Source organism: Acinonyx jubatus, chromosome C2, assembly GCF_027475565.1.
Source record: "Acinonyx jubatus isolate Ajub_Pintada_27869175 chromosome C2, VMU_Ajub_asm_v1.0, whole genome shotgun sequence".
Classification (NCBI taxonomy): domain Eukaryota; kingdom Metazoa; phylum Chordata; class Mammalia; order Carnivora; family Felidae; genus Acinonyx; species Acinonyx jubatus.
This window is the reverse complement of record NC_069384.1, coordinates 104,636,066-104,708,154: the sequence shown is the minus strand read 5'-3', so window position 1 is coordinate 104,708,154 and position 72,089 is coordinate 104,636,066. Positions and strand designations below refer to the sequence as shown.

Genomic DNA, 72,089 nt, shown 5'->3' with positions numbered 1-72,089 from the left:
TGAAGATCAATAAAGTAAATAAGAAGTAACAAAGTTCATGACTATAGAAGCTGAGTGATGGGTGCAAATGGATTCATTGTGCTGTTATTCCTTTTGTATGTATTTCCAAAATATTTTTTTAATTTTCAAAGCCCTCCCACTAGATTAGCCCAGATTAGCTTATATCATTATAGCAGTGACTTCTCAGCAATGTTTTAGGTTTTAGATGAGAGCCTTAGTGTGTAAGAATATTATATTTGTGGATCTCCGGGGGGAAATAGTTTTTGTTACAGCTTAACTATAACATCTTTTCATCCAGGTTAATTCCAGAAGTCAGAAAATTACTTCACAGAAAGAAAGAACCTTGCTTAGAATAGTGTTGTTAACAAGCTTACACACAAAACACACTGACATTATACCCCCCCCCCCCTTTTTTTAGACCAAGCCACTCTGGTAGAACAAGTAAAAAGAGTAAAAGAAATTGAAGCCATTGAAAGTGATTCTTTTGTTCAGCAGACATTCAGATCAAGTAAAGAAGTCAAAAAGGTAAGTTTTCATCCAGACATTATGAATAAGCCTTTAGATCCCCTCTGAGGAGGTGCTTTATTAATGGATTTTACTTAAATGTAAGTGCTTCTTCTAACAGATAGATGAAGTAGGGTGAGCGAGTGTCAGCATGTTATTGAGAGAGAGAGAACGAATCAGTGAGAATCAGTTCAAGTTTCACTTGTAAAAATATATCTGATGCCATTTTTATTTTAAAATTCACTGAGAAGACAAAGTAAAATGTCAACAGTTCTAAAGCAGTAATATGCATTTTATGAATATATAGTTTTCTTTTCAAATGCCTGCATCTACTTTTGAATTGACATTTCTGGACAAAAGTTAGAGGAGAGCTTTAACAATCAGATTTTTACCCAAATAGTAACATATATCTACACCCTTTGCCCAGATGGGTATCACTTATTCAACTCTAGTAAAAGGAGTTCTGATTGGCATTTTATTTCTGTTGAATATTGCATGTATTCTTTCAGTTAGTATCAAGGCTGTCTTTAGGAATCTGTTCCTTGAGTCAGAAAAGGCATTCTACTGTGAAATACATGTATTCTTTAATAACATACATGTAATAAAGTCATGAATGTTATTCAAAAATATTCTACATCTGTAAATACATTAGTGACTATACAGTATCCTGCTGATGAATTTACCATAATTCATTGATTTTTTCCTTGATATTAGATATTTAAGTAGTTGTAAGCTTGAAAGTATTACATACATATTTGTAAATATCCATTATTATCCTCATAAAATAAATTTTTCAAGTTGGAGATATTTGCTTAAGGTTAATATTGTTTATCTTCATATATGTTCCCAAAGTCATCCTCCAAAAACATTGTACCAATTCAGATTCTGCCCACAAGTGCAAGATGTCTGCCTCTCACACCCTGGTTAACACCAAATCCTTATCAGATATTTTTACATTTACTGACCTGATACGTGGTCAGGTAGAATTGACCTTTTGTTTTTCTATTAGCATTTCCCCTGTTGCTGGTGACATGGACATCTTTTCAATTACCGTATACTTTTTAAAATAATTCATCCTGGAGAAGTGACTTGAGCACTGGGGCCTGGTGCATAGCAGTAGACAGCCCTGGTTAATCCGTGGTCCTTGCCTTGTTGTTTCCTGAATTTCATTTGAACTTTTTATAATTTGCCACCATAACTCCTAAAAAATGGTGGAACTCTACAATGGACATCCATAAATATAGTTGCTCATTTTATTTACTATCTTACTCTTTAATATCTTACATATAAAGGTCATTCATATGTCCTCATAGAATTGTAATTTATTTTGTTTCCTAGTATTTGCTTTCTGAAGTTCATCCTGACTTCCCAGCTCTGACTGGACTCAAGATAACCTAGCATTTTCTTTCTGTGGAAATACTCATTCCTCTCTAGTTAATACACCAAGTTTTCCTCTAAACAACTTTTTCTCTTTGGTACTAATTATTAATATAATAAACTTATTTTTACTTCCATTTTTTTCCTCCAAGATACTAGTAGCTCTTCCAATAACAAGCAAAATCAGCAATGAGCAAGGATATTGATCAGAAGTATACCTGATAAGGGCATCTGGGTGGCTCAGTCAGTTGAGCATCAGACTTCAGCTCAGGTCATGAACTTGTGGTTCATGAGTTTGAGCCCCACGTCAAGCTCTGTGCAGACAGCTCAGAGCCTGGAGCCTGCTTCAGATTCTGTGTCTCCCTCCCCCTTTGTTACTACCCCACTTGCACTCTGTCTCTCTACCTCTCAAAAAAATAAAGATTAAAAAAAGAAGAAGAAAAAGAAGAAGAAGAAGTATACCTGATGTAGTATAAAGAGGGTGAGCTTTGAACTCCAAGAGATCTAAGTTTGAATCTTAACTTCCACACTTCTTGCCATGATCTTCAGTGAGCTCTCAACCTCTTTGGGCCTCAATTTCTAAATTCATAAAATAGAACTAATAATACCTACCTGTTGGATTTGTTGAGGAGTAAATATGATGATTATCAAATACTTAACATGGTTCTTGATCCAATAAGTGCTTATTTTTAAATAACATTTTATAACATCTAAATTATTTGATATTTAAGTACATTCTGTAAACTAAGCATAGTGCTTAAAAACTTCTACTGTAGTTGCTCAGTCTTTTTTAAGTATAAACATCTTACCCCAATTACATTTCTTAATATGCCCCTGATTTTCTCCAAGTATCCATGCTCACCAGTAAGGCAGACCTCTTGCTGAGAAACACAGAAAATCTTTAGACATCTGGCTTTACCTTTAAAGTCTTTTGAAAGGTATAAATGTATTAATATCTGTATATTTCAATTCCAGAATCTGTAATGCTTTCACCTCACTGTATCCGCTAAGAAAGTTTTAAAACTTTTTTTTTTTTTTTTTACATTTATTTATTTTTGAGAGACAGAGAAAGAGCGTGAGCAAGGGAGGGGCAGAGAAGGAGACACAGAATCTGAAGCAGGCTTCAGAGTCTGAGCTGTCAGCACAGAACCCTACACGGGGCTCAAACCCATGAACCACAAAGTCATGACCTGAGCCGAAGTCGGACACTTAACCAACTGAGCCACCCAGGCGCCCCTCCCCTAGAAAAGTTTTAAAAGATTATTTCCCTTAACATCTTAAGGTTATTAATGTTAAGATAACTGGCTAAATCCAAGAGAAAAGCTCTTCTTCCTAAATCTCCAACAAAACCCTATATAGCTAAATGGCTTTCCATGGGACCAATAGAAAGGAATTTCACCTACATCTCTGATCAAAGGGACCACCATTATTAATTATTTTAATAATTAATTTCTGTTGCTTTAGTTTTTAGTGATGAGCTGGAATTTTCTCTCACCTTTAATACAGCTTTTCTTGTACTTCTAATTCAGATGCCACTGTTAGAGAGGATTCAGATGAAATAGAGGCCTCTCATAAGGAACATAAGGACCATTCATGAATTTGTATGGAATAAATCCATCTACGGTTCCAACTGGCTTTTAGAAGAGGTGTCCCTTAACAGTAATTCACACAAAGAAATAAAATCAATTCTGGAAAGCCTAGAACTGAATAGTTCTAGATTGGATAAGTATGACAGAGAAGCAAAAGCAGCCTAGAAATTATTATTGATCCAGCACTGTGAGTTGTGCCACTTAAAAATATATTCAGTTAAAATATTTTCTTTCTTTCCTCTAAAATTAAAACCAAATTATAATAAATCTCAGGTTTAGCAATTAGGAAGCAGTGGTCAAAAGCATGCGATATAAGGTCAGACAGATGTAGGGTCAGGTCTGATTCTGCCATTTACTGGCTGTGTCCTTAAACCATATGATAAACTCATGACTCTCATATCTTTTTTTTTTTTTAATTTTAAATTTATTTTGAGAGATAGAGAACGTGTGGGGGAGGGGCAGAGAGTGAAGGAGAAAGAAAGTCCCAAGCAGGCTCCATGCTGTCAGCGCAGATCCCAATGTGGGGCTCGATCCCACAAACCATGAGATCATGGACCTGAGCCAAGATCAAGAGCTGGATATGTAATTGACTAAAAAAAAAAGATCTTGAAAGAAAGATAATACCCCTGCCAGAAGTTTTTATAAGGATAAGCAAGATACTTTACATAAAGCAACCAAGCACCTGGCACATAGGAAGCATTCCAGAAATGGAAGTGTTACTGCTCTTCTCCCTGCTCCTGCTTCCACCTCTTCCCCTTACTGAATGCTGAGGGCTGCATTTGTCTGTGGCTTCCTTAAAAGAAATTGGAGATGCAAGGGTTCTCATTTTGGTTCAGTCACAGATTGTTTTACATAATTTTTTTTATGGTCTATAGATCCTAAAATTCTCATTTGAGGCTTGGTGACCTATTGTATTACTAAGCAACTGGTTAAAAAATTACTTCGCAGCTTTACAGTTTACTAAACTTACTGGTTTAGTATACACACATCAGCTTTGGGCCAATTTGTTTCAGCACAGCATTGGGAAACATTAAAGCACTAATAAGAAAATGATGGAAAACAATGGTGTATTGTAGCCCCACTTTGTTTTTTATATTTAAATAATTTAAAGTAACTAAAATAATAATGGCTATCTTTAATGCTAGACATTTACCATATGTGATTTGTCTAATATACCAGTAACCTTTATTTACAGCTGAGTAAGCTGAGGCTCAGCAAACTTTATAACCCACAGTCAAAGTGCTAATAAATGACAAGAAGGAGCATCCAAACAATATTTATTTAGCTCCAGAGCCTGTGTTTGTTTTTACTAATCCAGTGTCTCTCATAATTATGAATTCAGTGCATTTTTTCTATTGAAGTATAAAGAAAGCGTGCATTCACTAACTGGAACATATGCTAAAAATCAAGATGGCATTTACCTTGATGAATGTACAGTCTAAAGTATTAGACTGTATCTAACACCAGATTTTTATTAGTCACTGCATTTCAAAATGATCAGAAAAGAATTGATGGGCCAACAATGAATAAATTTACACTCAACTGTAATATAAAACAGAGAGCCAATTTATTAGTTTAGAAAATGATATCCCTTTCCAGTTTCTAAAATATCTGTGTCTGCAATATAAGGTAGGGATTCAGGATGCCCAAGAAGCTGAATTATTTATCAGGAGATTATTTAGCAAAGGGAGGTAAATTATCAGGAGGACTATTTTATCCAAATCATGGGGAGATACGGGCTATCCCTGATGCATAGCAAAGACTAACTCTCCTGAGGACTAAATTACTCATGACCCAAGTTTCAACATCTTTCTCTCCTGGACAGTTCTACACATATTGGTATAAAGTTTGTATGTCTGAAAAAAAAGGTTTCTCTATACTAAAACCCCCTTCAGTTGATAGAGTCTCTTAGCTGTGTTAATTGTACTGATTAATCTAGGGAGCTGTTACTATAAAAGTGGCTATTACAATAACATGCTAGACATTGTGTCTCCGTCAACACATATCGATTTAACTAGTTTAACTCTCTGCAATCATGTATCTCTTGTGTGAGTAGATAATCTGATAGCTCCCACTATATAATCAACTTCTGGAACCAAGATGCAGTTTGTGTCCCAAATAAGCCTATTGCCAGTTTTTCAACCCCAAAATTTTTGTAGCTAACAGATATTCACCTATGTTCAGAAAGAGGGTGAATAACCCTAAGCAGCTGGGTCATTTATTCTTTTACTTGAGGTGCATTTTAAGCCAAGTTTTCCAAGCTGAACCACCAGGTGGCAGTGCTACTCAAAGCCGGATATTGTTAGTGACCGTGTTGTGGATTTTTTTTTTAAGTCGCATTTTTCTCAGTTTTCCTCAAATAAAGAAGCAATTAATGATCCTTGTCATACATTTTTAATTACTAATTATTAAATAATAATAACTTCCATGCTCTCATCCTAACCTCTGAAAACTGTACCTTAAATGTGTATAAGCACTTCTCAAAAGAAAACCTTAATGTTCTATAGGTAAATACAGAATGAGAAATTATTTCACTTTTATAAATAGGATGTTATCTCTGCCACCTGAATATGTGCAATCCACATCTTTGACAACTAAAGTAACAGCACTTCACTATTTTCAAGGCAGTTCAACACTGCCAGCCTCCTGGCTAAATAGAAGCATGACTAAGATATACAGAATTGCATGCTCTTCCATTCTCTGCATGGCAGCATAGACTACCAAAAAATGATATCTGGACCTCATTGGATTAGCATTCTTCCCACTTTGCCCTATACAGAATGTTGGGCTTTACTGTTATATGTCCTCAGTTTTATAAAGGGTGAGTATAATACCACAAGGCCTCATGGGCCCAATATGTTGGAGACATAGAAATGTTTGACACCTGGGAGGGAGGGGGGGAATATTGGCCTCATAGTATAAGAAGACAACTTCCAAGTCAAATTTAACAGTTATTTGTCTAAGTATCTCTATGTCCCTTGTTACAATTTGTGATTATGTATTGATTTTTATTTTGATTTGTTAGTAATCTGTTGGCTGGTCCCATTCACAAAATATAATCTCTAGTTGGGGCAGGGACCATATCTATTTTACTGTCCCTTGGTACCCAGTGCTTAACAATTATTAGCACTCAATAAGTACTAAATAGATGGATAACCAGTTCTAAGATAAATCATCCTAAGAAAGAATTAACTAATCCATGTAGATTTCATTTTCTAGATGTCTTTCCTGGTGACGTTTGTTTTACCCTTCATTTAAAAAAGTGGATGTTCAGGGGCGCCTGGGTGGCTCAGTCGGTTAAGCGTCCGACTTCAGCTCAGGTCATGATCTCATGGTCCATGAGTTCAAGCCCCGCGTCGGGCTCTGTGCTGACAGCTCAGAGCCTGGAGCCTGTTTCGGATTCTGTGTCTCCCTCTCTCTCTGACCCTCCCCCGTTCATGCTCTGTCTCTCTGTGTCTCAAAAATAAATAAATGTTAAAAAAAAATTTTTTTTTAGAAAAGTGGATGTTCAGTAGTAGCTAAAATAAAGAAAATGGAAGTTCTAAAACTACACATATGGAACCAGTACTTTAACTTCAATTCCAACTTCTCATCTAGTCTATTTCATGTTATCCCTGCAGACTTGCTGCTAATCAGCCACTTCCCTGTCCTTCTTTCTCAGGGAGGGGTGTGCTGGAATTAACCTGAGAAAGCATAACACTGCTGGCTCCTTCTAAGCAGCAGCAACGATTTATTAGTCTTCACGTGCCCAGCATTGAGCACAATGCCTGGCACCTAATATTCCATAATGGAATATCATTCAGCAATAAAAAGGAATGACGTCCTGACATATACTGAACCTTACACGGATGAATCTTGAAAACATGCTGAGTAAAAGAAGCTGGGGTGTCTGGGTGGCTCAGTCGGTTAAGCGTCAGACTTTGGCTCGGGTCATAATCTCATGGTTTGTGAGTTCAAGCCCCGCATTAGACTCTGTGCTTAGAGCTTGGAGCCTGCTTCAGATTCTGTGTCTCCCTCTTCCTCTCTGCCTCCTCCCCTGCTTGTGCTTGCTCTCTCGCTCTCTCCCTCTCTCTCAAAAATAAATTTAAAAAATAATAATAAATGAAAGAAGCTGGTCACAGAAAACAAAACCACATATTTTATGACTTCTTTTATATGAGGTATCCAGAATAGGCAAATCCATAGTGACAGAAAGTAGATTAGTGTTTGCATAGGGATGGGAAGGCTGGGAGAAGTGGGGAGCAGTGACTGCTAATGGGTATGTGGTTTTTTGGGAGAATGATGAAAATATTCTGAAGTTGCTTGTGGTGTTGGTTACAAAACCCTGTGGATATGCTAAGAGCTATATGAATAGTGATATGTGAAATATATCTCACTGAGGCTGTTATTTAAAAAGCAAAAACAAAATAACCTTTGAATTTCCTTTTTATATCTGAAGAGGCCAACTAAATGCTGGAGATTTGTCACAAGCTTGTTTTAACTAATAGAATTTAGTTTTATGAAATATATTTTTCCATAGTATGGACTCAAAGTACCAATTTCTTAAGAAAAGTATGCTGATCATAAAAAATGATAAACATTCTCTCAATGTTTTTATATCTGCTTATTTTATGACTAATTATTTCTTATTCAATAACCTAGGGTCTTTTCGTGCTTTATCTCAAAGGAGACTAAACGAACAATTACAATTAAAATCTGAGATATTATTAAAGCAAAATTTTAATTGTGTGTTGTGATCTAATTAATAACATACTTTATGTTTCAGTCGGTGGAACCTGGTGACGTGAAGCACACAACTGCAGCATCAGGACCAGCATCAGTAGTTGCTGATCCACCCAGTACTGAAAAAGAAATAGACCCTAGCAGCATCCCCACTACCATCAAGTACCAAGATGACAATTCTCTGGCCCATCCAAATGTAAGAGCCTTAAATCGTAAGAATGTCAATTGAAGTCTAGTTGACTGAAATTAATTCAAACTGTTGTCCTTTTTTGCTGATGACAAGAAGACCATTGGAAGAAAAGGATTCATATGTTCCTATTCGTTACAAATAAACAGCTAACCCCCATCCCTTAGAGCAGTGACATTGAATCTGGTGTGGTCCAAATCATGTTGTCTGACTTTTAGAAGTATTCTTTCTATGCTTAACAAAAATAAGCAAAAAAAAAAAAAAAAAAAAAAAAAAAAAAGATTTTTGTTTTCTTTTTAATCTGGCACTAAAAGATCTAATTCTGGTTCAGCTCCAGTTGGTTCATTGACTGTGAACATGTCACTGACACACACATATTTTTCTGTCTACTCTGAAGTGGTATCATTCCACCGTGTCTCTGATAAAGGGTATAGGAAATACACTTCACAAAATAAGGTGTAAAATTGTTAACACATGATGCTGATATTAGTCCTTTTACTCCAAGACTTTCTGAACATTAACTCCAGGTAGAATATCTTCAATTGAGAAGGCAATTGTTAAATTGAGAAGTAGCCAAAACTTGCGCTAAAAGATGTATTCTATAAAGATGTTTTCTATGATTCATGTTATGTAAGGTCAAATCCAAGTTATTGGCAAACTATAACATTTTTTCTTTTTCTTTTCCTTTTTTAGCTATTTATTGAGAAAGCTGATGCTGAGGAAAAGTGGTTCAAGAGATTAATTGCTCTCCGACAAGAAAGGCTAATGGGCAGTCCTGTGGCCTAAGTGAAATACATATGGTTGAATTGACAGTAACATTGGAAATTTAGGTTTTAAAATCCCAGTATTAACGTTTTACTCTTAAAAAGCAGTTAGCTGATTATATTAAAAGGTAATACCATTTCATTTTTTTCTCACGTAGGCTTGAATATTTGTTGATTTGAACTTAAACATTGTGAATATTAAAACTAGTGTGAAATTTAACAATGCATGAAAATGTCATACTGTTAATAAAGCTAATCTTAAAAATATCAGTGATAATAAAAATAAATGGTACATAGTAGTGTTTCTGAGTACAATTTGGAAGATACCAGTCGTCATGTAAGAACACAATTTTGCATATGTAAGAATCAAACTATATCCTATACATATGAGATTTCATCTTCCATGTATTATGAAACCATTTTTGAATCTTTTATTTCACCTTATTATAAAAATTTAGGCAGAATAAAAAGCACTCTAACCAATCTAAGCAGAATGAGCATTTTAATCTTAAAAGAAAAACATTTTTTTAAAATTCTTGACAAATAATGATTTTTGCTTAGAGATCAGCATTTACGAAGTATTCCTTTTTAAACATGTTAGCAGATCCCAGTTCATTCTTCTAGAAATCATATGTTCATGCTAGACCTCCTCAGTTGACCAAATACCCAAGATGGGGAAATCATTTCTGAGGAAACTGAAAAAAAGCTCTCATTTCGGCCTTACTTAACCAACTGCTGTTCCCTGCAGAGGAAGCCAGCTAATTGTAATTTTGATAAGGCTGTCTGTCATTGTAGAATACCTTTCTCTAGTAGCTGAATGAAAATCAACTATGCAGTCCGTGCTAAACATGCCAGAGATAAGATTCTCTAGGCCTTGCCTTACAAAACTAGTTTTCAACAACTGCCATGAATATTTCCTTTCTATTTTGTTCTGTTGTCTGGTCTCACTCTAATTTAGTCTCTCTGGAGACTATACCTCAGAATACAGGATACACACGCAAAGTGTTTGGGAGAAGATTACCAATATTTAGGACAGTTTAAAGCCATCTTTGTTATATTTCTGAGACTACTACAATTCTAATTCCTGTTAAAAAAATTTTTAAAATATTAAGATTCCAGGTGCAAAAGGTCTGGAAAATAGACTGATGACAAAATACTTGTTTTCATACAAGAATGGTTCACATTCTAAAATAGATGCCTGGGTTTTTTTTTTCTTTTTAGCTCTCAGTAAAAGTGCCCAGCATAAACTAAGGTTTGTATGGTTTTTAATATAGATAGACACGTTTTTAGTGACTAAAAAAGAGCTTACAATTTTTGAAATATTTTGTATTTCATTCTTTGCATAACTTGTAAACAGTAAAAGTACACCCTTTTGGAAAGTATACCTTAGTGGTCTAGGCAAGACTCTGGGTTGTCATTTGGGCCACTAGGTTATTCTCCAGAGAGCCTGGACTAGGCATTTTTTTCTCAGTATGTCTAATGTTCCTTACCTGTAATATAGTGAAAATATTATTATATACTTTAATTATGTTTAACACCAGTGTTCCTTTGTGGCAAGTAGCCCAAATACAGAAGTTTAAATTACAATTGATTTGTATTTTAAAGCTAAATACAGAGATAAAGAATCAAGTTTTTTTTTAATTAACTAAACTTTAGTCCCTGCAGAAACTCAATGACTATTCCCCTCTTTCCTGATTGCCAGTATGATTCATTTTAATATATTATTAACTTCATTTACTTACATTCCTGTTGAAGCCTACAATATTACCACACAAGCCAAATCAAATTTAATGAGAAAGACCTCAGAGACTACTATCAAATATATCACCATACTCAAGCTAGGTGATGCATCCTGGCTTTCTTTAATATCCTAATATAATGAGTCTATAAAACAGAATAATCCCTTTCATGTCACTTGACTAATGATAACAATTTGGACTTAACATGAGACCTCAGTGTTTCTTGAAGCGTTGATTTCATACAAAATGATGAGTGCTAGTAATATAAGTTGGTTTTTCATTTCTGACTGCATCCTCAGGGAAAATGGAATACGAACACTAAGTCACTCACCTGCTTCACTTCAGCATCCTCACATTAAAATGAGGATGCTAATAGTGGACCTGCTTTCTTTGGGTTTTCAGTAAAATAACATAAAAGAACGCCCTTTATAGAAAAAGTATACTATTTTGTCAAAATAACACTTTGGCATGGTAGCCATCTTCATGAAATACGGAACAAATAGTTGCATGTTATGGTGCAAAAGCTACACCTCAACATCCATGTACTCCACATGTATGCCCTTGAAATGCCACAGCCAATGGATTCCATCCCCTCCCTCCCTGCCAAGAACACAGGAAATCCTACTTGCTCTGCAGTTAACGACCTGCCATCTACTTACTGGAGGGACCTCAGGTCTTCTTCAGTCAAATTTACCCACTTATTCGTTAATCTTTTTTTGAATACCTAGTTTGCGCTGGGCACAGTGCGTGCAGTTGGGTATACACACGTGAATCTAGTGGGGATCCTGCCTCCTCAAGGCTTAGTTATGAAGCCCAGACATGTAATATGATATAACTAATAGACTACTTAGTGGCAGAGGAGAGGGCATGGTTGCAGTCGAAAGAGAAATTACTCCAAGTTAGAAAATTAAAGAAGACTTAATGGAAGAAATCCCAACTGACAAAGACTTGAAAAACAAGATAGCTCCTGGAGCCACAAGAACTCACAGCCACCCCCCTCCATCTTCCTAATAGTTGATCTAGAAGGCTGGGAACCATCACAGTGCTAATGCAGGGAAGAATCTCTCTCACGAAAGACCCAAGTGGCCCTGCCTCTCAAGAAAATATTTGAGGGGTGCCTGGGTGACTCAGTTAAGCAACTGCCTCTCGGTTTCAGCTCATGTCATGCTCTCACCATCACGAGATTGAGCCCCATGCTGGGCTCTGCTCTGACAGCACAGGGCCTGCTTGGGTTTCTCTCTCTCTCTCTCTCTCTCTCTCTCTCTCTCTCTCTCTCTCTCAAAAATAAATGAATAAACTTAAAAAAGAAAATATTTGAGTCTTTACAGCAGAACAGGAGTAAAAATGGAGGTAAGAAAGAACACTTTGTGAATTCTCTAATCATCTTCACCTTTTATCATAGGGATAGATGTTGATCAATATATTTAATTCATGGGGGGTTTTTTCTAAATCAAAGAAAATGCTCTATCATCTATATTTCCAAGTTACTTTTACTATCATTGGATCCCAGCATCTAGCCCATTCCTGACACAAAGAAGTCTTTCAATAAATACTTTCCAATGAAGGAAGAATAGATTTGTCCATGTTGAATAAGCAGTCTATTTAATAGTCTGGCTATTTAAATGAATCAAGCTATTGGGGCACCTGGGTGGCTCAGTTGGTTAAGTATCCAACTTCGGCTCAGGTCATGATCTCACCGTTCATGAGTTCGAGCCCCATGTCAGGCCCTGTGTTGACAGCTCTGAGCCTGGAGACTGCTTTGGATTCTGTGTCTCCTTCTCTCTTGGCCCCTCCCCTGCTCACTCTCTCTCTCTCTCTCTCTCTCTCTCTCTCTCTCAAAAATAAATAAACATTAAATGACTCCAGCTATTTGGAGCCAGTACAATTAATCAATCAAAAAAAGTTCTATACCAAAAGAATTGAAAGTAGGGTCTCAAAGAGATGCTTGCACACCCATGTTCATAATAGCATTATTCACAATAACTAAAACATGAAAGAAACCCAAGTGTCCACGGATAGATGAATGGATAAGTAAAATGTGGCCTATATATACAATGGAATGTTATTTGGCCTTAAAGAGGAAGGAAATTCTGAGTGAAATAAGTCAGAGAAAGACAAATACCATATGATCTCACTCATACGTGGGATTTAAGAAACAAAACAATGGAGAGGCATCTGGGTGGCAGTCCAACTCTTGATTTCAGCTCAGGTCACGATCTCAAGGTTCGTGAGTTCGAACCCCACATCGAGTTCTGTACTGACAGCCCTGAGTCTACTTGGGATTCTCCCTCTCTCTGCCCCTCCCTCGCTCACACCGTGCTCTCTATTTCTCTCTCACACACAAAATGAATAAGCTTAAAAAAGGAAAAAAAAAAAAAACGGCAAAGGGGGAAAAAAAAGAGACAAACCAGGAAATAGACTCTTAATTACAGAGAACAAGCTGATGGTTACCAGATGGGTGAAATAGGTGATGGGGACTAAGGAGTGCCCTTGTGATGAGCACTGAAATGTATAGAACTGTTGAATCAGTATATTGTATGCTTGAAAATAATATAACACTATATGGTAACTAACTTAAAAGGAGGAAGGAAATTCCACAATATACTACAACATGGATGACCCTTGAGGACATTATGTTAAGTAAAATAACCCAATCACAAAAAGACAAACACTGTATGGTTCCACTTTTGTGAGATACTCAGAGTAGTTAAGATCATAAAGACAGAAGGCATAATGGTAGTTGCCCAGGCTGAGGGAGGGGAAATGAGCTATTATTTAATGGGTAAAGAATTTCAGTTTCACAAGGTGAAAAGAGGGGTGCCTGACTGGCTCAATCAGTACAGCATGCAACTCTTCATCTCCGATTGTAAGTTTGAGTCCCACGTTGGGAGGAAGGATTACTTTTTTTTAAAAAAAAATCTTAAAAAATTAAAAAGAGGAAAAGAATTATGGGGATGGATGGTAGTGATAGTTTCACAGTAATGTGAATGTATTAGTACCACTGAACTGTACATTTAAAAATGGTTGGGGCGCCTGGGTGGCGGAGTCGGTTAAGCGTCCGACTTCAGCCAGGTCACGATCTCGCGGTAGGTGAGTTCGAGCCCCGCGTCAGGCTCTGGGCTGATGGCTCAGAGCCTGGAGCCTGTTTCCGATTCTGTGTCTCCCTCTCTCTCTGCCCCTCCCCCGTTCATGCTCTGTCTCTCTGTCCCAAAAATAAAAATAAACGTTGAGAAAAAAAAAAAAATTTAAAAATGGTTAAGATGGGGGCGCTTTGGTGGCCCAGTCGGTTGAGCGTCCGACTTCAGCTCAGGTCATGGTCTCACATTCCATGAGTTCGAGCCCCGCGTCGGGCCCTGTGCTGACAGCTCAGAGCCTGCAGCCTGCCTCTGATTCTGTCTCCCTCTCTCTCTGCTCCTCCCCTGTTCTCTCTCTCTCTCTCTCAAATGAATAAACATTAAAAAAAAGAAAAAATTTTTTAAAAAAAGTAAAAATGGTTAAGATGGTAATTGTTACGTTTATTATACCACAGTAAAAAAAATTCTAAAATAAAATGTCATCAGTAGGTACAAAGTGCTTTCTGTTGCATTTGGGACTCTGACAAATGGAGCAGAGTTTAAGCAAGGATCTTACTAGTTCTACCCTACACCAGACTTTCTGGTCTAATTTTTTTATTGCTTAAATGATATTGCAAATGATGTGGATGTGGTCATTCAGGGTCCACCTGCTGGCTCCTATGATTGCTGTCCTTGCAAGGCCAGTGTTCAAGAAATAAAGGCTACCAATATAGTAATACACACTGTAAACTCAACAATGTACCGTTTTATTTTTAGATCTTGAGAAGGAATGGCAAAATGATCCTGCTACAGCTCTCAGACAGAATGATGAACTGAACTGACCCTAACCCTCTCTTAGCATCATGCAACATGGTACTTGGGCTTAAATCCCACAGTGTAAAAGACATAGTAGAGTGCAGGCTCCCTTCTTGGTCTTTTTTAAAAATTAACTGCTAAAATCCCCTGTCTTCCATAAACTCCATAACTACAGTCTATCTGCCTGTGCTTATTCCACAAAAATTGTGCCATAAAATGAAAAATGAAATTGAAATTTTAAATAATTGAGAAATAAATAAATGTTTTCCAAATGCCAGCACAATGACTGAATGACTATTGTTAAAGATTAGGTAGATTTTTTTAAACAAATTCTGTCACTGGATTGTTTATTTAGCAGCACTGTAGCTTTTCTCTTTTCTCTTTCTGCTGTAGTAAGTCTAACTGACCTGGAGAAGATAACTCCTATGGCAACTAATTTATTCATAGTTTGAAAAATACCTTTTTCAAAATGCTGTGTATATGGGCCCAGCACACTTCCACTGCATGACTCTGCTCAAAATGCTGTGTATATGAATCACCTGGAATCTCAGTGTGTGAGGTGAAAATGGAGAGGCATCTAAAACGATGATCTCCCATAAATATGCTTTTCTCCATGTTTATTTCATTAAAAAGAAATTGTAGGGACGCCTGGTGGCTCAGTCAGTTAAGCATCCGACTTCAGGTCAGGTCATGATCTCAGGGTTCGTGAGTTCGAGCCCCACGTTGGGCTCTGTGCTGACAGCTCAGCCTGGAGCCTGCTTCAGGTTCTGTGTCTCCCTCTCTCTCTGCCCCTCCCCCCCCCTCAAAAATAAATAAACATGAAAAAAATTAAAAGTAAAATTTGTATACCTACCATAGAGCATAATCAGCCTGTCCTGTGTTACTTAATAGCTATTCCACAAAAACAATTCAAGGGGAAACCCTATTCACATTCACACTGTTCTCCTTACAACCAAGCTTATGTTTTAAGGTCATGTGGGCTACTTTCAGAAAAGATGCTCAGAGACTTTTAACTTCCCTTCTTTATAATTAATAAGAACAAATGTGTTAGCATTCACCACAGCCTAGAAAATACCAGAGACTCCATTTTTATTTGTTGTCCTTCACTTGAAATTCCAATTTCAAAGCATTTTCATCTTGCGATAATACCTGTGCAATGTAATTCCAAAGAGACGTTATTCAATTAATTTCTAAATCCCTTCAAAAGGCATTTACAGCTTAGCTTTAAAAGAGTTATAAAAATATGTTTTTATCTCTTTTTATTTATTATTTTTTTTAAGAAGCTACCTTAAAATTCTCACAATCTCTGGAAAAAATGCCTGTCTTCTTACCAGCAAAGACAGCATGATATTAAAATGTATTTTTACTTTGGGAGTCAAAAAAAATGATCTAATATTTAAATGTTATTGGGGGGTTTGAATATTGGATTCTAGTTCAAATGTGGAATGTGTACATTAAATGAATGGCCACTATTTTACTAAACTAATTCTGTTTCTAAGTACTTAAAAATTTTCTCAAGTTTCATGTATGTTTTCTATAAATTATATAATTTAATATACCCTGGTAGCAAATGGTCTCGTACAATTTATTAAATCTGCTCATTTGCTAGCCTTGCATAAATACAAGCAACAGCTTGATAAAAGAATATAGATAGTGAAAGTTATATCAAGAATTAACCTTTTACAGGGCACCTGGATGGCTCAGTCAGTTAAGCATCCAACTCTTGATTTCAGCTCAGGTCATGATCTCACAGTTTGTGAGTTCGAGCCCCACCTCAGGCTCTGTGCTGACAGCATGGAGCCTACTTGGGATTCTCTCTCTCCCTCTCTCTGCCCCTTCCCTGCTCACATTCTCTCTCTCAAGTTAAATAAGTAAATAAAAAGAATTAACATTTTTCTTAAGTGATGTGTTCAACATTTTTGTGATTTGTGAGTTTTTTTCATTAAAAAAAACTTTTAAAAAACACAAAAGGAAAGTCAAGCCATCCGTATGCAACCAGTTTTTTAATGTAAAGAAATGTCTGCCCCTCCTGTTATGCTGCTGCCTTGTCTCTCCCTGCAAAGTGACCATTGTTAACAGTCCTTCCCAACCTTGCCCTATGTTTAAAAATATATATCTCTGTGGAGATATTGGTGCATGGCTCTCTTTTCAGACCATGAAAACAGATTGGTCTGTAATTAACTTTTTTCCCTGATATGCCGTCAATAACTTTTTTGAAGCAATACATCTACATGCCTCATTCTTTTTTTTTTTTTTATTTTTTAACGTTTATTTATTATTGAGAGACAGAGAGAGACAGACCATGAGCAGGGGAGGGGCAGAGAGAGAGGGAGACACAGAATCCGAAACAGGCTCCAGGCTCCGAGCTGTCAGCACAGTGCCCGACATGGGGCTCGAACTCACAGACCAAGAGATCATGACCTGAGCCGCAGTCAGATGCTTAACCGACTGAGCCACCCAGGCGCCCCGACATGCCTCATTCTTTTTTAATGGCTGCATAGATTTCCTAAAAGTGAAATTGCTGTCACAGAATATGCACATTTCGCATTTCAACTATAACAGCAGCAGTAAGTAAACAAATTAGATGATTTTATGCAAATTAAGATTGTATCACTCTCTTCAAATAATTTAAGAACTAAAAATAATTTTATAATCAGAACACATTTTATGTAGCTAGTTCCTTCCATATTCTCTTCAAAATAATTCTTCACAGTGTCCCAGGAGGCTGAACTTTACAGACTGCATCACCCAGTTTCCCTTGCCCTCCAGCTTCTGGTTGGGTTCAGCCAATAGGAAGCACCAGCAGGACTTCAGAAGAAGGAGGAGAGAAAATCTATACCTTTGCTGGGCCATGTTTCAGTTGTGGCTGGTTTCCTAAGGCCACAGCTCTTGTAGGCTAGCCCCTTTCCCAAAGGTGCATCTCTCACTGTGTTACACTAACAGCTCCTTCCTCTCATCCCTTCAGACCCAGGGGCTGAAACAGTTTCCTGTAGCTACTACTGCCTGATTGGGGCCCTTAACCCTGCCCACATCCCACATCCCTGTATTTAATACCTTCATTAAACTCTTTTTAGTATGTCATCTGTTTCCTGCTGAGACCAAAGCTGATAAAGTTATCTTCAAGGGCAGTGTATCAATTAGGACTAATTAAGTATATCAGTTTCATAACAATAGCATAACAGCAATAGCAACAACAAACCGGCTCAAATAAGAAAAATGTTTCTCTCTCAAGTAAAGGACATTTAAAGGCAGCTGTGATGGACTCATATGTCAGGGACTTGGGCTCTTGTTCCACCGTCTTCAGTAGATGGCTTCCACCACATGCTTCAAACATGGCTGAAGCTGTATCCAACATTCTCACATTCCACATGCCCACATTCCAGGCAGCATAAAGGATATACGCTCTCCCTTTTAAAAAGACCAAGAAGTTAAAGTTAAAAGAGACTTGGCCCACAACCGTAGAGTCAACTAATCTTCGACAAAGCAGGAAAGAATATCCAATGAAAAAAAACGTCTCTTCAACAAATGGTGTTGGGAAAACTGGATGGCGACATGCAAAAGAATGAAACTGGACCACTTTCTTACACTATACACAAAAATAAATTCAAAATGGATGAAAAGCCTAAATGTGAGACAGGAAAATATCAAAATCCTAGAGAAGAATACAGGCAATAACCTCTTTGCCTTCAGCTGGAGCAACTTCTTACCAGACAGGTCGCCAAAGGCAAGGAAAACAAAAGCAAACATGAACCATTGGGACCTCATCAAGATAAAAAGCTTCTGCACAGCAAAGGAAACAATTAATAAAACTAAAAGGCAGCCTACAGAATGTGAGAAGATATTTGCACATGATATCCAAAAATCTATAAAGAATTTATCAATCTCAGCACCCAAAAAACAAATAACCCATTTAAGAAATGGCCGGAAGACATGAATAGACACTTTTCCAAAGAAGACATCCAGATGGCCAACCGACACATGAAAAAATGCTGAACATCACTCATCCTCAGGGAAATACAAATCAAAACCACAACGAGATACCACCTCACACCAGTCAGAATGGCTAAAATGAACAACACAGGACCAGGTGTCGGCGAGGATGTGGAGAAAGGGGGACCCTTCTTGCACTGCTGGTGGGAATGCAAATTGGTACAGCCACTCTGGAGGACAGTAGGGAGGATCCTCAAAAAAAACTAAAAACAGAACTACCCTATAATCCAGCATTTGCACTGTTAGGTATTTACCCAAAGGACACAAAAATACAGATTCAAGGGGTACATGTACCCCAATTTTTATAGCAGCATTATCAACAATAGCCAAACTGTGGAGAGAACCCAAATGGTCAATGAATTATAAATGGATACAGAAGAGGCGGTATATGCTAAGCAAAATAAGTCAGTCAGAGAAAGACAAATACCATATGATTTCACTCACATGGATTACTTAAGAAACAAAATAGATGAACATAAGGGGGTAAGAGGAAAGACAGAAACAAACCACAAGAGACTCCTTTTTTTAATGTTTATTTATTTATTTTGAGAGAGAGGGAGAGCATGTACAGGGGAGGAGAAGAGAGAGAGGGAGAGGCAGAGAGAATCCCAAGCAGGCTTAATGCGTGTCTTGAACTCACAAACCGTGAGATCATGACGTGAGCCGAAACCAAGGGCCGGACGCTTAACCAACTGAGCCTCCCAAATGCCCCACCACAAGATACTGTTAATGACAGAGAACAAACTGAGGGTTGATGGAGGGAGGTGGGTGGAAGATGGGCTAGATAGGTGACGGATATTAAGGAGGGGACTCGTTGTGATGAGCACTGGGTGTTGTAAATGATGAATCACTGAATTCTACTCCTGAAACCAATATTGCACTGTGTATTAACTAAAATTTAAATTAAAAACTTAAAAGAACTTCAAAATTTATACCATACCAACTAAAACTTAATCAAATGACTACTTTCCTAGTGCAAGAAAGATTAGGAAATGTAGTGTGTTAGCTCATCATAGTAGAAAATACTCTGATAATTATGAATCATAAGATAATATTTCCCTTAAAAATATAGTAAGATACTAAAATGGACTCTTAACTGTAGAGAACAAACTGATGGTTACCAGAGGAGAGGTGGGTGGGAGGATGGATGAAATGGGTGATGGGAATTAAGGAGGGTGCTTGTCCTGATGAGCACTGAGTAATGTATAGAATTGGTTAATCACTGTATTGTACACCTGAAAATAATATAAATATAGTAAAATCCTGAAAAAACTCAGCTACATAGACCATCTACACATTCAAATTCCCATTAATTTAGAAAACAATTTTAAGGAACACAGCTGGGGGCGGGGAGGGGCATGTTCCCTTTCCCAGCTCTCCAAAGGCTAGATACCTTTTTCATGAAGTTATATTAAGCAGTAACAGCAATAGCTTTATGTGCAAACATCTCAAATATGAAGTAAGTGGCATTTAGAGCCCAAGAATTCTTAATCACTATTGCTCCTTAGCTTTCTTCCAGACCAATACTAATCAGTTAAGAGTAGTTCTCTGAGCCTGAAGGTATCACCTTAAGAGAGATCTGGCATGCATGTTTCAGCTTGACTTCATGTCATAACGGAATGATCTCTTGGATGAGGGTCCAGGGAAAGGAGGCACCAAATCATCAATTTAACTCTGGTGCCCAACCACCTCCTTTTACATTTAAGTAGTTTCCATGTCTTTATTCAACTTTTTCTCCTCTAGAGGGGGGAAGAAAAGCCCTTTCATTCATCTTATATTGTAAGCACATGGAAAACGCTGAATTCAATTCTAATTCTACATTTATCAAGCAACCTTCTATCGGGGATTTCTGTCTTCACCAGCAGAGTCCTGTCAACAAGTATTTTAATTTGCTAAAGATTGAATTAACCAGTTGCATGATTGCATGTGAGTGAAACAATAAATGTGAATTTTTTATACTTCTCTTGCTCCTGAGAAACCAAGAGAAACCATCTAAGGTAAATGAGAGGCACAGTCGGCCTCTTTCTGTCCTTAGAAGAAATGGTTGAAAACAGGTCTACTAATGCTTCTACCCTTTCCCAATGTGTCAGGGGTAGCAGATCGTTTAGAAATTAGGGGCAGAAGCCCCAACTAGTAATAGAGGCCCATTTGCCTGAAGCATGCCCTTGCTTATAGGTCTGGAAACCAAGTGAATTGACAGAAGGGGATGGGGTCCAACAAGGGAAATAGATGAGAACCCCAACTCCAACATGTAAACCAGAAATAGCAGCATGTAGTAGAGTATTTGTTTCCACTGTGATGGCTTTAAAACATGTCTGCAGGGGTGCCTGGGTGGCGCAGTCGGTTAAGCGTCTGACTTCAGCCAGGTCACGATCTCGCGGTCCGTGAGTTCAAGCCCCGCGTCAGGCTCTGGGCTGATGGCTCAGAGCCTGGAGCCTGTTTCCGATTCTGTGTCTCCCTCTCTCTCTGCCCCTCCCCCGTTCATGCTCTGTCTCTCTCTGTCCCAAAAATAAAATAAACGTTGAAAAAAAAATTAAAAAAAAAAAAAACATGTCTGCAAATTCTTTGATACATTTCCTATTGAGGAGTGAGGGACTAAGTCCCCTTCCTTGAATCTGGGTCAGTCTTAGGGACTTGCTTTTAACCAAAAGAATGCATCAGAAGTACCACGGCATAACTTCCAAGTCTAGTTTAGGAAAGGCCCATGCCTAATTCTCAGGATACTCACCCTTGGAGCTCTGAGCTGCCATATAAGATGACCAACTACCCAGGAGCTGCCCTGTTGTGGGAAAAGCCGGGCAATATGGAGAGTCCACAGGTTGATGTTCTGGTTCATAGTCCCAACCAGTCAATAACCCACCTGTAAGTGAACTCCAACATCTGAATCACCCTAACTGGGGTCCAGAGATTAGCCATCATCATTTCCCCATCTAAATTCCTTACCCATGGAATCTATGAGTGTCATAGAATGGCTCTTCTATACCACACAGTTTTGGGGTGGTTTTTGCCTAGCAATAGTAGTCAGAACACCAATGCTATTGAGTCACTGAAAATCTGGTTGAACCACATACTGGTAAAGCACTGATGTTTATATGCAGGTCTGCCGAAAGCTGGGTGGTTGCCACCATTGAGGCTGCATGGCATGATGCTATGAACATGAGCTATCGAGTTAAATCTCTGCTCTGCTTCCTAAATCTCTGTTTCACGATCTATTAAACAGAAATGGTAATTCCTATCTTGCAGAGTTCCTATGCAGATTAGAGTTGATGTGTATAAAACATTCAGCACAGTGCCTAGCAAAGACCCAGAATCGATTAAAAAAAAAAAGTTTAAAATAGCAATGCTATTTTATGTTTTTATGTTTCCTGTCATTTCACTTAGAATGAAGCTTTATTCTCTTGTGAGTGATCTTATTTTATAAAGCCAACTCACCATATACAGCTAAGTTGGACAGACAAACCTATAAGAAGGTTTGGGTTAAATGATAAATATAATTAGAAAATGAGAGTGCCATGTGAAAACAAATACAGGGTTATTTAGTGCCTTTAGCTAGAAATCAGCATGTCATATAAAACTGCCATGTGGAAGAGTGAATGAACCATAATCATCAAAATGACTGAGAATTAAGAAAGAAAATTAATTCCCAAAGGAAATCACTGTAGATCTCATTAGTTCAGGGATAACCTACCTTAGGACTTTAATTAAAAATAATATTTATTCCAAATAAATGAGTGCTGACAGGTTTCTGCAGAATCCACAATCTTGGTTATGCTAAATCTTCTTATATTAAGGCAGACATCATTAATCTCATTTGAGATGCCCTCCAGTCGGACAGCTCTTACAGCACTGGGGCAATTTCTTGCAGCAGCCTTTTTATCTTCACAAAGGAGTTATAACTCATGCAGATACCTAATGCAAAAAGGTCTAGGCAATTAGAGACATCACTCTGGGATCCACACTGGCATTTTATCACGTTAGAAAGCATCTCATAATGAGTTTGTTCTCAAATGGAGGCCAATATCTCAACACTACTATCAAATTAACAGTGGTTATTTTATTATTTTATTTACTGTTACCATTCTTGCTTCCAGAAAAGCATCAGGTGTTCTATGAAAATTCATAAAATACAGCAAGATAAAAGAGAAATGTTAACAATTCAATGAAGAAAATAGAGCAAAAGAGATAATGAGAGTGGAAAAGGTAGGAAGAAGTTGGAAGAAATCACCTTAATATCCAAAATGCCTACTATAAAGTTTTATGAAGGTATGCACTTTCAAGCTGCCAGCTCATTGTTGGCTTTTATTTCAAGTCGTGTTTAATGATTAATTTTAAGAATTTTGTGTTGTACCTATTCTGATTATTTTTGTAGAAATTACTAATAGACGTATGCACTGGGTTGAACAGTGTTTCCCCGAAATGGGCGTCCACTTCAAACCTGTGGTGCCCTTTTGGGAAATAGGCTCCTTGCAGATGTAATCAAGTTAAAATGAGGTCATTCTGGCTTAGTTTCGATCCTAAATCCAGTGACTGGTGTCCTTGTAAGGAGAGAGAGATTTGGATCCAGATACAGGGGAGAAGGCCATGTAATGGCAGAGGCAGAAATCAATGCAATACAGGGATAAGCCAAGGAACACTGAGCACTGTCAACCAGGAGGAAAGAGGCAAGGAAGGACTCTTCCCTAGAGCCTTTAGACAGAACATGGCCTTGCTGACAGCTTGACTTCTAACCTCCAGAACCGTAAGAGAATACATTTCTATTGTTTAAGCCAACCAGTTTGCTGTTAGTCTGTTATGAGAGCCCTAAGAAACTAGTAACAGTGCTTAAATATTTTTCCCCTAAGAACCTAGGATACATGCCCAGTGTGAATATTAAGGCCTGAAAGGAAAAAAAAATGAAGTAAAAGAAACAAAATTCTAACCATGCTGCCTAGTAAGCTTTTTGTTTAAAACCTATGGCTCTCCTATACACCCTGGCTAGCGACAGAACAAATGTAAGTAAACAAGTGATAAATACTAAGAGGGAAAAGAGATCTTGGAAGCATCCAATCCCATTTAGTTTAACAGATTCTTTTTATGTGGATAAATGGGCTTTTGAAATTGTAATACCTACATTGTTAGATTCTAATTTTTCCAAAGCCATCCAGGGAGGATAGACTTCAAAAAAGGGAAAATTGGAATACAAGTAAATAGTGCACAGGCAAGATGATTTCAGGACCACTTTAAGACTGCACAGAATTAGAGGGGCACCTGGGTGGCTCAGTCGGTTGAGCGTCCGACTTCGGCTCAGGTCATGATCTCTCAGTCTGTGAGTTCGAGCCCCGCGTCGGGCTCTGGGCTGATGGCTCAGAGCCTGGAGCCTGCTTCACATTCTGTGTCTCCCTCTCTCTCTGCCCCTTCCCTGCTCACGCTCTGTCTCTCTCTGTCTCAAAAATAAATAAAAACTTAAAAATATATATATTTAAAAAAATAAAAAATTTAAAAAAATTTTTTAAAAAGACTGCACAGAATTAGAAAGTTAATATAATACCCAGAACCTGATAACTTTATGCTGGACTTTTGCAAACCAGACGAAAATATTAGTTTGTAATCTAAAGATCCTGCAGAAATGAAACTACTGCCTCATGGCCCTGGTATTGTAAGATATGGATAGCCAGCGATGTGGTGGTGACTGGTGTCCACTCACAAAGGCCTTTTGTGAGGAGTCAGGACACTTAGCTCTCACAGCACAAGATTTGCTGTCAACACAGTTCTGAGTTACGTTCAGAAGACAATATGTGGATGTTACCGGGCTCGGGTATCCTTTCATGCCATGAAAACTCACACTCTCCGTAACTAGATCACAGACTCAAAGCCTGCGGGCCAGATCCAGTCCACAGGCTTGTTCTGTTTGTCTTGCTCAGGTATTTTGTTTTTAATTAATGGCTAGCTTTTAAAAATTGGGAGATTCCATATGAAACTCCATATCACCAGTGGGCATGAATTTCTGCAGGGCAATCATCTGGAGCTGAATAGCAATTTCCCCCTTGGCTGGGGGGCAAGCCCCCCAGTGCCCCACTGTGCACCCCTCCAGGAGCCGGTGGCCCTACAGCACAGGGTTAAGAGTGCGGGTTCTCGGTCCAGACTCCTGGATGTGTGACCTTGAGCAAATGATTTCTCCTCTGTGACCCTCAGCTTCCTCTCATGTAAAGTGGGTGTAATAACAGTGTCCATCCCATTAGATGGTTCAGGGGACTGAGGGAGTTAAAACACGTAAAGCACTTTGAGTGTGCCTGACACAATAGTGTTTGTTGTTACTTTGATTATTAATTCTTACCATCTTACCTATCCCACTTCCCTCATTTTTATTCCTTGCCTGGCCTTTATTGTTGTGTTTTTGACTCCAGTTCCAGGTCATAGCCTTGCCATCATCTGGAGGGAAAGGAGACAGTCTACCATGTGCCAGCAAAGATTTGCGTGGTGTATTAATAAGAGCCCAGAGTCTACAGTCAGACAAGCTGGCTTTCAATCCCAGCTCTACTTCCTAGCAATATGTCCTTAGATTACTTAGCTCTCTAAAGCCTGTGTTTACTTACTTCTAGAAAAATAGCAATGGGAGATATGAATGAAGGGGAAACTAGGTATGACTTGGAGGCACTAATTAACCCCCTGACACCACTTTATCTTATTACCCCAAAATATATGCCCGGGATAGTATTAAAACTTGCATGGCCTTGAAATTAAAAACAACTCTTCTAAGATGGAAGCACATTTTTTCCCTTACCATTTCAAATAGTAGAAGTATCTAAGCATAAGACAAACGGATGAAGGCATTTCAAGTTCTTGATGTTTTCCAAAGTAATTCCCTTAACCCCTGGACAGACTTCTCAAATCATTGCCTTCATAGTGAGACATCCACCCACAGCTTGAATTCTCTCCAAATCTTATCAAAGATTTAAAAATAACTTTTAAAATAGCACTTTAGACAGTCACATTAAACAGTTCCTGAGAACAGATGACCTCAACAGTATTTCTTAAAGAATACTTTCTACTATTCAACTTGTTTTAGGCTCTATGATTCTAAAATTTTTCATTTTTTAGAAAAAGCAGCAATGTGTTTCTTCTACACACAAAAGAAATAGAGACAGTCACAAACATCAAAGTGTTGACCCAATAGAAAAATCCTTATAAAATTATTTCCTGTAGAGAAAAGTTTCCCAAATCTCAATGATGATAAGATTAAAAAGAGCTGAATGTTAAACTGATTTTTAAAATGAATCAAGACATGCACAAGAATGATCATATCAGCTTTATTCTTAAAAGCCAAAAAAATGAAAGGAAGGAAGGAAGGTAGGAAGGAAGGAAGGAAAAGGAAGAAAGAAATGAAGGAAGGAAGGAAGGAAGAAAAGGAACAAAACTTGATCAACAGTAGATGAGTAACTTGTAAATGCGCACAATAAAATACTTCACAGCAATGAAAAAGAATAAAGTACTGCTATATGTAACGACATGAATGATTTGCAGACATGATGTTAAGCAAAAGAAACAAATCTCAGAATACTGGTTACCTTTGAGAGATTGACTGGGAGGGATCATGACGGAATTTCCAGGGTATTGGAAATGTCTTATATCCTCAAATGAGCTGTGTTTTCATTGTTTTATTTGTATGTAAAAATGTATTGAGCTGTATACTTAAGATTAGTGAACTTTGGGGCACCTGGGTGGCTCAGTCAGTTAAGTGTCCGACTTTGGCTCAGGTCATGATCTCACATTCCGTGAGTTGGAGCCCTGCATCGGGCTCTGGGCTGACAGGTCAGAGCCTGGAGCCTGCTTCACAAAAGGCCTCTCCATCTCTCTCTGCCTCTCCCCCTCTCACACTCTGTCTCTCTCTCTCTCTCAAAAATAAATTATAAACATTAAAAATTTTTAAAAGATTACTGTGCTTTATCACATTTAAATTATACCTCAATTAAAAGTAAACTTAAAAAATGAATCAGGTTTTGGATGTGGATGTTTATCAACTACATATGGATCCATTAAGGGCTCTGTAGAAAGTTTGAGTTTTGTCACTACAAATAAAAATTAATATAACATATTTGTATTTTACATTGTCATTAAAATTGTCCTTGGAGTAATAGTCTTGGTTTTATTCATTAAATAATATTTTTGTTGTTTGTTTTTCAGGAAAACCTCTTCATGTACTTAAACCAAACAATCTACATCAAAGTTTGAACAATCTTGGATGCCTCATGTTTATGTACTTCCATACTATTGAGTCCTTTTTTGTTTGAGAGCTGGCTATGGGGGTAGTGAGAAGAAAATGACCTTGAAATTGTTAGATCAGTACTGGAATCCTTAGGGGGGAAGCAAATCACTCCTCCTTTCTGAATTTCTGTGTTTTTACCTGCAAAATGGAGACGATGCCTCCCTCATAGGGTTATTGAAAGAGTCCATTGAGAGAAAGTTTGTAAAACTCTTGGTACACACTTTTTAAATGGAAACTACTGCTAAATGAAAGAGAGCATTTATCTAAGTCTTTGTTTTAAAAAGATCATGACATACATACAGTCCCAAGTAGCCAAGCCTCAAAGATTTACCTCCGAGAAATGTAGGAAAAGCCAAAACTTTTGCCCACATATATTAACAATAGTATAATCTCTGGCTCAGCCCTGAGCCTACAGTGGGTCTTCACTTCCTCCACAGCCTTTTCTAATATCTCCTTCCTCTCTGGCCTTCCATTACTAAAACAAAACATTCCTTTGCTTTTCTCCTAGGAGCTTCCTGTCTACCACCTGAATGTTAGTCCCACTCCAGGGCCCGGAGCCTCTGCTTCTGCCCCCAAGAGGCTGCCTGAAGCATCTTTCCACCAAGGCAGATAGTAGTTACCAATACTCCAGAAAGTGACATCTTCTTTACATTTTTTTCCAATAAAATAACTCAGTTACAGTTTGTGAAAAATAAACAGCCAGCCACGAACGAATGTACACGTCCACAGAAATGGAAAATAAATGTAACTGAAGAAGTCTGCTGCTTGTTTATAGTTCAGTGTGAATAAAACTCCAGCCCTAGGCTCAGTAGCAGGCACCAAAAAGAAGTGAACATTGGAAAATTCTTTCTGTAAACTCAAACTTGCTTTGGATTTTTATGGCACTGGAGGATAAATGTGAGTGTATTTCTCACAGAGATCGTCCTATTGGCATTTAGGGCAAGACAATTCTTCCCTGTACTGTATTGCGCGGCACATGGTGAGGTGCTCAGCGGCCTTGGCTCCAGCCAGTGAGGGGAATAAAGATGCCTTCAGGGAGGCAGCATGGTTGAAAACCAACTACAGCTTGGCATTGTCTCCCTGGGGGTGGGGGATGTTACTGCCAATGAAATGGGAACTCAGAATGTAAATTAAGTTTAGTTGCAGGAAAATACATAATTTTTTTTGTTTGAGAGGGACAGCGCACAGAAGGGGGGGGCAGTGGGGGGGGGGAGCCCATGAGTTTGTGGATGGAGCTTGGTACTCGTTAACTCCTGTCTGGTGGAAGGAATTCAGGCTTGGGAGTGGGGCTGCCATGGGCAAATGTGTAACACCTAAGGGGACACCAAGCATATCATACGCACTGCAGATTTGTGTATTTATTAAACAATGTTACCGTCAGTAAAGGTATCTTGAGAGAGAGGCAGCTGTTCCCAATTTGAACAATGATGCCATACTGACTAGACTTGGCCCTGACAGGGAGTTTGAAGACCTTGGGATCTATGCTCTTATTAGATGTCACGTCATTGCTATGCACCATTCCCCCATCTACCATAAGAGGACGATGTAAACCTATCAGAGGCTGGTAAGACAGCTAACTGAAAAGAAGAGAAACGCTAAGAAGAAAATTAATCCCATCTTTTAGAGAAAACGTATTCATGACACAATTTTCAATTTAAAAACAGAAATTTGGAAAAATAAAAATCCTGGGGTTAGGACAGAGGTTTCCAAACTATCTCAGTCCATGAGCCCTTAGTGCCTCAGAGCTGTTTGGAAATACCAAACAATTCTGTTTACTATGTAGTAAGGTCCAAACAACTTAAGTCCTAAAAACTCAGAAGCATTTTTAAAAATAATGCACATATGGGCGCCTGAGTGGCTCAGTTGGTTGAGCATCTGACTTCGGCTCGGGTCATGATCTCACAGCTTGTGTCGGTTCGAGCACTGTGTCGGGCTCTGGGCTGACAGCTCAAAGCCTGGAGCCTGCTTCAGGTTCTGTGTCTCCCTCTCTCTCCACCCCTCCCCGCTTGCCCTCTATCTGTCTTTCTCAAAAATAAATAAACATTAAAAATTAAAAAAAAAATAATGCACATAAATTGAAAGAAAAATAATTTTATGTCATTTTTTAATAATCATACTTACTAACAGATGTGTTCTACTCTAGCACAACTCGCCTTCTCAAACTTTGGAAGCAGAGTAAACTCTGCCACCGGCAATTCCTGTTCCACGTGGATTTCCATGGGGTACTTCCGGTTTATCATAGTAATTTTTAAAAACCTAGCTTTCCAAAGATACGCATCATCTAAAGGAATATAGTACAATCTAATATTGAAATGTGAACTATTTCAAGTACTAGTTTGTGCAATGTCCAAAAGATGTCAAGTTTCTCAAAATTTTAAGTGTCTCATGATGCCCCCTGTGAATTTGCTGTAACATCTCATTCCTGGAACACAGCTGACGACAAATGGATTAGGACAGTGAAACCCTAGATACATTGAAAGTAACTGCGGTAAAGGTGTTTATAATGGCCTACCACCGATGGCTCTGGTGATCTATGATTAAGTCTGAAAGTCCAGCACTCAAGAGCCTGTTTATTTCTTCTTGGGCACTTGAGATAATGTCTTTGAAAGCGTTTTAAAAATTCTGAAGTGCTGTAACAATGGTAATTGCAGAATTAGCTGCTGAAAGAGCTGTCTACTAGAATGTAATCTCCAAGAGGCCAGGGAGTTTTGCATCCTCAATGCCTAGAACAGTGCCTGGTATATAATTGGTCCTTAATAAATAGTTGATGAATTAATGGATAAAAGAAAAGAGGACTCATTGACATTTTGACTCTTGGTGTTTTTAATAGCGTTGTAAGGTTAGTGTTGGTCTTACACTTTTCTCTGTATTTTCTCAATTCAGTTAGTGATCTTCCTAATGAAACATAAGTTGAGGTGTGGTTAAAGATTACGTATGTACATAGAAGTGCTCAGCAAATGATTGATTTTTTATAGGGAGGCAAAGTAGGGTGGTGGCAAGGATATAAGCTTTGGGGTTGGACTAATCTGGATTTGAACTGACTGGACATTCACCAGATTTCTGTGGGTCTCAGCTTTTTCGCATGTAATATGGGTATAAATATCTTAGCATATAGGATTGCTGTAGGGCTTAAATGAGAAAATGTATGTAAAGAACTTAATGCAGTGCCTGGAACATAGGACGTGTAGATAGGAGCTATTATCCCAAAACATAATTTTCACTTTACTTAGCTCATCTCATTCCTCTGAAGGTAAATTTCAGGACATATGAATAGATCGTATGTTATATGTACCAGACTACCTCATGTTACATACACATGCTACCTCAGGACCTTTGCGTTGGCCTGGAGTGTTTTTCTGATAGATGTCCATTTTCTTCCACTGAGTCTTCTCAGATTTACCTTCTCGATGAGTCCTACACAGAATTTCCATTCATAATTCACAAGTCCATCCCCTTACACCTATCACCTTTTAACATACTACTTTCTATGCCATTTATTTTTATTCTGCTCTTACAAGAATATAAATTCCAGGACAGGGATTTTTGTCTGTTTTGTTCTCCAATACCTTAGTGTCTAGATCAGTGCCTAACACAAGGTGGGCCCTCAATGAATATTTATAAAAATCGAATTGTTGGTTTAAATATATTTCCACTGAATCTTATCTTTTTAGTTTGGACTCACTATTTAGTTTGTCAGTATGATTCTGAGAAATTATTACCTGCTTTCATCCTGCATCTTTCAGTGTGACCAATCACCCACATTTCATGCGACCAGCCACACGAGGGAAAGTGCCAGGAATCCATCCCTGTTCAATAACTAGCTGTGTGAATCTTGGCGATTTACTTAGCCTCTCTGTTTCTTGGTTGCCTCACTTATAACTGAATATAAAAGCCATCTCTACTCCACAAAAATCTTGTGAGGATTCAATGAGTTAATGCACATGAAGTGCTTACAATTAGCTATTGTGATTCTATTTATAGTCAAATCTAGGCCCCTCTCCCCTGTAATCCTGCTCGAGCCTCTACTGCTCCCTGTTGGGAAATTCATCCTCTCGTACTTCTTTCATTTCCCATATCTTACACAGCAGGTCTGAAACTATGAGGTCTCTTCAGCTTCAACTCTTCTCCATTATTATTATGTTTTTTTAAAGCATTTGCTATTAGGCCCAAATTGCTTTTTGGATCTCCAGGTAACTCTGTCACTAACCTGTGCCTGGAATAAAGCTTTCATGTTTTGACAATGTGAGCCTAAGGAAAACCCCAGTGGAAACAAGGGGGAAATTTTTCCTCCAAGTAGCTTTATTTGACTTTAACCCAAAGCTATTTTAATACTTACTATCATTTATCACCAATAATCTACCCCGTTTCATTTAAGGGGGTTTTTGTTTTTAGATTTTTAAAAACCCTGTCCCTCCTTAACATCTTGGGTTGTACTATTTTAAAGAGAAAATGATTTCAAGTCTTCTAAAACACTTTTTTTTACCATGAAACTAATTTATAAAATCCCTAACATGTATATGCTCTTTGAACTTCATTCTGAGGCCAGAGGAGAAGAAAATATCCTCTTCCTGGAAGGGCTACGCTATCTTAACTTGGACAGCGTAAAATCTGGCCTACCTCACACCACCAGTCTCAGGAAAAGGAGGCTGCCAGCGAACTTGGCTAAAGGTGGGGAGGTAAGAGGTCCAAAGGATTAAATTTCCAGCTCCCAAAATAACCTCTGAGCACTCCTGCCACCTCCAAATCAGGTCCTGCATGCTTCTTCATGCTGGAAGAGTGCCACCTCTCTGGCCTGGTACCAGGAAGCCCTGTGGAGCCCTGGATGGCCCTCTGTCTCCACAGAACAGCCCCCTAAAGAGTCTGGGGTGCGCACTGTACTTAAGGTAGACATACAAGGTGCATCTCTTCTTATACTCTTATCATTCTTCACTTTCTTTAATGTCCCCTTTTTCTTCTACCTTCTCCTCCACCTGCCTTTAGACTAGTGGAAGGTCTCAGGACAGTGTTTTCCAAAACTCAGTAACGTGAGTACCACTGTCCTATATCCTTCCCCTGCACCATGTCCGAATCCCACCTGTATTATTTCTTTAAGTTAGCTCACTTTTTCACTTACATTTGTAGACACTAGCTATTAATGTATTGCACTGTTTTAAATTTAAAACCATTTTCATTTGCCATAAACAGAAGGCTCACATGTAGATACAATTAAAACAAAACTATATAGTACTGGAATTTTAGTTGGATATGGGGGCTTGCTTCAGGCCTTATGACTGGGTCTACTCTGTTAGGTTAAGGAATTCTGGAGACGTATTAAAGACATATTAGTAGCAGAGTGAGACCTGTGCCTTGAAATGGAGACTGGAAAGAAGACCAAAACGAGAGCAACTCTCTCATCTTCTTTTGAAATGCCATATCTACATATAACAAGCATTCCCACTTTGGGAAGTATTGCTTTGTTGAATTTTAGACTCACAAAACGCAAATAAGTTTGTGAAACTTGATAAGTCTCATTTCTTTCAAGCACCGAGTACATTATTTATTAACTGTACTCAAAAACTTCTTGCTCATTTTTTCTCATTATTTGTGCCCAGCTTTTGACCAACTACCACAGTGTTTTTGCATATGACTCCTGTGGCTCACAAAATGCAAGTGAATGGATCTTTGGAAGCCATCCAGCCCAAATGCCGAGGACGACTTGCCCAAGGTCACACAGAGAGTGGTCTAATTTTTGTGTTCCTTGTTCCAAGAAACAAGCTATCTCGTCCCTCAGGAGTCTTCATGAAGGGCTGCCTGACTGGAGGGAAGCCAAACCTCTCGCCTCCACTGTGTTGACTACAGTTGCCATGGCAACGGCGCACCGTTCCACGCCTCGTCTTGGTGACGTCCAGATAACAGCATCCAATGGGAAAGCAGCTCGGCGTCATGCACCGCCTTTCCCGGCGGGCACCGCCTTCGCAGCCGGGAGGGAAGCGTTGACTGCGGGGGGAAGGCTGGCTCGGGTCGCGGCCGCGGCGAGTTACATCCTTTTCCAATCTGTCCGCGTCCGCCGCCGCCCGTGACGGAGCCAGGATGTTCGGGATGCTGAGCAGCAGCTTTGAGGATGATCCCTTCTTCTCGTGAGTGGGGAGGGAGGGGCGGGAGCCCACGGTTGCGCGGGAATTCAGGGATCTTGAAGGGAGCTATTTTAAGGGACAAGAGCGAGTTAAAACTCTGAAGAGGAGGAGAGGGAATTTAAGTAACTCCGGGAGGCGGTCTGGAGAAGAAAAGGACTCGAGGGCGTGAGAGGGAAGGGAGAAGAGAATTTAGGGGTGTGGGAGATTGGGGAGAGAAGAATTGGGGGGGGGGTTGGGGGGGAGAGAGGAAGACTTGGGGGTGTGTGGGGGGAGAAGATTGGGGGGCCGTGGGGAGGGAGAGGACTTGGGGACGTGCGAGGGAGGAGAGACAAGGATTTGGGGGCGTGAGGTGGGGAGAGCTGCGAGCCGGCCCCTGGCACTGGACTTCGGGTGCCCGAGCGAGTTCCCGCGTTCAGAGGTCCGCCTTGGCAGCCGCAGAGCTTTGCAGGTGACAGTAACTGCCGTTTAGGTGGAATTTCTGGTGAGAATTATGCTTAGAGGACCCTTTTCACACCTGTTTCGATCCCAAATGAGGGGCAGGGAATGTCTTACAAGATGACAATTGTTTGTAAAGGGAAACATTTTTAAAATAGCATTTTTCATAGTATGTGCTTATGAGAGCACAAGAAAGTTGGAGAGTTATGCTGTCCCTCACCACGGAGTGGTTGGAAGTTGCCATGTTCACTGTTTGGTTTGTTTCTGCTTGCTTTGTCACAAAGCTAGCCTTGTTTGTAAAGGGACTCCTTTTTCTGTCAAAGTGCAAATAGGACAGGGAAGCAGAGGGTGCATTTAACACCGCAGGTCAACAAGCATCAGCCCTGTGGACAGTCCCAAGCGAATTAACGTGATGCCTTAGGAAGAAGGCATCCAGAACTTAGTTACTTCATTATAATGTAGTTTTCTTGGGGGTGGGTAGGTTGCCTGTGGGTTTTTTTAGTTCTTCCTTTGGCGATTATATAAAAGTAGTACAATCTAGTTGAATTCCCAAGACAGGATGATTTGTGATACCTTTTTGCCCAAATGTTTTGCCAGTTTGAATTTTGACTTGGTGTCCTAATTTATTTTAATCAATTAAATTCTTTATGCAACTTGGAGACATTTTTTAAGAAGTTTAAAATGTTGACAGTTTACCACATAGATTGTTTCATTGTTTTTTAAAAAAAAATATGGTGGCTTAAATGTGTTAGTAATATTTTAAACCAAATAACATACAAATAATAATTGAAAGGATAATTAATGGTAAAAAAGATGAAATGATTAACATAGAAAAATATAATGATTAATATTTTATTCTAAAGATTATTCATTAAAATTAAGGAGTGTATGGATTCAGGCAAATTTATTGTGCTGTTGTAGTTAACTTGTTTGGGAGCTGTTGGGACATCTACAATTAATGTCATTTTAACAAATTTTAAATTTTGTGCTATATTATGATTTGCTCTTGTAAAAGCCTCTGAGAATAGGGACTAAATATATCCATAGATTAGTTGAGCTGTTGAAATGGTTCCTAAGTAATTGTGACAGCAGTACAATGGGTAACAGTTAAGAAGATTATGGTAGACAACTTTTGAGTTGTATTATGTCCTTGATTATATCAAAAAGAGCAATGGCCTTAACTAAACCATGAGTGTATAATTAGTACCTTCTTTAAAACGTCTCGCAAAAGTGTAATTTAAACTCTTGGGTAACTGTCTGAGCAAAAGCAATGAACCCAAGAGTCAGGGTCAGAAATAGTAACAGATCACAAATAGTAGGCATACATCAAAGAACACTCTTCTCCATGCTTAGGATGGAAAGGAGCATCAGTTATAACTCTCCATAGACTTTTTCAAATGCAGGCAGCCGTTTCATATAAATTGAGGATAAAACTATTGTAATTAACTTTATAAAATAGATGCATGCTTATAATTTCGTTGCTCTACATTTAACTATATAAAGAGTAAACATAATTGGGTGGGTAGGGGAGTAAAGAAGAAAGAGAATGTGAGTTCCTATTTATTTCCAGTAATCTGTCATTTGACACATCCCCTTGACCCCAACCCCAAACAAAATGAATATCCATTACTCAATATAAGTCAAACATAAGGAATTCATAAAGATGGCAGACTCCTTATCAAATCATCCACTGACCTTAAAGAACACACAAAGGTTCTATGCCCACCATCTTTTGTACAAATATTAGCCCTATTACTAACATTATGTGTCATTGGGGTCCTTTGTTGCTAATTTAATGTCTGACATGTAGAAAGTATGTCTACATGTACTACAAAAGTAAATATTGTTTAATGAGAATCTGGTGTCCTTTTACACTGTTTGGTTTTTTTTTTTTTAATTTTTTTTTCAACATTTATTTATTTTTGGGACAGAGAGAGACAGAGCATGAACGGGGGCGGGGCAGAGAGAGAGGGAGACACAGAATCGGAAACAGGCTCCAGGCTCTGAGCCATCAGCCCAGAGTCTGACGCGGGTCTCGAACTCACGGACTGCGAGATCGTGACCTGGCTGAAGTTGGACGCTTAACCGACTGCGCCACCCAGGCGCCCCTTTTACACTGTTTTAAAGTTAATCTGGTATTTAGTTGATTGCTGAAAGTATTTGCATTCAACATATGCTGTTGTTGATGTTGACACTCCCTACTTTGAACACTACCATTGTCTAAATAACCATTAGTTCAGTTCAAGGATACCAATATAAGCACACAGTCTAATTTACTAATTATTCAAAAGTGGGCAAACAAAAAATACTTTTTGGATATAAAATTAGAATTATTAAATAATTTGAGACTGGTAAAATACTGTAATCAAATTGTCAAATGTTTAAAAGATTTGGGTTAAAAAAAACAATTAAAATCTATAGTCTTGATTCAAATATGTTCATTTTAATTTTTTTAATTTTTTAATTTTTTAGAGAGAGTGCAAGAGAGAGTAGGGATAGAGAGAGAATCTTAAGCAGGCTCCATGCCCAGCGTGGAGCCTGACTCAGGGCTTGATCTCATGATCTTAAGATCATGGCCTGAGCTGAAATCAAGAGTCAGATGCTTAACTGACTGAGCCACCCAGGTGCCTCCAAATATGTTCATTTTCAATGTTTACTAAAAATGGTGTGTCTTAAATGTTTCATGAGAAAATTAGAAGGAAACTTTAAAAGTGATATGTTGAAGGTTAGTGTTTTATTATATGTTTGGAACCTTTTGGGGGGGGAATATCTGATGTTGCAAAACTGAAATTCAGTGAAAATTGCCGTTCCTTCTTAACTGAATAATACTTGTAATTTGGGTCAGAACATAAAAGCTGAAAACTGGCATTTCTGGCATGCAGTTTGCTTTCAAGAATATCACTTTCCCTTCTCACTTATGTTTGCTTAATAAGAAGTAGAAATGCGTATGTATGGACAGGAAAATTAATTTGAGGTTAAAAGGGTTCTGGCATCTATACTGTATCCTAAAAGCATTGATTATTTAGTACAGAAGTTTACATATATCTGGTATATAGGTCTACTTTGTGCAGAAACATGAACTTTGAATCTTCTGAACTACAGAAGGAAATTCTGATCATGCAAGTCTACAAAGAACAGCTATGTTACCACATATCAGCCGTTAGATATTAAAGGCTCAGAAACAAGTTGGCAAATCTATCGGCCTTAGTTTTAATTGTAAATGTTAGCCTTTCAGGGCGCCTTGGTGGCCCAGTCGATTGAGCATCCGACTTTGGTTCATGTCATGATCTCACGGTTCATGAGTTCGAGCCCCACGTCGTGCTCTGTGCTGACAGCTTGGAGCCTGGAGCCTGCTTCAGATTCTGTGTCTCCCTCTTTCTCTGCCTCCCCACCCCCCCCCCAATCATGCTCTGTCTCTCTCTGTCTGTCTCTCAAAAATAAATAAACATAAATAATAATAATAAATAAATAGTTAGCCTTTCCTTTAGGGCACCATATGTGTTATGACCAGTCTTTGGTCAAAGAACCCCTACATATTTTCACAGGATGTTACTTTTTCCCATCTCTTTGCTCTCAGTAAGAGCTAAAACTTACATATCTATAATCTCTTTAAATAAAAAAAATATTATTTTGCTCTTTGGAGGTAGTTGAAGGAAGTTGAAGGCTTTGACTTTTTTTTTTAAATGTTTATTTATTTTTGAGAGAGAGTAAGCATGCATGAGCAAGGGAGGGGCAGAGAGGGAGGGAGAGAGAGAATCCTAAGCAGGTTCCACACTGTCAGCATGGAGTCTGACATGGTGCTCAAACTCACGAACTGTGAGATCATTACCTAAGCTGAAATCAAGAGTTGGCTGCTTAACCAACTGAGCCACCCAGGCAGCCCAACCCTGGCTTTGACTTAGTCACTGAGTTGAAAGTGAATACATTCCATGGACATTTCATTGACTGATATTCTCTTGAATAAGAATATTGTCATAAAACAGGCAATAAAACAAAAGCACCTTTCTAAATAAGCTTTTGTGAACAATGAATGTTTGGGTTAAGGTTTGGATTTTCAGGATCCCATTTTATGTTAAGACCTAACAGCTATTGTGATTTTTAGCACCTAAAAGTTTGTTCTCAGAAATATTTTAATATAGATATTTAATATAGATATTATAAATGAACTTCACAGATTTTAAGATCATATTTGATGGAATGAGACACTATGAGCCTTGAACTGAAAGAATTTCTAAAGTAGACTTTTGGGGCATTCTGTGGTTCATTAGGTACAAACCATCAAATTAGGAGCTAAGGAGCATAACATGATATGACATAGTTGCTGGGTCAAGAAATGGCATTTGGTAGCATCTAATCATATCATAATGCTTAGTTTTATCAGTAAACATTGTAAAAATCCACACAGAAGTAGGGGAGTACTTAAAGGATGGGAGAGGCCATAGTGATTCCTACAACCCTTTTAACATCAAAGGCTTCTGCCACATCACCATTTTAAACTGTGCTTCTAAACAGTGGGGAAATAAAGACTTGCCTATGGAAATGTAACTCATTCTTCAAATATTTCTTAGGTTTCTATTATATGCCTAATGCTGTGGACTGTTTTATAAATTTGTAGAAGTCATGGCCCATACCCTCAAGATTCTCTTTTGAGTGTAATATGCATTATTTCTAGTGTTAAAACTTGGATCACTTTTGGATTTTCTTTATGGACCTGTATACCTCATTGGAACTAGGGAACATTTCTTTGTTATCAAGAGAGCAGTAACAATCTGCTAATAACTTTTTTACCATCACTGTGTATAGTGGAAGGAAGGCATTCCCTTGATGAATGGAACTGCCATGTCAATTATCTGAAACCCATATGTTTAAAGAAAAATATATTCCTTTTTACTATATTATTGTATGGGCCAAATGAAATTGTAACTGGCCATATATATATATACATATACATATATATATATATGTATATGTATATATATATACGTACATATACGTATACATATATATACATATATATATATATATATATATTCCTGAGAGAGAGAGAGAGACAGAGAGTCTTAAAAACAGGAACTTATTTTGAAGTAAAACATATTATCCATTAAAAAAAAAAAAAGCCTTTTGGGGCACCTGGGTGGCCCAGTCGGTCGAGCTTCCAACTTCGGCTCAGGTCATGATCTTGCAGTCTGTGAGTTCAAGCCCCACATCAGGCTCTGTGCTGACAGCTCGGAGCCTGGAGCCTGCTTCAGATTCTGTGTCTCCCTCTCTCTCTGCCCCTCCCCTGCTCATGCTCTGTCTCTCTCTCTCTCTGTCAAAAATAAATAAACATTAAAAAAAAAAGCCTTTTATGTTGAAATTATTCCCAATCTAAAAAAAAAAAGAAATTATTCCCAGTCTGACTTAAGTTAATTTTGGTCAGGGGGCAAAAATTTATTTTTCCTAGCTTGTGATAGATAAATAATATGAAGTAGAAAAAGTACATTTGGTGCCAAACATCATCCTGTTTGGTTGTGGTTTGTGTTAGCAATCTTAAAAGAGGTAGTATGGCCCTCATAATAGCATAAGTAAATTTTTTCTTATTTAAATGAAAATGCATCCTCATGGAAAATCTGAAAACTATAGGAAGTTTGGTAAAGGAAATCATGCAACCAAGATTTTAGCTACTATCATTTTGGTGCATTTCATTTCCATTTTCCATATGTGAAAAATATTTTCCAATATTAGAACAAAGCTTTATGGTCATAAATACACTCTTTTCCTCAACATATACCACAATCATTTTCCTAGTCTTTAGATATTCTTTAAAGCGTGAATTTAGTGTCTGCAAGTATTGCATCCTGTGGATGGACAAAGAATATTTTTAAAATTTTATTTTAGAGAGAGTGCAAGTTGGGGAGGGGGTGGAGGGAGAGAGAGAAAGAGAAAGAAACAGAGAGAATTTCAAGCATGCTCTGCACTCAACATGGAGCCCGACATGGGGCTCGATCCCATGACTCTGGGATCATGACCTGAGCTGAAATCAAGAGTTGGATGCTCAACTGACTGAGCCACCCAGGTGCCCCTTCGTATAAATCTTTGACCACGTTTCAAATTATTACTTTAAACTAGTTTATGTGTATGAAATGACCGGTTTGTGATATATGAACTTTATAAGGCTTCATCATATTTCCAATTTATTTTCCTAGAATGAAACATCAGTTTTCAAGAGAATAATATGAATAGGTAGAAAAATATAAAAGCAATTGACTTCTCACCTGAGAAAACAAACTCTGCATTAGGTTAATTTTTAAAATCATAAAATAGCTCCTTGCTACCACAAGAGATTTTGGCTTTAATAAAAAAGAATTTAAGGTTGAACAAGAGAACTTTTAGTCTTATCTCTGAGCAGCTGCTGTTCTGGGTAGACAAGAATTGAACTCACTTCAGGGAGGGCCCATCCAGATTTCTTCCTGAATGGTTCGGACAGGTGCAAAAGCCAGACTGTGAGCCCAATTTTGTCTTAATGCTTTTTCCAACAGGCAGCCTTTTGTTCATGTCACTCAAAAAACAAAGACGTTTTTAACAGTTGTTCTATATATAAATATATCTACTTTATTTAAATAAAGAGATATGGACAACATATTAAATGAGCCTCATTTAGTTATTGAATTTGTAGCCCAATAATAATGCAATCAGAATAATAAATCTTACTAAATTTTATGTTTCTACAGGAAAATAATAGCTGTTAAATACTCACTTATTCATAGAACAACATCTAGTATTCTCTGAAGTATTTTTCTTTTTTTTAAGGTTATTTTGAGAGAGTATGTGCTCACGTGAGTGGGAGAGGGGCAGAGAGGGAGAGAGAATCCCAAGCAGGCTCCGTGCTGTCTGCAAAGAGCTCCGTGCTGTCTTCAAAAAGCCCCACGGCGGGCTCAGTCCCGCGAACCACAAGCTCATGACCTGAGCCAAAATCAAGAGTTGGACTCTTAACCAACTGAGCCAGCCAGGCACCCCTGAAGTATTTTTCTTCATTGCAGTTCAAGCTCATCCACATATCTAAAGGGAAAGTTGACTGGTTTTCTCAAGTGACTGCATATTAATAAGAATGAATATTTTAATATCTACACTTGTACCCATGTTCTAAGCTGTAAATATCCAGTGAATATAGAGCTCTAAGCAAAAGGACTGTCTTTTGGATCATCCACTTTAAAATATCAGGTAGTGTGAAATCCTTTAACTCCACATAGTTCTTTTTCTTTTTGTTCTTCTAAGATTTTTTTTTAATGAAAATTTTCAAACACATACTACAGAAGTATAACAATACTGTGTATTGGGGCACCTGGGTGACTCAATCGGTTAAGCATCTGACTCTTGATTTTCTGCTCAGGTCATGATTATGCACAGTTCATGGGATTGAGCCCCGAGATGGGCTTTGTGCTGACAGTGTGGAGCCTGCTTGGGATTCTCTCTCTCTCTCTCTCTCTCTCTCTCTCTCTCTCTCTCTCTCTCTCTCTGTCTCTCTGTGCCCCTCTCCTGCTCACCCTCTCTCTTAAAATAAATAAACTTAAAAAAACTTAAAAAGCAATTCTGTGTATTTGTCACCCAGAATTTCAAAATTTATACCTGCTTTATCTGTCTCTATTGCTGCTGGTGTCTCTAATGTATTGTAAAGCAAATTCAGATTTCTTGTCATCTAACCCCTATGTATTTCCAAATACATTTCTGAAAAATATGATCATCTAACATAAACACAGTACCATATCACATGTAATAAAATTAAAAGAATTTCAATTACTTGGTATCATTTGACATTAAGTATCATCTAGATATGAAATATTTCGGAATAACCTAGTTTTTGAGCTAAGAATTAGAAAATTGTTTCTTAGACAACTCATTTATGGGTCTTAGAACTACTTGAAACTTGGGGCACCTGGGTGGCTCAGTCTGTTAAGCGGCTGACTTTGACTCAGGTCATGATCTCACGGCTCATGAGTTCGAGCCCCGTGTTGGGCTATGTGCTGGCAGCTGGGAGCCTGGAGCCTGCTTCGGATTCTATGTCTCCCTCTTTCTCTGCCCCTCCCCCACTTGCTCTCTGTGTCTCTCAAAAATAAATAAATGTTTAAAAAAAAAAACTACTTGAAACTCTGTTCTTTCAAGTAAAAATTGGAAGATCCAGACACCAAATTCTGATTCTTTAATTATGAACTTAACTTGATCTTCATATCTTGTTTTTTTGAAGCATAAAACAACTCCCTTTCTGCTCTCCATTGTGTTAAAACCTAAGGTGCTCATTGTGTACAATTGATCTATTTAATTTTTAAATTGTTACAACTTCCTTATAATGCTAGTTGCCTATACTGTTAAAATAGTGATTCTGAAATCCTTAACAGGTGGAAAATTTAGCAATAGTAGTCTCTTTAATTTTCTGTGCCTATCACTTTTATCAATAAGACAGAAATCCCAAACTAAAAATGCCACAAGAATTCATGGAAAAATGACCTTATTTATGATATTTTTCTGCATTGTATGTATGATATCTTTACTTCTTTGTTTCTTATTATGTTAGTGTGTTTTTAGTTGGAAAGATGAAATATGTATACTATCTAAATAAAGCTAATGTCTGGGGTCTTCATTTTATTTTACTTTCTGAGTGAATTTGGTACAACTGTGTTTTTTAAGTTACTACCTATCATTTATCTAAAATGACTATTCATCCTGAGCGATTCATTTACTAATTTGGTTAAGAATAGTTTAATTTTCCTGTAAAAATTTTTTGTATTCTGTTTCATTAAGAGTATCCTTAACCTGCACACACTGGAAAAAACACTTTCTTTTAGGACTTTGCATAAAATTTGTCAGTGAGGAAGGAAGAGGCTGGAAAATAGAGCAGTGTTACCAAGTGGATCAGTATGTAAAGGATAAAAGAGTTATGGCAGGAGAGTAAATGGAGAAGTAAGAATACTAACATGTTACAATTTTTTAGAATATGGATTTGTGAAACATGTTTTGTAAAGTGGTTATCAATCATCTAGACCAGCAGTGGTCCTAATGCAGAGATGGTTGGAAATTATCATGTTGGTAAGGTATGTAGAGGATCTGCTATTTTTCTGCTATATTTTTCTGTTTAACTGTCTCTTTACTCATTTGATATTGGGCAAGAATAAACAGATCTGTAGAATAAAACAGTCTGGAAATACTCTCATATATAGCCTCCCTGTAGGTTCATGTAGACAATATTTATTACTTATTATTTCAGCATGGGGCTCAAACTTAACCCCAAGATCAAGAGCCACACACTCTACTGACTGAGCCAGCCAGGCACTCCTCATCTTTTTATTTTTTAATATTTTGTAATATTATCAAGTGTACCTGGGCAATGGCACTGCTTTCTGAGAAGATTAAATTGTGATTGATGGGATTATTGACACCTTGTTCTTTATTTTTAGTAAAACTTCACTGCTTAGATGTTGTGTTTCTGAACTGCAAAGCAGTGATCTAATTTACTTAAGCACAGTAAAAAAAATCCTTTAGATAAGTTAAAAGCACTCACCTTTGCACCGTATATGGTAGAATCAATCATTCACAACATTCTGTGTAATGAATTTCTACATTCATTTTCGGGAATTATGTCCCAAGTTTAATTAAAGCAAAAAGGCCTCACAACTACATATTGTTTTGGAGTACAGTTTCTGCCTTAGCATATTTTTAAAACTAATGCCTAATTAATAACATCTGGGAAATATTAATTTATTAAACAAAATTTAACAGCATCTCACCATAAACTTTGACAAGTTAATAACTTTGGCAAGTTAATAACTTTAGGGTTTTCACAGAATAAGATAAATTGGCATACTTTATTTTACAGCATTTTAGTGGGATTTGCCAAGAGATAAGCTTTAGTACTATTAAGAAAGAAAAACGCATTTATACAGCCTGGAGTGAACATTTTCATTTGATTTGGAATTACAGAAGTCTTTTCTCATATCAATTTTCCATATTTACGTATGCACTATAAGACTTTTTAAAACTTTTTAAAACTTTTTAAATCTTAAAATTCAGTAACATCCAACATTTGGTAATTAATACCTTATTTTATAAAGTATCTAGGTGCTTTACATTTTCAAAAAGGTGTTTTTGGAATATGTAATACATGCTTATAGCAAAAACTCAAAATGTATAGAATACATGGACAAAAGACTCCCTCCTCACAATGATGTGAATATACTTAACACTAAACTGTGTGTTTAAAAATGGTTAAGATGGGGAAAAAGCTCAGTAAATTTTATGCTTATGATATGTGCACTTTTCCGTATGTGTTGTCCTTCAATAACATGGCTTATTGAGACCAGGAAAAAAAAGGACTCCCTCTCACCTCTGGTCCTTTGTTACCCTCCCTGCATGCAACCACTGTAACCAGTTGGCTGCATTGCTTCCCAGGGATATATGCTATATATTTATAAGCATATATACATGAACTTCTTGTACAAATGGAGGTATACTACATATCTTGCTAATGGAGGTATACTGTATATCTTGCTAATCCTTCCATGTCAGCACATAAACATCTGCCCTGCTCTTTTAAAGGTAGCATAATATTCCATTTAAATTCTTTTTAGAAGTGCTGAAAAGTTTTTTAATGACTTTTTTCCTATCCATTTTTCATTATTGTTCCATCAGTAAAGAAACCTCTGTGGGCTAGGTAATTTTGGACATGGAGTGAACAAGAGAGATCTGTTCCTTTTCCTCAAGAAGCTTTTAATCTAGTGGAAAAGACAAGCAATATTTTCTGTATGTTATTTTGTTTCCAATAGTCTACTTATAAAGAAGGCTTTCACAAATAACAAGACTTTTTAGCATGAATTTTTAAAAAATGTCTCCTTTGACTCTCAATAATGGTAACCTATGCCTTCTTTTTGAGGGAAAGAAAGTAGAAAAGAAGATAGTGAAGAGTACTTAAAAGAAAAATGATAAAATAGTTTGAATAGTCAATACTACTTAGAAGTACTGGAATGGGATTAAAGCTGATGAAAGTAAACCTTCCTACCTACATTAGTTCAGTTGCAGAAAACAAATTTACTCTGGTGACTTTAGGAAGAAACTTTAGGAAGAATTTATTACAGGACATTAAACAGCTTAGAGAATCGTTGTGATGGCTTAAGAAACAGACTCTAGATTAAACTTTCAAGAATGACTCCTAAAGCCAAGTCACCGATCTAGACCACCAAGGGCGTAATAGCCAATTCTCCCATTAGGAATTATTGAATTGGAAGGCTGCTGCTACTGCTGCTGGCTGCAAAGCCATGGTGTCCCTGCTAGGACCCATACTAGCAAAATGGATTTCCCTTTCCTGTTCCCCAATACTCATAAACTCTAGTGATCAGACACTTGGAGTTCTGCTAACACTGCTACGGAAAGACTGTACTTCTGTGATCATGATTACCAAAAAAGAGAATAGTACATACAGACTCTTTTGCACTTCTACCTTCCAATTCTCAGATAATGGCCCATAAGTGGCAGAACCTAGATCCAGAAACTTTGCTGTAGAGTCCACAAAATTGTCTTAAGCTTTCATATACATATATGTTTTATTTATTTATTTTGAGAGAGAGGAGAGTGCAAGGTGGAGTCAGAGAGAGAGGGAGAGAGAATTCCAAGCAGGCTTCACACTGTCAGTACAGAACCCGATGCAGGGCTCAAACTCACAAACCATGAGATCATGACCTGAGCCAAAACCAAGAGTTGGACACTTAACCAACTGAGCCGCCTAGGTACCCCAAGCCTTAAGCTTTCTAGTGTCTGAAGTATGGAAAGGCAGTTGATAAGAGGTTGAAATGTATTGAATGTGAAAAACTTTAGATATGTCAGAGGATAGTGCAGTCATTTAAAAATAACCAGAGATACCAGAAATTAAATTTTTGATCTTAAAATGAAAAAAAATGAGATAAGGAGAATTTTCACAAAGACTAGTAACCTGGGAAACTGAGCCAAGGGATTTCTTCCAATATGCAGGACAAAATCATAGAGGGTTCAAGGTTCTACAAGGAAGGAATGGATAGAATGGCAAATATGCAAAGAAATATGTTGAGAGCAATTTCTGAAACTAACAAAATACTGAAATCCTTAGAACACATATTGAAAAGGAAATTTGAGGGTTGACAGGATATATTTTTAAAATTCTATACCTGGACCAATAATAATGTAATTTTGATACATTAAAAAATATATAAAGAATCATAGACCTTCCAGAGAGTATAGCTCCCTTAGAAAGAATGAGAACCAGATTGTCATCAGACTTCTCTTAACACTAAGTAAGGAAGATAATGAAGCAACATCCTCAAACTAGTGATGAGAAATGGTCAGATTTGTGTGCCCAGATGCCCATTGTTTGAGTGTGAAAGAAACCAGACATGACTACTAAAAATTTACTGTGGTCAAATTAATAGATGTTAGAATCCAGAAAAGAAATAGTAAAATTCAAGAAGTAATGATAATTAAGAAGCAAACCAACCTCAGCTTTTCTTGGTAGAGGGAGATTGATGGCACTTGCCATCTTCTTTATTCTTCCTATGGAACCAGAGTTCACCCTTTTCGTCTCTTGAAGCTCGCACAGGACAGATAAAAAACCCAACTAATATCCAGCCCATTCCTGAAGTTTTGAGTTTGGACGACTTGGAGAATAATGACTGTGCCTTTAATAGAAACAGGGACGTAAAGAGGAAGAAAAGAAAAAGTTGGGGGGGAAAGGCTAAGGAAAAAGTGTTGGAAATGTTAGGTTAAAGATTTACCAGGATAGAAATAGGCAAATGTCCAATAATTACTTTATCATTATTTGTAATTTATACTCCTGAGTATTTTGGAAAGTATTACAATGTCTTGGCCAATATGAAGTTGAAAATTGGCTTTAGCCCTACAAAGATCAGCTCTCTATCCCCACTGCCTGGCACAGTGCCTTTTACATAGGTATTCAGTAAATATTTGTAAAATAAATGGAGACCATTTGTATCAAAACAAGCAGAAATTGAACTTAGAAGTTCCTGATGAAATGGTTGAAGAGGATAGATTAGTGTTTATTCATGTGAGGTTCTTGGAATGTCTGAATTAGAGTTAATAGAAATCCTTGCTTAAATGCAGGTTATTGGGCCATGCCCCAGATACAATAAATCAAAAATCCTTGGGTGTATGTTTCAGGACTCTGCATTTTAACAAGTACCTCCCGTGATTTTTAAGAATGTTCAAGTTAAAAGGAATAGTCCCACAGAAGCCAGAAAAAAACAAGAATGGATAAAGGGTAAAGCCTAGAGAAAGTACAGCTCTCCCTCAATTTACAGTGGAATTACATCCTCATAAACTCACTGTAAATTGAAAATAGTGTAATTTGAAAATACATTTCCTACACCTAACCCACTGAACACCATAGTTTAGCCTCCCCTATTTTAATGTGCTCCGAACACTTGCATTAGCCTACAGTTGGGCAAAATCAACTAATATAAAGCCTATTTTACAATAAACTGTTGAATGTCTCATGTAATTTATTGAATCCTGTACTGAAAATGAAAAATGGAATGGTTGTATGAGTACATGATGGTTCTCAGTGTACAGGTTGTTTGCCTTCGTGATTGTAAGGCTGACTGGGAGCTGAAGCTGCTGCTGCTGCTCAGCATCACTAGAGAGTATGGTACCAAGTGTTGCTAGTCCGGGAAACGATCAAAATTCGAAGGGCAGCTTCTACTGAATGCATAGCATTCTCACACCATTGTGATTCCAAAAATCGTCAGTCCAGCCATCATAAGTCGGGGACTATATGTCTTTAGGAGACGGTACTTTTCAACATTTTAATGTCATATACAATTAGAAAATATTTACAAAGCACCTTGGGGTAGAAGAAGGAAAGACTGATGGAAGCCGGAAGTAACCCGCGCCAGTGGCTTTGGCAGGCTTGGGTCCCACCCAGCTGCTTCAAGGCTGAGCGTGTCAACATCTTGACACGCTAGTTACGTTTGACTCTCTGGAAGCTCTGTCAAGGGTGAGAAGGAAAATGTTCACTCAAAGGAGAATTTAAAGGAGACATTTGTCAAACAAGTCTCCAAAGTTAGATATGCTGCTGAGTATTCAAGGAACCGGAATGACCTTTGGGTTTCAGTAATTGGAAGGAAGGTTGAGGGAATCCTTGGCGTTTTAATGTGAAAGTGAAGGGAAGGAAAGAGGCATTTGTAAAAAAATAAAGCTACAAGGAAGTAAAGGATACAAGTATAGATGACTATTGGAAGATTTTAAGTGCTAAAGGGAAGAAGACAGTAGCTCAAAGAGTATCAGGAGTTGGGTTGGGTAGGGAGGGGAAGTATAGTAGATGACTTACTTTGCTACGTTAAGAACAGAAAGTAGTTTTCATCAGTATGGATTTTGTTCTTACTTACTTTTTTTTTTTTTTTAACTTTGTGATCATTTAGTAGTCTTTTATTAAAATCTTTTTTAATGTTTATTTGTTTTTGAGAGAGACAGAGCACAAGTGGGGAAGGGGCAGAGAGAGATGGAGACACAGAATCCCAAGCAGGTTCCAGACTCTGAGCTGTCAGCACAGAGCCCGACACAGGGCTCGAACTCCCGAACTGCGAGATCATCATGAGCCGAAGGATGCTTAACCAACTGAGCCACCCAGGTGCCCCATGTGATCATTTAGTAGTCTTAAGAAAGGACATCAAAAGTCACCTTGAATTATAAGAGGAAATAATAATTACAAATTAGGTCATTTAGTGCCGAGAGAATACTGCCATTGGAGTGTACTTCAGGAGCTAATGCTTTCAAGATCTCTATTGACTTGTCATAATTTAGGTTTATATTCTGTATTACTATCTTAATCATCAGTCATAGAAATCCCATTCAGCATTCTAGTGCCAGGTTAATCACAGGCTGTATTTTCTAGCATTTTAATCTTCTGAGACTATTTTATGCAGACTAGGAGGAACAGTTGGAAATTGTTTTAAATACTGTGATTTTAGGACTATATTTGGACTATATCTGAAGTATTTAGAATACGTCCCTTCCTTCCAAAGACGTCCATGTCCTAGTCCCCAGAATTTGTAAATATGTTATTTTACGTGACAAGGGGAATTAAGATTACAGATGAAATTAAGGTTATTAATCACCTTACAGTAACCTTAAGAGAGTAACCTTTATTACCCAGGTGGGCTCAGTTTAATCACAAGCATTCTTTGAATGTAGAAGAGTTAGAGAGATTTAAAGATGCTTTGTTGCTGGCTTTGAAAATGGAAGGAAGGGCCACAAGCCAGAGAACATGGGTAGTTTCTAGAAGATTGAAGAGACAGGAAAGAAACAGATTTTCCCCTAGAGCCTGCAGAAAGAATGCAGCCCTGTCAACACCTTGATTCTGGCCCAGTGGTACCCATTCTGGGCTTCTGATCTCCAGAACTGTCAGAAAGTAAATTTTTTGTTTTAAATCACTAAATGTATGGTAATTTCTTACATTGACTAAACTAATATAATATCCAACTTTTATAATTTTAAAACATGTAAGTCTCATTTTTGTGTCAGACTATATGTTCCTCTAGACCAGTAATCAACCTCTGTCCTTTACACTCAGTATACATGATAAATGTTTATTGAATTTGAACCATTCTGTATATCAGATGGTCTGTGCCATTTTTGGGGAGAGTTGTTTACCATTCTCCACTCACCTGGGTGCATGCTACATAGAGAAGCATCTGTATTGCAATCAATATCTGCAGTTCTGAAGCTTTTCCTTAGTGACTTTTGATTGGAGAAAGGGTATTCATTTAAACCAGAGTTGGTTTTCTCTGGCTCAAGTGCTTTAATACATGAGAATTGTGTCTTCTAATCAACAGTTTCAAGGGCTTCTTGTGTCTGTTTCAACTGCTCTAGAGTAAGACCACCTGTCCGAGAAACCCCATCCTCCTGAGGTTTGTGGAAGCTTATATTTTAATTCATACCATCCCAAACATAGTCTCAAAATTTGGTGAAAATCAAAAAAAAATTTTTCATGATACCAAACAGACCTACAGACAAACTATTTTTATAGATTTGCATTCATTTTGCTCCTAGTCTTTAGATAAAACCAACAAAATTGAAGAATTAGAATGAGGATAGTTTTAGATGTGTTATATGCTGTGCTTTGGGATGTAATAGGTATTATTTATTGCTGCTATAATTTAGTAGCTTAAAACAACAAACATTTATTATATCATTTCTGTTGGTTAGAAATCCAGAAACAGCTTTCTGGGCTGTTCTGGGCTGGGTGGTTCTGACTCAGGGCTTCTTAGGAGGCTGCATCAAGTTGTGAGTCAAGGCTGCCATCATTTCAAGGCTTGACCGATAGAGAATTTACTTCCAAGTTCTTAAACATGGTTGTTGACGTCTTAAAAATCTGCTTCTAAGCTCATGCAGGTAGGCCTGTCCACAGGGCTGTCTCACAGCATAGCAGCTGCTTGCCCCAGAATGAGTCATCATGCTAATACAGTGCCCAAGCAGAATCCACATTCTATTAGGGGCAAGTCAGTAAATCCAGCCCATACTTAAAGGAAGGGGATCATTGGGGGCCATCTTAGAAGCTGCCTACCACACATATAAATTAGTGAGTTCATTAGTGTACCAGAGACTAGATAATCAAGTTTATAATATTCCTAACTGAAATTAAGTTCAATAATGTCAAAAATTTTTGAAAGAAAACCTAAAATAAATTTCTCATATTAGAAGATATAAAATACAAATAAGCCTTTTAACTTTTAGACAGGAAATTCAGAAGGTACATTAAAATAATCAACACAGTTTACTTTTTTTAACTATACTTCCCTCAGATTGTCTACTTCTATCTAACTTCCTGTTTCAATTCTTCCCTTCATTTTAAAAATTGTACTTATGCCTCATCTTCTAAAAATAATTGAAAGCAGCTTATAGAAATATATAAAATGTTTTGAGAATGGAAATTAGTTATGCAAAGATGATGACACAGATAGAAAACGAAGTCAGAAATAAAACTACTACGCAAAGGTCTGGCGAAACTGAAGACCTAACAAAGATCCATGTGGCTGAATAAGTTGATGTTAAGAGAATGAAAAGGCAAGTCCAAGACTGGGAAGCAATACTTACAAGACAAACATCTGATAAAAGTCTTATGTCTACAATATATAAAGAACTGTTACAAGTCTATAACAATAAGACAAACAATCTGGTTTTTTTAAATAGGGAAAAAATTTGAACACATTTTATCAAATAAGATATATGAATGACACACAAAATAAAACCCCAATGAGATACTATTACACCACCATTCAAATGAATAAAATCAAAAAGACTGATAATACCAATTATCAAGCAAGAATGTAGCACAACTAGAACTCTAAGTTCACGTTTTTTATAAAATTAAACAATCACCGCACAACTCTGAAATCCTATTGCTAGTTATTTTACACAAGAGGAATGAAACCATATATACATAAAAAACAGTACATGAATGTTCATAGAAGCTTTATTTATAATAGCAAAAAACTAGAAACTGTTTATTATTACATTGTGACATAATCATATACATACAATGTACCTAGCAATAAAACTGAATAAATGGAACAACGTGGATGAATCACAGAAGCATTATGCTAAGTAAAAGAAGCTAGGCACAAAAGACAACATAATGTATGATTCCATTATATGAAATTCTGGAAAAGGTGAAACTATAGTGACAGAAAGCCTGTCAGTGGTGGGGTGCCTGGGTGACTCAGTAGGTTAAGCATCCAACTCTTGATTTCAGCTCAGGTCATGATATCACAGTCTGTGAGTTCGAGCCCCACATCGGGCTCTGCGCTGGCCATGAGGAACCTGCTTGGGATTCTCTCCTGTCTCTCTCTCTCTGTCTCTACTCCACTTGCTCTCTTTCAAAATAAATAAATAGGCTTTCTTTATCTTTTCTTTTTTTTTTTTAAGTTTGTCAGTGGTAACTAGGGTTAGAGGGAGCTAATTATCTGCAAAGAGGCAGGATGGAACATTGGGGGTAGAAATGTTCTACACCTTTGTGGTGGTGGTTGTTACTATAATGCATTTTTCAAAATTCATCAAACAGTATGACTAAAATGGATAAATTTCATATTTACATTAAACCTAAACAAAGCTGAATTAAAATGAAAATCTCTTTTATAACATAAGCATAATCCAGTTGAGTGGTTTACTAATCATTTGCATTTGAAGTTTTTATTATTATTTTTTTAACCTCCAAGGTGACAATATGACTCAATCTGAGCTCCTTTGAGATAGGGTTATGTATGCAAATACTGCACAATTCAAAGGAAAGCTCTTTCTGCCTGAGACTACTGAAGGAAGACAGAATTTTTAAGCTTCCTCATGATGACATTAGAAGGTTGGAGTTTAGAATGAGAAGTGGGAAGGGTAACCCCAGGAGGATGAAACTAAGGTGGGGAAGTCTGAAAGGGGGACAAACTATTAGGGGGCTCCAATAGACTACAGGGAAGAGTAAGATTGCCTTGGTAAAGTGCACTCCAGTGGTGATGTGCCTTAACTTCTAGAGTGAGCCGTAAGGAAGTGACCAGTGGGTCAGTGATTTTCAAATTGAAATGAAGTTAAGAAACCACTATAATAAGGCAATAAAATTTTACATTCTTTTTAAAAATGTTTTTTTTAAATGTTTATTTATTTTTGAGACAGAGAGAGACAGAGTGCAAGTGGGGGAGGGGCAGAGAGAGAGGGAGACACAGAATCTGAAACAGGCTCCAGGCTCTGAGTGGTCAGCACAGAGCCCGACGCGGGGCTCGAACCCACGGACTGTGAGATCATGACCTGAGCCAAAGTCGGACGCTCAACCGACTGAGCCACCCAGGCGCCCCTTAATGTTTATTTTTGGGAGAGAGAGAGAGAGAGAGAGAGAGAGAGCGAGCATGAGCAGGGGAGGAGCAGAGAGAGAGGGAGACACAGAATCCAAAGCAGGCTCCAGGCTCCAAGCTGTCAGCCCAGAGCCCGACACACGGTTCAAACTCACAAACTGTGAGATCACAAACTGTGAGCCGAAGTCAGGCACTTAACCGACTGAGCCTCCCAGGTACCCCTAAAATTTTACATTCTTGAATGGGACTTGGGGTGATTGGGATAACATCAGATTAAGAACACTGATATTTATACAAATAGAAAACAGCCTGGAACGTGGTTATTGCTATATGTATTTTTAAATAAAATACATATCTTTTCTCAATGAGAGGTATTTAATATTAATAATAGAATTATAGAAAGTAGCATTCATACATGGGCTAATAAGAGGAGAAGGTAAGGGAGATTAACATTTAACATATTATATGGACTAGATACTTTACTTTGTGCCTTCAGATTACATGCTTTAATCTCAGCAACAGGGATGTGCAATATTATCCTCATTTTACAGCTATGGAAACAGGTTCAGAAAGCAGGCTTGGGTTCTAATTAATTTGGGTACTGTGTACACAGAAAGGATACTATTCCTCAAAGGTTGGTGAAAGGACTGCTTGAGTTATGATCACCAGGGATGCATGTCCACAAATCACACCCAGAACTAATAAATGTGATTGGAATGTTGTGGGGGAGGGGGGGAGGACAGAAATCTGCATTTCAAACCTCATTACCTGCTTGGTAATTTCAAAGTTTGAGAACAGCTATCTTAAGACTAGAAAATATTTTTACTATGCGGTGATTTCTGATATTAAGAGTTCTTAGCAGGAGCGCCTGGGTGGCTTATTCAGTTGAGCGTCCGACCCTTAATTTTGGTTTAGGTCATGATCCAGGGTCGTGGGATTCAGCCCTGCATCGGGCTCCACGCTGAGTGTGGAGCCTGCTTGGGATTCTGTCTGTCTCTCCCTTTGCTCCTCTCCCCCTCTCATGAATGGTCTCACTCTCTAAAACTTAAAAAAAAAAAAAAAGAGTTCTAAGAACTTAAGAGTTCATAGAAACAAAAGTTAGCCTCATAAAGGTGATCTGTAGCTTTATTTTTGACTATTAAGATAATGTATATTTATAGTGTTGTAACATAGCTATAGTTCTCAATGCTCATATTTCATAAATAAGAGTTAAAAAATAAGCCAGCATAATTTTTTTTATGTTTATTTTTGAGAAAGAGGGAGAGAGGGAGACAGAGTGTGAGTGGGTGAGGGGCAGAGAAACCGAGAGACACAATCTGACGCAGGCTCCAGGGTCTGAGCTGTCAGCACAGAGCCCATCACCGGGCTCGAACCCACAAATCATGAGATCATGACCTGAACTGAAGTCAGATGTTTAACCGACTGAGCCACCCAGGTGCCCCAAGCCAGCATTCTTTATTAGTTCTCAGTAGAAGTTATATTGGTGGCTACCTAGAATGACCTCTACCTGGTAGCAAAATTTTCCAGTCCTTTTTTTTTTTTTTTTTTTTTTTTTGCCATTTTTCTTATTGCTGGCTTAAGCTACCCAAGATGTGTCAGTTTGTGTTTGTCATTTTTATACAATAAAGGATAAAGGTGTATTTATACATAGATGAATTATAGTAGATAGCAAATGGAACAGTTTCTGTATTTATGAGTTAGTGGGTCTTAGCGAGATAATTCTACTTGCCTAAACTCTTCTTTTGTCTCTTCAACAAGAATATTAGACCAAAATAATTCTTTGTAGTATTTAGCTGCCTACGTATTAATTATTTAAATTCCAACACTTACTCTTGAATGATTATATGTATTTTCAACAGCGATTCTTTTATTGCACACCGAGAAAGTATGCGACAGATGATGAGAAGTTTTTCTGAACCTTTTGGAAGAGATTTGCTCAGCATCTCTGATGGCAGAGGAAGAGCTCATAATCACATGAGACATGATGATGGTGAAAATTCTTTGACTGTAAGTTCTTTATTTTAAACTTAGCGAGAAAGTCCTATGGGAATTTGAGGAAAATTATTACAGAAGAATATATCTATGATGTTAAGCTATTAATAATGTTTGTGTTATAGAGATAATTGTTATATATAAAAGGGGGAACCTGTTGGAAAGCTAAATTTTTTAACAATGAATTGTTAACTCTATAGAATTCCACTGTGCTACCAAAACTTTAAGACCATAGGGTTATATATTATAAGCCAAACTTAAAGCATTATTTTTCATATGTGCATATAGTTTGTTGTCATCTTAGAATTTCCTCCCATGTCTTAAGTTAGAACAGGTGAGGGGACTATCCTTCCTAACCTATGCAACACTTTTTTTTCCCACTTTAAAAAAGCAGCGAAAGCTATAGTGTAATACTTTATAGGACCAGGAAAAAACAGACTTCTGCATGGCTTCCTTGGACCTTCAAAACTTAGATTAACTTTTAACTGTATCTAAAAATCTTGCATAACTGCAGTATATTTTCATAAGTCTTATCTGAGAGCAAAGCTAGGAGGTTACAAACGTACTCAACTAAAAAATCTAGGATGTTTACATACCTTAACTACTTTCTTCCCTGTTAATTTCGTTTCTCTTGCTTTTTCCTTCAGAATGGCAGTTCTAGAATAAAAGTCCACAGCAGTTTGTTTTTGTTTTCTATTAATTAAGTTTTGCTATTACATAAGTCTTTCATACTTAGATATAAACATATCATATGTGTCACAACCTAGGGGAAAAAAGTGAGCCATATCTCACCAGTATAAATTATAAATATGTAGTAAAGAATAAGTTTTGGCTAAAAGAGAGGCTGAATATTTCAAGGGGTTTGAAGGATAAAATTACATTTGCCATTTTTTTTTTAATTTTTTAAGTTTATTTATTTATTTTGAGAGAGACAAAGACAGTGTGAGCAGGGGAGGGGCAGAGAGAAGGAGAGTGAGAATTCCAAGCAGGCTCTGCACCATCAGCACAGAGCCCAGTGCAGGCTCGAACCCACGAAACCATGAGATACCATGACCTAAGCTGAAACCAAGAGTGAGCTTAACTGACCGAGCCACCCAGATACTCCTACATTTACCATTTAAATGAAAATTTCACATTCTTTTTCATCTTATTCCAATATATATTACTTTTATTCCAATTTGCTTTTTTTCATTTAGTGAATACATACATATATATATTCATTTTAAAAATATATAAATATATATACATTTAAAATATATAAATATATTTTAAATATATAAATAATATATACATTTAACATATACATTTTAAATATATATATATATATATACTTTTAGGGTTATCAGTTTCTATGAAAGTCTGAAATTAAGATCAAAGGAAAAATTATCAAGGAGTGCAGAGAAAATCAATTAACACATTCTGAAATTTTATCTTTCATATGAGCATTGAAATATTTTGTATATCTGCTATAACCATAGCAAGACAAGAATAGGGCTGTATATAGTACTTTGTATTTATGTGCATAAATGAGCTATTTGTAGCTTTTATAGAAGAAGGAAGAAGTGGCAATTTTATTCCCAGTGGAGAATGACATTATATCCTATCAACTATCTTAGAATGCTAACACCAATCCACTTGGCTAGAAATCCTTTGCTAGCCAAGAGTACTGAGTATTTTCCTAGGGAAGTAATAATTTTTAAAATATTACAATTTATAAGTTGTAATATAATTATAAATTATAAAATTGGTGGGGCGCCTGGGTGGCTCAGTCGGTTGGGCGTCCCACTTCAGCTCAGGTCACGATCTTGCAGTCCGTGAGTTCGAGCCCCACGTCGGGCTCTGGGCTGATGGCTCAGAGCCTGGAGCCTGCTTCCGATTCTGTGTGTCCCTCTCTCTCTGCCCCTCCCCTGTTCATGTCTGTCTCTCTCTGTCTCAAAAATAAATAAATTTTTAAAAAAAAATTAAAAAAAAAAATTGGTTACAGCAGATTTTTCCAAGGAACATTTAGCCTCTCTTTTAGCCAAGACTCATTTTTTTGTGTGTGTGCCTTTATAACTTATATTGGTGAGGATTGGCTCTCCTTATATCCTGTAGGGTGTATATATTTGACACGTGTATGTCTAAGTGTGAAAGACTAAATGTAATAGCAAAAATAAATTAATTAAAGCAAAACCAAACAAACAGTAGCAACAAAAGACCTCTCTGCCAGCTTGAACTTTTCTAAGTCAGTGTTTTATAACTAGATGTGAAGGTAGGAACAAATAGAAATTGACTGCAGAAGATGGGAAAGACTGCTACTATCTGAAAAGAGCACAGCCAAGAAAACAGTAGGCTTTTTGAGCATGCTAGCTATCCTAGTCCATTTGAACTTTCATCAAAATTCATATAAAGCTTCTCTCTCTTCTCATGAAATTATAAATTTTTTGATTAAGCAGTGAGCCATTAGCTGTTGCTTTTAAGCATGGTGGATGAAAATCTACATTTCAGCTAGACATCTTGATATTTTTTTTTAATTTTTGGCCCATTTCTTGACATTTGTCATCTCTATCAGCCATTTTACGAAGAAAGCAGAGACTCCTACAAAAGTAGGTGAAGCTAACTATGCTGTTTTCTTATTTATATTATTAGCATTTTCTTCAGTTCATGATAATTTTATGGGGATTTTTTATTTTTTTTAAAGTTTATTTTTGAGAGAGAGAGCACATGAGCAAATGGGGGAGGGGCAAAGAGAGAGGGAGAGAGAGATCCCAAGCGAGCTCCGCACTGTCAGCATGGAGTCCTATGCTGGGCTCGAACTCAGGAACCTTGAGATCATGACCTGAGCTGAAACCAAGAGTCAGACACTTAACCAACTGAGCCACCCAAGTGCTCCTATGGGGATATTTTTAAGCCAGTTGTCCATTTTGGGAGGATTAGTTTTGTTAAAAACTAGATAATTTAATCTGTAAATATATTTAAGCAATTTATAATTCAAGGTATGACATGTGACCATCAGACATTTAGATTGAGTGATGGCACCAGAGTCAATCTAAAATGTTTTTCTTTTAGGGGCGCCTGGGTGGCTCAGTTGGTTAAGCATCTGACTTCAGCTCAGGTCATGATCTCATGGTTTGTGGGTTTGAGCCCTGCATAGGGCTACTGTGCTGACAGCTCAGACCCTGGAGCCTGCTGATTCTGTGTCTCCCTCCCTCTCTTTCCTTCCTCTGCTCTCACTCTGTCTCTGTCTCTCAAAAATGAATAAACATAAAAAAATTTAATATTTTTCTTTGAAGCGTAAAGAAATAGAGAAATTTTATTTGTGCATTCAGTGCACTTTGGAGATTACTCTTCTAAATATATAGTATACATATATATCATCTGATATAATTTATTATACAATTTAACATAAATACACATTTTCTCTATTTTTCACCATAACTTACATAGGGAGAAAATTATCACTGAATGATGGTAAAACCTTACATATACCATTTACCCAAAAATTCAAATTTTACTTTCAATATTTGAAACCTCCAAGTAATGAAAATTTTTAATTTTTATATTTATCTGCCTAAATTTTATTTTTACTTATCTGTACCTACTGAGGAATACAATTTGTGAACTATTAATTTTGATAATTCCATTTATTATACTTAACATTTTTTTATCAAAGACCCTATATATTTTTAAATCTGTGTTTGTGATCCTTTCTGAAGTCTATATTTTTTATTCTATATATTAGTTCTTGGGAGATTCTCATTAATTTTTTTGCCCAATGTCTCTACTTATCTTTTGAAATGTTATTAATGTAGGTAATTGCTTATTTTTAATCAGTTATAGGTAGGTTAACTCATCTTTTTTTTTTAATATTTATTTATTTTTCAGAGAGGGAGAGAGACAGAGTGCGAGCCAGGGAGGGGCAGAAAGAGAGGGAGACACAAAATCTGAAGCAGGTTCCAGGCTCTGAGCTGTCAGCACAGAGCCTGACACAGGGCTCGAACCCATGAACTGTGAGATCATGACCTGAGCTGAAGTCGGACGCTTAACCGACTGAGCCACCCAGGCGCCCCAACTCATCTTTTAAAAATATGGAATAGTTGAGCAAAGGAAAGATGATACTTTAATCATTATACCTTTGGTGTGAATTTGCATTTCCTTTGAGAAATGTTTGTCTTAATCTATAACAAAGACTTTTTCTTTCAACTGTTTTTGGTAAATAGGATATAGCAATCATATTTAAGAGTGGTATATGGTTTTGAATAACAATAATAAGCAGGTAATTTTTAAAATCTATGTTGAGGATTTTTTATTAAATGGTTTAAAATTTTTATCAGCTCAGAACTATGTGATTATGTAGTATATTTCTTTCTTTTTCAGGAATTATCATTATACATATCATAACCAAAATTAATTGGATTTTTTTCCTAGGTAATGAATTCTCTTATGCCTTTTGGCAGTTTTGGTGGTATGGTTCGTATCATGAGACACAAACCATTTTAGCAGTATTTTCTGACAAGTATTTTTCATTAACTCAAGCAAAGTGAATTGGCATGCAGTTTCACTTAATTTCAAAATGGCTTTTTAGAATTTGTACTGAAACCTGTTTCATGTGTTGATCTTAGAGTGTTCAGGCATGTTTTTTTCTGAATTAAGTCATATCAACATAAATAAAATCAGTCTTCAAAGAGAAAAAATGCATTTTAATAGGTGAATATTCATTTGATTTACAAAAGGGATCCCCATAGTTGTGTTTGAAAGTTTGGACACTTCCATATGCTGTGGTGACTTTCCAAAAGATAAAAAAGTACCAAACTGTAGCTAGAAGAGCACATTTGCAGAAGCTCAGATTGGCTGCTTTTTCTAGCACTCTGTTGTTAACTTACTCATGCTGCTTTTCCTTTCCCATGTCCAAGTATGGCTACTCTGCAACCAGCTTTTCTCCTGCTATTTCTTTGTTTTCTGTGATGCTAGTTTCTAACATACTTAAAGGCAGTCTAAGGAGTAGCAGAGAATAGCATGACCTTAGAACATTTCCTTTGGACGCATCTATGCTCTTATGCAAAAGTTTGTTTATTTTCTTTTTTAGACTTTAGCCCTTTGTCTCCTTAAAGTTTGACATACCATATTTGTCCTTCCTCACCAGAGTTATTAGTGGGACAAACAACAAATTAACTCTGTGCTATAACTGCTCACTTATCAGTAAAATGATCAAGAAGTTCAGCGTGCTGTGGAAGCACAGATAGAAAAAAGCCTGGTACCTAGACCTTTTGTGGTGTTGGGGTGGAAGTTAATCAGAGATTTCCAGAACCTTAAGGATTATTAGGAGTTAGCCAGGAAAAGCAGGGAGAGGGGGAGAACAAGGGTGTTCAACACAGAAGAAAACACATGTGCAAAGACCTGTTAGCTAGGAAGCTCGAAGATGTTTAGGATCACTTGGCCCTGGAGCACGGGTTGGAGAGTAGATACAGATAAAGATACGGAGGTAATCAGGGACTTCTTTTTGTGCTGGTAAGAACTGGGGATATTATCTGAAGAATAAGGAAGCAGTTGATGAATTTTCACCAAAATGGCAATAGAGTCAGGTTCTCATTTTTGAAAGATTATTGTGCCTATAGGGGAAAGAAAGACTAGAAGGGACCACAGTGGAGACAGAGAGGCCAGGAAGCTGTTAAAGTGTTCTGGGAAATATTACTAATGGCTTCTACTTGGGTAATGCCCGTGGTGATAAAGAGAAATAATCTCGTTTGAAAGAGAGTTAAAGAGGTGAATGGGTAGAACTTGGGGATTTCTTGTGTTGAAGGAACAGTAAAGAGAGAAAAGGAAAGTATTATGCCCATTTTTTGACATGAGAAATTAGCTAGATGGGAATGCCATTGAGCTAAGGAACAGAGCATTCATACTCATATGAACAGATAAGAGAACAGGGGTGGTCAAAGGATCATTTCTGTTTGGGATATTTTGCATTTGAGGCAATAGTTTATCTGGTTTACAATTTATCTGGTATCAATTGAATATATGAGTTTGAGCTGAGTTAGAGATAGTTTGTTCATTTATTCATCAAATGTTTAGGGAGTCCTCCTGTGTGCTAGGAATTATTTTGAAAGTATTGAGAATATAGTAGTGAATAAAACAGAGAAGATAACCCTACCTTCACAGAAATTATTTCTCTAGAAGGAAGACAGGCAATAAATAACAAAATAATTTCAGATAAAGTACTTTGAATTACACTAAAGGAGATGAAGCAGGGTAATGATATAGTGACAGATGGAAGGTGAAGCAGAGATTACTTTAGACCGGTCGCCTTTCTGAGGAGGTAATACTTGAATCATGAGAGGATATGCTGAGAGCCAGTATAAAAACATTACAGGCAGAGAGAAGAGCATGTGTTCAAAGTTCCCAAAGTCCTTAGGAGCTCACTGGAATCTTAGCTCTAATTTGTACCCCCCACTTTTTGTCACTCCAAGGTGTTGGGCCACCCCACAGCAAGTACAGATAAATTTTTAAATGGCTGATGTGACAGTGAATTGAGAAAACGGCAGAATGTACCCAAACATCTGATCTTTTCTTCCTTCTTGTCTTCTTACTTGGGCTAGTCCTTCTAATGCTCATGCATTTTGTCTTTTATACAGCCCTGATTTCTCAACCTGGTGTTGAAACAAAATATTCAGAATGTTTCCTGAATTGTGTTGAATCCCTGAAACGCAGATTGTGCATTGTGTACCCAAAGATATATGTATCAGTATCTCACAAATGTGTCTTTGTTCCCTGATGTGATAAGTGCAAGTTCTAAAGAAGAATTTACTTTTCCTATCTATTTCCCATTGTTACAAGTAATAAAAACCCAATGGAAGGCAGAGATAGAGACAGGCCTTTGATAATTCTTTATTGAGTCCCAGCTTGGCATACAGCAAAAGAATCTCCAGAGGGACTGAAATACTAGCATTAAACTATAGTCCCTTACAGAATTCAGAAGACTCCCGTTTAAGTGGAGAAGTTCCTTGAATCAAACACTTCTGTTTTATAATAGTAAATAATGCATTGGGTGACACACTAAAATGTGTGCTTCATTTTTTAAGTTCTGGTGAGTGTTCTAGTGATAAAAACTAAAATCAGTGACTGATTTTTGTAGAGCAGAGCTTCTCAACCCGACACCATTGATATTTGAAGCCAGATAATTCTTTTTCTAGGGAGTAGGGGACTGTCCTATGCTTTGTAGGATTTTAGCAGTGTCCCTGGACTTTACTCAGTAGATGACAGTCATACACCTCCTTGGTTGTGACACACAAAAATGAGTATAATTATTGACAAATGTCCCAGAGAGTCAAAGTCAATCTTGGCTGAAAAACCACTATTCTAGAGCAATTCTTAATTATTCTAAAGAAGCATATGTCATGCTTCAAGGGAATGCCCTACTGAGCCTTCCATGGTAGGTGGCAAATTCCAGGCCTACTAGTAGAGTGAATTAACCTCTATCCCTTGGATCCTCTTATGATGTAAGGACAGCCTGCACCCTCAGGCAGTTTCTGTCACCTGTGTTGTACTAGTGGAAGTGACATTGGTATCTTATACCCAAGTTTTATTTATTTGCATGTTGATGTATTGAAAGGGAGGAAGGAAAAACTTGAAAACTATTCTATTCTAGAGCTGTCCCAGCCCAGACACTGCTCAGCATTTAAATATTAACTAAATTGTGTTTTGAGAAAGTTGATGAATGTGTGTTTATCTGTATATGTTCATGCATTTATATATGTGTGTGTATATGTATATATACATGTATGTATGCATGAATTTATAGTGTTGCAACTCTCTATTTATATGTTGGTTGTTTGGGATTCTGTATATATGCTTCCATTTTTTCCTTAACAAATCACTTTTTTGTATAGTCCTTAAATATCTTTGCCTGGTTGATTACTGCATGAGATCCCACTGCAAAAATCAAGAAAAAAAAATTTCAGCTGTTTTGGGAAGGTTGATTTGCTTCTTTTGTGTTGTACATATAGTTAATAACATACTTCCTAATATCCTGTAGCGTACAGATGTCAACCCTTTTCAGGCAATGGACCGAATGATGTTAAATATGCGAAACAGTATGCAGGAATTACAAAGAAACTTTGTAAGTACTAAAAAATTGATGAGAACATTATTTTCAGTTACTGGTACCCATATTATAGTGGCTTTCAATTTTTTTTTTAATTTTTTAATGTTTATTTATTTTTGAAAGACAGAGAGACAGAGCATGAGTGGGGGATGGACAGAGAGAGAGGGAGACACAGAATCTGAAGCAGGCCCCAGGCTCTGAGCTGTCAGCACAGAGCCCGACATGGGGCTCGAACTCACGAACCATGAGATCATGACCTAAGCCGAAGTTGGACGCTGAACTGACTGAGCCACCCAGGCACCCCTCAACTTTTTTTTAATCATGGTCCACAGTGGTTGAAAAATATATCTTACAGTATGACCCAGTACACAATACTTGTGTACTATAAAAATATACCTGAAATAAAAGTTTTGCGAGAAAATGATCATACTTTTTACAGAGTGTGCCAGTATTTTCTGTTTTAGTTCATATTTTAAAAATCCTGGTCACAACCTACCAAATTGATTTTACAAACTATGAGTTTGAAAAATAGCATTAATTAACTTTCAAAATTAAACAGCCTCAAAAACATTTGTTCTGCTGAAGGTCACTATTGTAAATGGACATTTTATATGAATTTAGATTTTTAAATTATTTGTAACTTGTCTACTTAAAAAGATTTGTAGCACCTAGGAAATTTTTAGTGTTTTGTATTGTTTTTCTAAAAAACTGAAAACAGACATTTTAGGAGTGATGTTAATCACTGGATTAGATCCATGCAATCCAAATAGTTACAAGCTAGTACTAATACTCTTACTTTTCTACTTGTACTATTAACATCAAAAAAAAAAAATAATAACTTCATATTGATGAAGAAGACTCATATTATTTTAGTCATCCAGTTTAGAATCTAAGGATCATTTCAGAATGTCCAAATCTAGGGCATTATTAATGACATTAGTAATCTAGCAATCTGGTACCCACAGGAGGTGTAAAACTTCTTGGTATATGGCTAGTTGGTTCACTGTTGGCAAAATTACACACAAGGGTCAACCACTAACTATAATAGTATCATAGGCCTCAGGGCACAGCATTTATATTTAAATCTAAGCTACAAGTCTGTGATCTCAAAGACTTCAGGATCTATGAGTGAATCACTTGTTATTATTCCTCACAAGAAGAGTGAAAATTGGTACCTACAATGGAAGGAGATTAGGACCTTCCTGGAGGTGCTATTTGGATACACCATAGCCTTAGTAGAACGTCTAGCTAGTATTGTTACTTACCTGAATCCTCTGACATAAGTCTTCATATTTGACTAAACTCTCTGGATTTACATTTTATACTTACCTCTAGGGTCACCTTTCAGTGGATCCAAATGGACATTCATTTAGTTCTTCCTCAATTATGACTTATTCCAAAGTAGGAGATGAACCACCAAAGGTTTTCCAGGCCTCGACTCAAACCCGTAGGGCTCCAGGAGGAGTAAGTATTTTCTGAGCATTCTTGGAGCTTTATAAAATTTGGAATGATACATCACCTATGTCATATTTTAATTATTAAAGCTTGATACAGTTCTTTGGGAGTAGGGATGAGGAGGAGAAGACACCATATCACTGTGAAAAACAGTAATGCTAGCTGCCTTTCCATAGTTTAAGGCAATTTTTGTCTCCCCAATCCCACCTCAGGTGCCTTTTTCATGTAAATTTCTATTATTGATGTTTGTTATTACCTTTACATCTTGACCAGGTAAGTAGACCTGAAAAAAGTCTTTGTTTTGTGAAATAAGTGTCAATTTTTAATTTATATCTGAAGTAAATGAATTTTTTAACTCATAAAATACAAGTGTACAGAAAATATATAGAAAATAATATAATAAATACCCATATTCCTTCCACTCAGTTTAGTTAAATCATAAAGTTTTTCTCTATTTGCTTTACGTTGTCTCTTGCTTTGTTTTCTTTTTAAGCTAAAATGTTACAGATGCAGTTTAAGTTTCCATGCACTCATCCCTCCCTGGTTCCTTTTCCCTTTTACTTTCTCCCCCAAAAAGAACCATTTTCCTATATCTGGAACTTTTTCTGATGTATATTTTTACAATTTTATTACTTACATATGCTTCAAAAACAATATAATGAATTATTTTATGGGTTTCTAAACTTTATATAAATGGGTTCATGCTGCGTGTGTCCTCTGCAACTTGACTTTGCTCAGTAATATGCTTCTGAGATTTATTCGAGTTGATACGTGCAGCTGTTTCTTTATTTTGACTTCTATATATTATCTAAAATATGAATATACCACAGTTTTGAATCTATTTTTCTGTTGATAGATATTTCTAATTTCTCACTTATCTTTATACATGTCTCCTTGTGCAAAAGGTCTAGGAATGTTATTGTTGGTTTGTAGGAGGTGAGTGCCTTCATCTTTTCCTAGAAATTACTAAATTACTATCACACAGCGATTGAAACAGTTGGCTCCCAGAAAGTCTTATAATGAGCTCCCATTCCTACACTTCCTTGTTAGTACTTACAGTAAAAAAAAATTAGGTTTGCCTATTTAATAGGTGTGAGTAGTTCATTTTTTAGTTCTTACATATGAAGACATACCTTTTAATGATGCTCTTGCCATAGGGCAGACATTTTCATTTTAACTTGCTATAAGTGACATGCATCTTAAATGTAAGCAATTTATTTATAGACATCCTACAGCAAACCATGCTACTATTAATAGTCTTTGGCTATCACTAATATTCTAATGACCGATAGAGTTGATATGTAGGAGCCATGAGATTTCAAGCCCATCAACATGACTACTGAATAATTAGTTGCCTTTATTTGTAGGAATGCTAGCATGTACTCCTAACTATTACTTTGTTAAGGACAATGTTGAAGGCACTAAGTTTTATATAATTTATTTGTTTTAATATTTGATTACAATTTAGAAAAAAAGGTTAGATTATATTGGTTCTATTTGCCCTAGACATTTTAATTTTGAGCAGTCCAGGAAATATCAGAGAACTATTATCACAGTTTCACTGCAACTTAGCAGGGGAACTGAGTACCCAGTATTTTTGCAGCTGTAGATTTATGGTCTTACCTCTATAGGTAAAGAGGTCCTGAGAAATTTAGAATTATAAATATTCTATATATATTTAAATAATAACTCACTTTTATAGATAAAGGAAACTAGGAGAGCATTGAGAGATTCTGACAGTGGACTAGAAAAAATGGCTGTTGGTCATCATCTTCACGACAGAGCTCATGTCATTAAAAAGTCAAAGAACAACAAAACTGGAGACGAAGAGGTCAATCAAGAGTTCATCAATATGAATGAAAGTAAGTTGTCACAGAAAGTAGCATTCTTCCTCTTAAAACAGCAGCTGTACTGGTAGAACTTGAATGTTTTCTGTAGAAACATTTCATAAGATGTCCTTTTGAGGTAGGTTATGAATAGTACGTGTATGGACTATCTTATCAAAGTAATAAAATTGTGTATTCATTGTTTCATAGTAGATCTGTTTTTTACAGTGGTTTTGGTAATGTTACTTATTTTTTGTTTTATACTTGGAAATGGAATCTTTTGAATTGTCATTTGGTAAGACTGTCAGTAGGCAAAATGAGTTTTTTAATATTTCTGGGGTATATTTAAAAAATGAAGAAAGAAGAAAATTAAAATTATCTGTAATCACAACCTCAAATAACCATTATTACTGTTTTACTATATTTCTTCTTAATAGTTTTATGTATATATAAACACATAAACTTTTTTTTAATTAGTATTTTATTGTCTAGTTTATATTGTGCTTATTTTAATTCACCGTTATAATTGTGAAAGCAATTACCTATGATGTTGTCTTTCAAAAATGTTCTAAATGGTTACCTAAAAGTTTTATCCTGAATAGGCCATATTTTATTTAAACCATTCTTTACTGGCAGACACTTGAAGTTTTGTAGAGATAAGATTTTAATTCCTTGTACTGTTAGATAGTATATCATGTATATATCAAATAAGTCTTTACATTTTCTAGATTTTATATTCATTCTTCAATGCATTTAAGTCCTTTCAGTGTTCTAACTCTTGTCATTGTAGTTTTTGGGTTATATTCATCTCTCATTTTCAAAAAGCATTTTCAAAAAGTGTTTTGTCTTAATAAAGGGTTTAAATTACCATTTTAGTAAAAGAAATTCTCTTAAGGTTGGGTTGATAAAATTATTCTTCGGCGATGAGATGGAAGTTACATCTTAACCTTTCTTTAATTTTAACCTTTGTAGTTTTGTCATAGTTAAACATATGAAGAGTACTTCACAATAATTAACATGTTGAGGAAAAATTTAGTGAAAGAACACATACATTATAAAGGCCATCTGGAAGAACAGTATTACCATTTAACAGCTGTTATTATCAAAGTCAGATTACCTACCTCATAACAACATAAATTGACAGTCAAGATGTGCAACCTATCAGGAAACTGACAACAGAAGCTTGTGTGTTAGGCCAAGTTATGTAGGAAAATGGTGAGGTTAATAGGAAGTGCTTGTTATTGAAGGAGTTTCCAAGTACAGAGGAAAAGCATGCTCACCAGGAGATGACCCCCCAAAAAAGACTGTGAATCAGTATGATTTGGTCAAAGGGTCCATTGGGTGGAATAATATGATATCCAGGCAGATGCATGAAAGACCAGATCGTCAATAACCAAATTGTCAATAGGAATAAGAGGGACAAACAAAAAAGGAAGTATTACCCTGAGTCAAAGACCTTTATATTTGGAGCACTTCCCTGCATCTATCTTGAGGTTAGATGATAGAAGCACAAAGCCAGAATCAAGTATGTGGAAACAAAGCATTTACTGACAGTTGATATCTTAATACTTGCCCCTTTATTTTGATATTTAATGCAGGTGATGCTCACGCTTTTGATGATGAATGGCAGAATGAGATTTTGAAGTACAGACCAGTGGGACAGTGGCGCCATGTGGAAAACCCTAAGATGCGAAGTGTTGGTCATGAGAATTCAGGCTCCCGAGAACTTAAAAGAAGGTAAAAGTTATTTCTAAAATAAATTGTGCTTTTTAAAGAAAAATTAGAAGAAAAGTTATGAAATTTTACCTCTGTATCAGGAAGTTTTGATTAACATCTGTTGTTTATATCAACAGTATATTTTGTGAAGAATATAATAATTTTACATTATATCTGAGTATGCCACACAAATTTGAATTTGTATCTAAAAACCAATAATATTTTAAGATTGTATCACTAGTAACTCACTAGCAAATTATGCCTCAGAAGATAGGGGCTAAAATCCTTCTAAGGAAGTGTGATATATTATAGTTATTTTTGTAAAACAGTTTTTAGTCTAGATAGAGTAGGAGTCATATATTTCATGCCAGGTGAACATATTGGTGTCTAGAGATATGATAAGGGGAGAGGGGCTCTATTGGAAAGGCTTAACAAACTTCCCTAACAAGTCAATGGCAAATGCATTTTTAGACACTTGTATAATAAACAATATCTGCACCTATATTAGGTATTAGATATTAGGTATTTTGGAAGAATTTTTCAAAAACTTTAGCCTTCTTTGGGATTACCTTTTGGAATAGCTGTGAAATATAAATATGCTGAAGCCATACCTTAAAGATTAGAGATTTTTGTACATTTAATGTGTATGGTAGAGTTAGAATTTAATTTGGTTCTCTGGGGAAAAAATGGAAAACAATACCTAATTCCTATTAAAATTACACTTGAGAGAGAGAGAGAGGCTTCACCAGGCCTTAAAACAGAAATCTATTCTAGGCCATAAGAGAGTGGAGGATTGCTGCAGAAGGTGGAGAGCTTCACAGAACCAGTGATGGACAAGTGGGTACCAAGTAAATCAGAAGCCTTGTGCAGAGTGTCATGTGCCAGCATCTTTTATTTTAAATTACTTATTTAGGAACTTAGAGCCCTAATATTTTCTATAGAAAATTTGCTCCCATGTTACTTTTAGACAATATTTGTCTCACTTTGAAAAGTTTGTTGATAAAAACTTTACAGTGCTAATTATGATTATGAAATCCAGGTCCCTGTTAGAGAAAACATGTTCTTTTTTTTTTTTTAATTTTTTTTAATGTTTATTTATTTTTGACACAGAGAGAGACAGAGCATGAACGGGGAAGGGTCAGAGAGAGGGAGACACAGAATCGGAAGCAGGCTCCAGGCTCCGAGCTATCAGCACAGAGCCTGACACGGGGCTCAAACTCACGGACTGTGCGATCATGACCTGAGCCGAAGTCGGATGCTTAACCGACTGAGCCACCCAGGCACCCCGAAAACATGTTCTTTATAGATGATCTTACATCTGTGGCCCCATCAGTGGCATTTTTTGTAAACTAGTATTGTCTAATAGAACTTTCTGAAATGATTTCCTGCGATGACAAAAATGTTATGTATCTATATCATCCAATATGGTAGCCTCTAGCCACATGTGGCTATTAAACCACACTTGAAATATGGCTGAGGCAACTGAGGAACTGAATTTTAAACTTTATTTTATTTTAATTAATTTAAATTTAAATAACGTGGCTAGTGGCTAGCATGTTGGATAACATCTCAGGAAAGTAGCTGTTGCTTTCTTAAATGTTAATGAAATAGTCTCCCATGTGTTTTGCTTTTTAAAAAAAATTTTTTTAATGTTTATTTATTTTTGACAGAGAGAATGAGAGACAGCATGGGTGGGGGAGGGGCAGAGAGAGAGGGAGACCCAGAATTCGAAGCAGGCTCCAGGGTCTGAGCTGTCAGCACAGGAGCCTGACGCAGGGCTCGAACTCACAGATTGTGAGATCATTACCTGAGCTGAAGTCGGACGCTCAACCGACTGAGCCACCCAGGCACCCCTCCCATGTGTTTTTGAAAGCTATTATTGAATTTTTAGATAAAACTCTCTATAAATTACAGTGGTTTTATCATGTTTGTATTGAATTGTAAACCACTGGCATTTAAAAAATGGTATTAATGTTCATATTATATTTCTCAGGGAGAAACCTCATCAAAGTCCAGCCATTGAACATGGAAGAAGATCAGATGTTTTTGTGGACAAACTCAACATCAAAGGATCACCTGTGAAAATCAACAAAAAATAAATAGCCTTGCAGTTGATTTGTTTAGTGTTGATTGTTTTAGCAGAGAAAGTAATGGTGCTGGGTAATACACATAAGACCAATCCCTTGTTAAATCAGTACTGTACTTAACAACTTTCTTCTGATATCTGAATGATCTTGGAAGTGCTAGCTTTATATTGTCCCTACTTTAGGAATAAAACTTTGATTTTCAACAATTTAAGTAAGTTGCTAAACTTTTATAAAACTCTTTATTTTAAAACATACTGATTTTTAAAGCTGATTTTGCTTTCTCAGTTATCTTCCTATTGGTTATGTGTTCTTTTATATGTTCCAGATTGAATTTAGAACTAGTTTTGTCATATGTATTAATTATAAGAAAGTAAAATGGTAAAAAAAATAGTCTTGGTTTTCACTAATAATACTGCAGTGATGTTAATAAAGATAAAATTATTTAAATCAAATTTTATGTGTTATGTAGCCAGCTAGCTTAAAGATTTAAAAAAAAATAAAGCAAAGCACCCTAGTACTGTTTTATGAGAAATTAGTTATTATTTTGATAAATTACATGAAAAATAATCAATTCTGAATTTCAAGGGATTTAAAATTGCTAATATATATGAGTTTTAGGCTTATAATTTCTTTTATAGTATATTCTTTTTTGTTCTAGATTACATTTTTAACATTCATCAGACTTTATATTGACCTTTCTCTTTAACTTATTAAGGTAGCATATTTCTGCTCTTCTTTCCTACAAACAGCTTAATCTGTCTCCACAGTTAACATTCTAAAGTTGGAGTGTCCTTGGAGAAACTCTACTCAGCCTTTTGTGACATTTAGAAAAATGCATTTGGTATTCTGTAAACTTGAATGATTGATTGTCTCAAAATTTCTTAGACAGGAGATTGTGTGTTTGAGCAAGGTACTTAGTAAATCAGTTGTTCTCTTTTATACCATTTAAAAATTCAGCTTTAGCTCTTATGAGAATATAAAATCTTAACTCTTAAGTTCTGTTTCAAGGGGGGAAAAAAAGAACAGAAAATCCACTATCACTTCATAATCTTAACATCTTGTTTTTTTTAACTTTGGAAGTAGACCTATGTGATTGTGCTTATGCTCTCCTGATTGTCTGTATTATATCAGTCAGGGTGTTTCATACTTTTAATTAGTTACCAAAATAAGATGCATACATGTCAATTCATTTTTATAACAAAAAGTGGGTGTGTATTAAAGATGTTAACATTCTCCTGTTAGGCGTAATTTAGTGTACTAATAATATAACATATTGGGAAGTTGTCATAAGGCATAAATTTGAAATAACACTTTTGCATAAATTCAGTTGATAGAACAAAATCCCAATAGAATCGACACTGTAATTATTCTCCTTCTGCCTAAATCTTACATTGGTGATAACTTTAATCATTATATTCAAGTATGAAAACACATTTTAATAAATATATTAAAACAGTATAACTTTTATACATCATATAGCAATTAGAGCATCCATAGCTATTTTTTTCCTCCCAATTTGTTTACCATAGAAAGTAAATAAAAATTAAATTATATATTTCTTCTTATGCCACAGTGCTTCATAAGGGGCCACTTGTAAAAATATGTGACATATGGAGATTAAATGTCAATTCTTTATGTTCACATGATGCTGAAATTGCTTCTTTTCAGAATTATTTTTACTATATACTGCTGAGGCCAACCAGTATAGGAAGGAAGGCTCTCTGTAGCTTGTAGTTCATATTATTTTTTCTTTGGGGATGACAATTGATCGTTCTGGAACCCTGGATCTTTTGGGAATGGAAAGATAGTAACTATTTGGTGAATGTGGCCTTGACAATAAGGCCAAGTTGCTTACTTAGGCTCCTTGCCACATTAGAGTTTTTCCTGGTACCTGGCAGTCTCAGTAATAGGTTTTCATTACTCTGCCTTCATGACTCCATTATCCTTTATTACAGGGCAGGGCAGGAGCACACTGGAATCAGATGGTGCCCTAAATGTGGCAATATGATGGTATTTGGAGATCTTGCTTTGGGGAGGTGACTAAGTCATGAGGGTACAGACTCATGAATAGGATTAGTGCTTTTATAACAGAGACTACAGAGAGCTCCCTTTCCCTTTCTATTAATTACAGTTTCTATAAGCCAATATATTGTTTATGGTATTCTTTTAATGTTTATTTGTTTTTGAGAGAGAGAGAGACCGAGTGCCATCAGGAGAGGGGCAGAGAGAGGGAGACACAGAATTGGAAGCAGGCTCCGGGCTCTGTCTGTGCTGTCAGCACAGATCCTGACATGGGGCTTGAACTTGTGAACTGCGAGAGATCATGACCTGAGCTGAAGTCAGACACTCAATGAACCGAGCCACCTGGGCACCCCGACTGTTTATGATATTTTTATCATAGCAGCCTGAATGGACCAAGACAGTGGTCTTAGGCTGATTGGGCTAGGGCAAATTGGAAATTCTACTGAAGTGTGACCAAGACCCTGACTGCAGTGTATTAGGACTTTCAATTTGGTAATAATGTTCATATCTGAGACCTCTTGAGAACCCTCTGTCCCTG

General features: G+C 36.9%; 2 protein-coding genes and 1 long non-coding RNA gene across 7 annotated transcripts in view; all 3 read left to right on the top strand.

Annotated features, from left to right (window-relative positions):
• Positions 1-9,442, top strand: part of RSRC1 (arginine and serine rich coiled-coil 1) — a 414,930-nt gene extending 405,488 nt beyond the window's left edge. The window contains exons 8-10 of the mRNA XM_053221270.1: positions 419-525; positions 8,236-8,388; positions 9,073-9,442. Of these exons, the coding sequence (XP_053077245.1) occupies positions 419-525; positions 8,236-8,388; positions 9,073-9,165 (353 nt within the window). The 3' untranslated portion in view covers positions 9,166-9,442. The remainder of the gene's footprint in view (positions 1-418; positions 526-8,235; positions 8,389-9,072) is intronic.
• Positions 9,443-23,211: 13,769 nt separating this feature from the next.
• On the top strand, positions 23,212-27,663 carry LOC106969509 (uncharacterized). Its single transcript, XR_001429354.3, has 3 exons — positions 23,212-23,479; positions 26,902-26,974; positions 27,492-27,663. It is a non-coding gene; the product is annotated as an uncharacterized LOC106969509 (long non-coding RNA).
• A 5,255-nt stretch (positions 27,664-32,918) lies between these two features.
• On the top strand, positions 32,919-69,783 carry MLF1 (myeloid leukemia factor 1). Of its 5 annotated transcripts, XR_008297869.1 has the most exons (9): positions 32,919-33,099; positions 54,236-54,383; positions 58,776-58,817; positions 62,377-62,460; positions 63,781-63,909; positions 65,603-65,762; positions 67,325-67,463; positions 68,217-68,279; positions 69,436-69,783. XR_008297869.1 is itself a non-coding variant. In XM_015066013.3 (8 exons), exons 1-8 carry the CDS (start codon positions 33,053-33,055, stop codon positions 69,539-69,541), a joined length of 855 nt encoding a protein of 284 aa, XP_014921499.1. In that variant the 5' UTR covers positions 32,921-33,052; the 3' UTR covers positions 69,542-69,783. The 5 variants fall into 5 exon arrangements, 4 of the variants coding, with proteins under 4 accessions (XP_014921499.1, XP_053077244.1, XP_014921505.1 ...); XM_015066013.3 differs by lacking the exon at positions 68,217-68,279 and having other exon boundaries at positions 32,921-33,099; XM_053221269.1 differs by lacking the exons at positions 58,776-58,817; positions 68,217-68,279 and having other exon boundaries at positions 32,922-33,099; positions 62,401-62,460.
• Positions 69,784-72,089: the final 2,306 nt, after the last annotated feature.

Bases quoted from the DNA above. Each gene is read 5' to 3' on its own strand.
- MLF1 (XM_015066013.3), top strand. From the start codon at position 33,053: ATGTTCGGGATGCTGAGCAGCAGCTTTGAGGATGATCCCTTCTTCTC. The intron at 33,100-54,235 runs GTGAGTGGGGAG...TATTTTCAACAG, and splicing joins GAGGATGATCCCTTCTTCTC to CGATTCTTTTATTGCACACC. The intron at 65,763-67,324 runs GTAAGTTGTCAC...TATTTAATGCAG, and splicing joins GTTCATCAATATGAATGAAA to GTGATGCTCACGCTTTTGAT.